The 70,667-nt window shown below is 46.8% G+C and overlaps 5 protein-coding genes across 5 annotated transcripts; 2 read left to right on the top strand and 3 right to left on the bottom strand.

The window, feature by feature from the left end:
* Positions 1–2,307: 2,307 nt before the first annotated feature.
* LOC120698376 (WRKY transcription factor WRKY24-like) lies at positions 2,308–5,126 on the bottom strand. Its single transcript, XM_039981942.1, has 4 exons — positions 4,815–5,126; positions 4,487–4,702; positions 3,361–3,980; positions 2,308–3,238 (listed from the first exon to the last, which is right to left on the bottom strand). The coding sequence occupies exons 1-4, from the start codon at positions 5,064–5,066 to the stop codon at positions 2,644–2,646; spliced, it is 1,683 nt and encodes a 560-aa protein (XP_039837876.1). The 5' UTR covers positions 5,067–5,126; the 3' UTR covers positions 2,308–2,643.
* Positions 5,127–12,428: 7,302 nt separating this feature from the next.
* LOC120698375 lies at positions 12,429–15,417 on the bottom strand. The gene is made up of 2 exons (XM_039981941.1): positions 15,229–15,417; positions 12,429–14,407 (listed from the first exon to the last, which is right to left on the bottom strand). The coding sequence occupies exon 2, from the start codon at positions 14,264–14,266 to the stop codon at positions 12,599–12,601; it is 1,668 nt and encodes a 555-aa protein (XP_039837875.1). The 5' UTR covers positions 14,267–14,407; positions 15,229–15,417; the 3' UTR covers positions 12,429–12,598.
* Positions 15,418–38,130: 22,713 nt separating this feature from the next.
* LOC120698373 (TOM1-like protein 6) lies at positions 38,131–42,984 on the top strand. The gene is made up of 8 exons (XM_039981938.1): positions 38,131–38,472; positions 39,498–39,576; positions 39,659–39,757; positions 40,563–40,676; positions 40,930–41,072; positions 41,173–41,340; positions 41,523–41,753; positions 41,853–42,984. The coding sequence occupies exons 1-8, from the start codon at positions 38,333–38,335 to the stop codon at positions 42,742–42,744; spliced, it is 1,866 nt and encodes a 621-aa protein (XP_039837872.1). The 5' UTR covers positions 38,131–38,332; the 3' UTR covers positions 42,745–42,984.
* Positions 42,985–43,053: 69 nt separating this feature from the next.
* On the bottom strand, positions 43,054–47,314 carry LOC120698374 (alanine--glyoxylate aminotransferase 2 homolog 3, mitochondrial-like). The gene is made up of 9 exons (XM_039981939.1): positions 46,987–47,314; positions 45,116–45,346; positions 44,845–45,015; positions 44,495–44,638; positions 44,210–44,389; positions 43,870–44,095; positions 43,677–43,790; positions 43,506–43,592; positions 43,054–43,415 (listed from the first exon to the last, which is right to left on the bottom strand). Exons 1-9 carry the CDS (start codon positions 47,206–47,208, stop codon positions 43,372–43,374), a joined length of 1,419 nt encoding a protein of 472 aa, XP_039837873.1. The 5' UTR covers positions 47,209–47,314; the 3' UTR covers positions 43,054–43,371.
* Positions 47,315–66,072: 18,758 nt separating this feature from the next.
* LOC120698372 (protein NUCLEAR FUSION DEFECTIVE 4-like) lies at positions 66,073–68,225 on the top strand. The gene is made up of 2 exons (XM_039981937.1): positions 66,073–67,341; positions 67,434–68,225. Exons 1-2 carry the CDS (start codon positions 66,176–66,178, stop codon positions 67,858–67,860), a joined length of 1,593 nt encoding a protein of 530 aa, XP_039837871.1. The 5' UTR covers positions 66,073–66,175; the 3' UTR covers positions 67,861–68,225.
* The last annotated feature ends 2,442 nt before the right edge of the window (positions 68,226–70,667 follow it).

Here is a 70,667-nt window from a genome sequence, read left to right as displayed (position 1 = left end):
GCATCTCCGCCGTCGTCGCTGTCGTCGTCATCGTCGTCGTCGCTGTTGAAGGCGCTGCTGCCGCCCTCCGACCGCCGCCGCCGCTGCTCTCTTCCTCGCTGTCCTCCTCGGAGGACCCGAGGAACCGGAAGGGCTCTCCGCCCATCGGCTCGTCGTCGCCGGAGGAGGAGTCGATCTCCTCTTCCGAAGAGGAGTCGACTCCGTCCCAGGAGAACTTGCCGTCGCTGCTGCTCTCCGACTCCTCCTGGAACAGGAGCCAGAGGTCTTCTCCCTCAGTTTCAGGCTCGTCCTCCTCGGAGACGACCCCGAAGTCGAACTCCTCTGCATCCCAATGCAGATGAGCCAGCGCTTCATACGCTGCTGTCGGGTCTCACTCCGGCGTCGGCTCCCGACTCTCTGGGATAGAGTCAATGGAAGAAGCGGAGAGAGAAGAAGAAGAAGGAGAAGAGGAGGAGGAAGAGTCTCCGAAGGAGTTGGAGCCGGAGGAGGAAGAGATTGCCATGGCTATTGGCTGATGATGGAGGTGGGGTTTCTGCTACTTGGTTTGGGAGGAAGAAGAGTTTGCTGTAAAGAGAGCCGATTCGGGGTGAGATTAAATAGTAAAAGATGGAAGACGGATCGGCAGTTTCACATTCTACGAGGAGCCAGTTGCAGAGACGTTGCGTCTTCCTTGGTGGTTGCAGTGTGTTTTAATGAGCATTAACGGGAAGATGGAGCGACGGAGTGGTTTTGGAATTAACATTGTCAAAACCAGGGGGCATGTTAATTTATGAGCCGAAAGCAAGTTGGGCTTAAAGCAGAAGGTTAAGAAGGCTTATAAAATCGGCTCCTGCGTAGGCATTTGGGCCACATGAGCCATGTATCCTTAGATTTAGTTTAAGATTAGAGATAGAGTCCGATCGGGACAAGATAAAATTAGATTGTTTCCCAAGTCTCCGGAATATAAATATGTACCCTATGTTATTCATGAAAAGAAGAACGTCATCACGTCTCGCAATCAACAACTCTCGGCGCATCGCCACCCCTAATCTTAGGGTTTCATCCAAGTAAGCGTCATGCTGCCCTGATCGCTCCTTGCGATTAGGGCAGCGTTGTTCTTGCTTTTACCTTGGTATTACTCGTGCTGAAGCGTTTTTTATGGCGAGTAATGCTAGTTATCCTGATGTTCGTAGCATGGCTTTAGTAGATCTATTGTGCTTTGTTGCTTATCATCTACGAATATCATGTTGCTTTTCGTGCAGTCACGTTTCAATCTTATGCTAGTTCTTGGTGTGTAGAATTAGTTGCACGGAAGCAACACCCTGCTTCTTTTCCGTCTAGCAGATCCAATCTGTTACGGTTTGCTCTTGCTCATAGGAGTTGGCGTGATATCTGCTAGGTTAGGCCTTGCAAACGGATTGGATGATCCGGTGATGTATTAGATGCTTTGCCTTAGTCGTAACAGTGAATTGATCCGGGAATTGGCTCTTGCTAGTTCTTAGGCCTTTGTTTTTTTGTTATGGTTTAGTTATTTATTACGTTCATTAGGCCCAATCACGTGTAGGATATTCCGATCTAAGGTGAAGCTTTAACCGTCGTGTATTAAATTAATTAGATTTAATTGAAGCAGCTTTACACTCATTTGCTCTATTTATCAATATCCGGATAGATGCAGATCCAATCTGACATTGGGACTCGATCGGCTCTTTAAAGCCGATGCAAGAGTCGTCCCAGGGAGCCGACCGCGGCTCGGACTTACGTTTCCATGTGTTTGTGTACGCAGGCAAATCGTTGCAAGCACGTTCGCACCTTCCTGATCGGGTATAGGTCAGGTGGCACGCCCGACTTTCCCCGGAATCTCCGGGCGCGTGACGGAATTGCGGGCCGTCGACGAGTGAGCAGTGCCTGCCAGCGCCCTGGCGACCTCCCGGCTCTTCGTGTTGCCTGTCGCTGCTCGCCGGTGGGTTTCGACCGACAACAAGAACTTACAACAATATTTTCATTTGGTAAAATGAATTTGCAGCCAAACTGCTGAAAATCAGGTGCCTTGCTTCCTACGCCGATGTCCTACGTTTCTTGTACTACATGTTACAGACTTCCAGGAGGCTACCCCTTCTGCTGTTCTGCAGATGCCTGCAAAGCTGGGGCCTCCAAACAAATCAACGAACTACTGCGATAGTGTATACTACGGCCGTGTTTAGATGTTCTGTAAAAAATTTTTGAGATAGAATCTTGGTAATTTGAAGTACTAAATAAAGTCTATTTATAAATTTTTTTTGCACAGATGGGTTGTAAATCGCGAGACGAATCTAATGATGCTAATTAATCCATAATTAATTAATAATTAGCAAATGGTTACTGTAGTATCACTGTTGCACATCATGAATTAAGTAGGCTCATTAGATTCGTCTCGTGATTTACAACCCATCTATGTAAAAAATTTTATAAATAGACTTCATTTAGTACTCCATGCATGTATCGAAATATTTGATGTGACGTTTTTTTTGCGTTTATGGGGTTTATGGGTGGGAACTATAAACTGGGCCTACATAATCTGCCGAGTCAAAAAGAACCACGGGTAGGTTCTTCAAAAATAACCACGAGTGTAGTACGAGCATGTCTTGCTAAATCGGTTTGGGCTTTTGGCCGTGGTTCATCCTGTCATCAGAACAGCAATGGCTGCTCGAAAAACGACATGTCGTCTCGTAGCTCGTCCTTGGCTGATGGGGCGGCGTAGTACATCGCCTGGCTCTGCTGCTGCTGCTGCTGCTGGCTCGGGTAAGAGAACGCCGTGCCCACCGTGTTGCCGAAGCCGGACATGGAGAAGCCGCCGGTCTCCGCGGCCTGCGTCGGCGCGCCGCCGCCGCAGAACGCGCCGTGGCTGCTGCCGGCGCCGAAGCCGTGCTGGTGGTAGCCCGCGGCCTGCTGCGCCGCCAGCGCGGCGCGGTAGAGCGAGGCGCTGCTGCCGCGCGCGGGGGGCACGTCGTGGTTGTGCTTGCCCTCGTAGGTGGTGACCACGGCGCGCGCGTCGTGGCACGCGCGCTCCACGTGCTTCCGCACGGGGCACCTCGCCGTCGTGCACTTGTAGTAGCTCCGCGGGTTCGGGTTGCCCTTCACCACCTTCTGCCCGTACTTGCGCCACCGGTAGCCGTCGTCCAGGACGTCGATGTCGCTCATCGTCTGCACGACGACCCTCGGCTCCCGCACCGTCCGGTTGCCGCCCACCGAGGCCGCCTCGCCGTCGCCGCCGTCTTTCCTCCTGCAACAAAACGCAACACGTCAACACCCATCATGCCACGCACACAAAGTCAACTCATCTGCTCTAATCAGACAGCACGAACACGGCTGCTGTTAGTCTGACGATTCGGTGATGCCACTCACCATTTCTTGGAGTCGGGTTCATCGTCGTCGAGCTCCTCGCCGCCGAAGTTACCGGCGAGCCGCGAGCTCACGCCGTTGATCTCGTCGTCCCCGTAGGACCCCGACGAGTTCTCGGGCGTCGCCGCGGGCGTGCCGGACAGCGCGCCGCCGAAGGAGTGCTCCGCCGCCGCGTCGCTGGCGCTCTGCAGCACGTACGACGACGCCGACGCCGGCGCCGCCGGGGCCGAGCTGGAGTTCCGGCGCGTGCTCTGCGGCTTGGGATGGTTGTGCGTGCCCTTGTACACGATCTCCGTGACTTGCCCGTCCGGCGACCGCTCCACCTTCTTCTTGGTCGGGCAGCCGGGGAAGCTGCACTTGTAGTAGCTGCGCGGGTTCTCGCTCCCTTTCATGTTCTTCTGCCCGTACTTGCGCCAGTTGTAGCCGTCGTCCGACGGCGGCCGGTTGCTCTGCTCGCGGAAGCCCGGCACCGCCGCGGGCACGGCGGTGTAGCCGCCGTTCCCGAGCATGTCAGGCTGCGCCCTCGCCGCCGACGACGGCGCCTCGAATTGTGCTGTGGGCTCCTGGTAGCTCCATGGCTGCTGTTGCTGCAGCGCGCCGTTGTACGAATCTCCAAGTCCACCCTGCAACAGTAGAAACACTAGTATTATTAGACATCAAACACATGCATACGTATGGCTGATGCAACAACGATTTCTGAAATAAAATTGACGGCGGCGTGGCTCTTAGAGTATGAACATTGACTACTGCGAATTTGTGAACAATAAGGGAATCGAATGCGACAGTTCAGTTTCTTTGCCAAGAAATCAACACCCGCCGTCATGATGGATCTCCAAATAGAGTAAGAAAACATGTCAGCGTCACTAGCAATGGGCACACGCTAATAAATAGAGGGAACCGCAAGAGGAATGCGTGGACGTTTTTGATTGGGACTGCCTACCTATCTGCGAACTTTTACCCGGTAAAATTGTGACGCACACCTATCTCAAAACACAAAAACGAAAAATTTGTGATGCAACGTCACTGGCAAATAGTACTAGGTCTATTGAGTCTACACTCGAGCACAAGTTGTGATGCAACTGCCATATTCTTTACTTTGTGAAGTAGCTAGCTTGTGTTCATCGCTTACCAATGGCGCCATCAGCATGGACGACGATTGCGGAAAGGACGCCGCCTGCTGCGCGGCTCCGGCCACCGTCTCCGGCACGGACGCCGCCGCCGTCTGGAACGTGAAGTCGGTGTACTGCCGCTGCTCATCCTTTACGCCGGCCTGCAGGTTCTCCCCCGTGCCCATCCAGTTGAAGGGCTCCGACGGGATGGCGCCCGTCGTCGGCGACGGGAACAACTGAAACACAACGGGAACACGATCACGTTAGCCGCTGGCGTCGTCACAACACATGCTGCGTTCAACGGGACCGGGAGCTTCATGCCCGCGATATGAGTCCGTGCATGCTTACGCTGGGCGTCAGGAGGATCGGCGAGTCGAGGAAGCCGGAGAACGCGTTGAGGAACGACGACGGCGACGCCGGCGGGTGCGACAGCGGGAGGGACGGCGGCGGCATGGCCTTGAACTTGGACAGCCCGCTGCTGTCTGCTTCTCCGCCAGAAGCCGGGCCGCCGAGAAAGCCGGCGAAGGAGCTGGCCGCGAACGAGAGCGCCACGGGTCCGGAGTTCGCCGGCGTTCCAAAGCTCCCCGGCGTCGAGGTCATCGGAGGTCAGGCGAGGAGGCTGCCGGGGAGGAGAGGGGAGCTCGATCAGGCAGCCGGTGCAGGATGGCGATCCCGAGACCGACCTGCCGCGGCATATATAGAGCCACGTTTGAAAGTTTGACCGTTGACCGGTCAGCGCCCGGGGGGAGGGCTTTCTCTGACTGGCGGTGGCGGCTGCGGCCTGCTCGCCGTTCCACGCCCACAAATGGGAGCGCGCCCCTCCGCCCACGTGGCGGCGCGGCGGGCCCCGCCGGGGGCCGGTGGCCGTGAACCGGGGTGCGGGCCCCGCCGCGCAGCGGCAGTGCCGTTCGGGGATGGTTTTTTTGACCTGTTCCGACGGACGGGATTACCCCCCGGCCCCGGCACGATGACGCCGCGCGGATTGGGATTACTGAAATCCGAACGAGATCAGGGCGGATCAGCACGGTGGTTAAGCGGGCGAATGGGAAGCCTGCCTTGCATACAGATTAGTGAGCTTGGTAGATTATTTTTGGATTATAGTGGCCCAAAATTCTACCGCTCGATCTGTTTAGCAGATCAGAGCGATCAAGGGTGTTGGAGAGTTACTCGATTAGACCTGGGCATGGGTCACCCGACCCGAACAACCCGACCCAACCCGCCCGAAAAAAACCCGACCCGACCTGACCCGAGCTACGTGGCGGGTGGGCGCAGGCCGTATTTTTTGATCCGCAACAATCAATGGGCCGGGCACGGGCCGTGATTTTTGACCCAAAACCTGACCCAACCCGAAAAAACCCGACCCAAAGGCCAAAAAACCCGACCCAACCCGAAAAAAAACCCGACCCGACACGCCCGCGCAGGGTGCACGGGCCAACCCGACCCGACCCGGTGATAGGTACGGGTCGGGCGCGGGCCGTCCTATGCGACCCGTGACCCGGCATTGACCCGACCCGAACCCGACCCGACCCGACGTTTGCCCAGGTCTAGACTCGATTGACTGGTTCTGCAGGGGTGTGTGTATTATATATATATATATATATATATATATATATATATATATATATATATATATATATATATATATATATATATATATATATATATATATATATATATATATATATATTGCTCCGTTTGTCTTCTCGGATCATCGCTTCAGCTCATCAGCTTGCAGCAGTTGGGAGTCAGCCCCCAGGAACGGCGATTATTCTGCATGGTCGCCGGTAAACTGGGGCGTCTACTCCTTCCGTCCAAAAAGAATGTAAATTTCGTTTTCTGAGGAGTCAAACTATTTTAATTTTGACCAAATATATTCAAAAAATTACTAACATTTGTGTCTCCGTATTGATGTAGTATATAAATATATTACATAATTAATCTAAAGATACTTATGCTGTGTTGGTACCCTGCAGCTGGGGTACCCACTCGGCCACTCCTACTGTGCCAAGACTCGCGTAGTTATCCGTAACTACGCCCTAAGAAGCTGAGCAGCCGGACCCTTGGTGAAGTGTCCCCTCATAAGAGAAGACTTAAATGTGATACAAACATCAGTCCCAGGAGGCTGATGACACATTTATTACATCAGATGGTTCATTACCGTACAACTCTACGCGGTAATGGGCAGAGAAACGCCACTATCGCGAGGATAACAACCCACACTCACACAACGATATTAATTATAAAAAGAGGGTCATCAGAGTCTTGCGCCATGCGGTATCTCCTGCGGGTGACCCTAATCCACAGGCAAGGCTGGGTGTAGGACGGTACCCTACTCGAAGTCCTCGGGAACGAAGTCTGGGTCTTCCTCTGTAAAAATTAAGAATGAGGTGAGTACAAACGTACTCAGCAAGTCCAACCACACCCACGGAGGGGGTATAAGCATAATATAATGCACATGGTAATTTAAGGATAAGATTAAGATTTACTTTGCGGAAAGATAGATTTTATGCAGGGGTTCATTTGAAAGTAAGGATTTTCAAAGCAAGTTTTCTTTGTACCGAATAACACATAATGTTGGCCCACACAGGACCCAAATTTTAAGCTGCTATCGGACTCCTCATCCGCCGTAGCACACGGCACAACTGCCGAACACATTTCCAAAACAACTCACGCCAACCCATCCCAAAATAAATACTAGTTATGTGACTACACCGTAACTCGCCCAGTACCGTGGGCACGACTATTCGAATAGGTTTTAACTCTGCAGAGGTGTGCAACTTTACCCACAAGCGGGGTACCGCAACTCGATCACCTTAGTGTCGGCGCAGATCTCAACAAAACCATTACCCACCTTAGCTAGACCTGACTGGCCATCACGGGATCCACCAAGGGGTCATTGACCTATCACAGAGGTTTTAACCGGGGCATAAGTCACACAGAGCTAATCCCTTCTCCTTGATCACCCGTTGCTCTCAGCTCTCCTGATGGCTATCAGACTAACTAGTGGGGTTTATGCTAAGTCGTTTCCCATACAACGGTCGAGTGGTTTGTACGATAGTGTAGTTAGGTGAGATGACACACCAACTCGGTCCTTAATTGTGACAAGATGGATATCTCCCTTCCTTGCTCAACCACACAGGCACAAGCACACCATTTGGCAATTCACACAGAAGTGCCATCCATCTTGTCTAAACTTATCTTTCAAAAATTCCACATTTTTCCTTCCCACACACACTCACACATTTTCTTTATAAAATAAGTTGTACCGTGTATAAGGTCCTAAGCGTTCTAGCAGCGATTAACGTCCAAACAAATCACATTCAGACATTAATCTAGGTGGTCAAGGATTGGTTATAACAAATCAAGGGGTGGCTATCCAACCATATTTTCAGCAGGCAAAATATATGCAATTTTATAAAGCAGGCCAATAGGTTGTGTTTATAAAAACTAGGACAAAATATGCATCAAAGGGCGGGATTGAACTTGCCGTCTTCAAATCCTTTCGGGGGTTCCTGATCGAAGTGCTGTCCTTCAGCTCGGGGTCGCAGAACTGGTCCTCGTTCGCTTGCTCGCAGTATCGCTCGTCAACGGGCAACCCTTCGTTCACACCGTGATCTACGTCGTATACAAACACACAATCAAGAAAAAGAAATAGAAACTTTATCGTTGAGCTCGATTCGGAAACAATCAAGATATGAAGATAGAAGTAATATTGTTGGGCGATTTCCTAATGGCAGGGCCAAAACTATACTAGAAATGATGTGGTGGAGTTTCGGATCGATTGGGGGTTGTTGGGCGCATAAAATGATAGGTTTTATAAAGGTTCAGGGGTTAAATAAGGAGTCGGGGACCTATTTGTGATTATTCTCGAGAAGGCAGGGGCTTGATTATGATTTTTGGAAATATCTGGACTACTCTAGAAAGGTTGGGGTTTATTTAGGATTATGTTTATATGAGGGAAGGGTTTATTTTGAAATAGAATAAAGGGAAGGGGTTCTTTTGCAAAAAAGTTAGAAAAGGGGGGGAGGGACTCTTTAGGAAATAGAGGGAAAGGGAGGGGGCCAAGGGCAAAAGTGCCCTTTTCTCCTTCCTCCCGACCGGGAAACAGGGGAGGGGCGGGGACGGCTCTGCGCCGGCCGATTCCGGCGGCTCGGAGCTCGGCGGCGGCCAGGGATGGGAAGAAGAGGGAGAGGAGGAGGAGATCTGATTCCCCTACCTAGCTCGAGCTAGGGTGGAGCGAGGCGGCGGGTTCACGAGGGCCGGTGGCGGCGGATGAAGATGACTGCGGCGGCGGCACGGCGGGCTAGGGAGGAGAGCTAGGGCCGGCGGGTGAGGTTGTGGGAAGGGTGAGCCGCACTGGGAGCATATTTAAAGGCGAAGTAAGGCGGTGGAGGGTGGAGTGCGGCGGTGGCGGCCGGCGAGCCTCGCGGGCGCCATTAATGGCGTTCGGGGCCGGCTCAGTGCTGCGCTGCTCGCGCGTCGAGGCGACCAGTGGGGTGTGGTGGTGCGTAGCGGGCATGGGACGTCTCGGGCAGGCGTAAGCGGCAGAAGTGGCGAGCACAGGGCACTGGCGGCGTGTGGCGCGCGCGTGCGCTGGCGTCCGGGCAGAGCTCGTGGCGGCGCTGTAGCTAGGCGACGGGTGGCGCGGCGAGTGCACATGGGCGGGCCCGGGAGCAGGGGTGAGCGGGACCGGGGCGGCCGGCGTCGAGCGACAAACTGCGAGTGGCCCGGCGGGCGGCGCGCGTCGCGTGGCGCAGGCGTCGCGGCGGGCGGCGCGGCGGGTGCGCGGGTCAGGGAGCGCGGCGCGCGGGGCGAGCGAGCAGGGGACGGGGCCTGCGCGCGTGGAGGCGGCCGGTAGCGGGCCGAGCGACGTCGCGGTGCGGCGTGCCGAGCACCGTATGCGCGTGTGCGTGCGCACGGGCAGGCCGGGGGTGGTGCACGCGCACAGGAGGCGAACGTGGTCGGGGCGGTGCGTGGGCTTTGCCGGCTGGGCGGGGTGCGTGGGCGCGCGCACGGCGCTCGGAGGCGTGCGGGAGCGGGGCAGAGGAGGGAGAAGGAGAAGGGAGGAGGGAGGAGAAAAGAAAAAAAGAAAAAGAAAAAGGAAGAGAAAAGAAAAAAGGGAAAAAGGGAAAAGGAGGGAAAAAGAAAAAGATGGGGGGGAGAGAAAGAGGGAGAGAGAGCGAGTGCACCGGCGCCGATCGCGGCGGACGGTCGCGCGTGGGCGACAAGCCGCCGAGCGGCGCGGGACGGGACGGCGACGAGGAAAAAGGGGAGGGGTACGGTCGGCGGAAAAAATTCAGATTAGGGTTTAGGGTTAACTGAGCTCAACGATGAAAATTATTTTTATTTAAATTGTTTTTAACGTGTGATTTATTTGGTAAGTTTTTCGGGATGTCACACTTTGTCCGACTCCATCTCACCGGATCAATAGTCCCGGACCCGCTTCCCGCTCGGGGACGGGTCCAGTGTCACCACGTGTCCCAGAGGTAGAAATGATCAGCACCTGTGGCCGCGGACCCGGACCCTCGCAGGTGGGTCCGGGACCTCCACGTGCCATCAGGACTCCCGCAGATGGGTCCGGGACCTCCACGTGCCTATCCGGACCCCCGTGAGCTCTCGGCTCAGCTAGCTGCTCGGGAGGGGTCCGGAGCCACCATGTGTCACGCAGACGCGGGCGCGGGCACAAGCCTTCCGCTGGAAGCTCCCTCACCCACCCGCATTAAGTGCGAGTGGTTGAGGCGTGCTCTGCTGCCGCTGGGCACGGGGCATCTTTTGTCAGTCCACACTGTGGATCGCCAGTTACCGAGGCGGCTCGTCAGTTACCAAGGCAAGCATTAAAGACTCAGCGCCGCGCGCATGGGCGACGAGTCATGATGACCAGCTACTAACTGGAGCAACAGTGCACGCTGCTACAGCGGACTGAGTCAGTAGTTCGGCGCTTCATCATGACCTCGACGCTCGGCTCCAGAGGCTAGACTCTACTCCGACAAGACAGCTCAAGACTATCCCTGGTCAGAAGCTACGCACGGAAGCCGACGACGAAGATCTCCGGATCTGTAGCATTTAAGGCTCCGCTGTGTACAATATCAAATATATCGCCGGGCCCACCTGTCGGGGCCCGCTCAGTGTACGTGCTCCCCTTGGACATATAAAAGGGAGAGCACGCCCGCTAGAACACAGGTTCACGGAGACACGAGGTTCACAGAGACACGAGGTTCACATAGACACGAGGTTCACACAAGTGAGGCCAGGCCAAGCCAAAGGCAGACACAACGCAAGCTCGGATTGATTCCGAACAATCCCGTTCTCAACCTTTTGAGAGCACAAGCAATACAACACACAGTGGACGTAGGGTATTATGCTCCGGCTTCCCGAACCACTCTAAATCCTTGTGTGCTTCCGAGTTCTTACGCCTCTAGATCGAGCATTCCTTGACTGCCCCTAAGCACATCCTACACTTAGGATTAGGCGGGTGCATTCCGCCACCCGGCTATGGATTTGCACACCACGACATGCTGTAACACAAATGTTAATATTATTTTGTATAAATCTAGTCAAACTTGAAATTGTTTGACCCCTCGAGAAACGATATTTACATTCTTTTTGGGACGGAGGGAGTATGATCGAATTGTCTGACATCTTCTTCGATGGCATTCAGCAGCAGCTGCAGACATATTTGCGGTGGCTCCTCTGACTGACCTAGTTTAACCAAGTACTGTAATCCTGCCTGACTTCATACGTTTAAATGGTCAGTTCTCAGTTGTGCAGAACCGTAAGCCTGCGATTCTAATCAGTGCACTCTTTTCTACACTGGACTCATCAAGCCCATGCATGCAGGCAGTGTTTTTTTTTCCTGAAACGCAATGCAATGCAATGCAGGCAGATTTCACTTCAGACGGTCTGCAAAGTTCACAAGGTGTTCAGGACTTGCAGGCTGGATCCGCCGACAAACCGGGAACATCCTGGCAGATCAATCATCACTGAGGGCCGCCCGGGCGTACAAAAGGACGCCGAGACTGAAGCAGGGACGACGCGAGACTCTGCGGTCGCCCCGGCCTCCAAGGAAAGGAGCGGCGTGCCCGCAGCGTTTCCGATCAACCGGCCGGGTCGGTCTCCGGCTCAACGCGTCCGTGTAAACCTTTCCCGTGGGCACGTGCGAGACCTGGCGTCGCGGCGAGTCGCGCACGGACACGGCTCCGTTTACACGAACGCATCGATCGGCTCGGGATCGAACCCTTACAAGTGAATCTCGTGAGGTCGGTCTCCTGCTGCGTTGATGTTAATTCTCCGAAGAAAGCCGGTCAAGGCCGTAGAGGGAGCGTGCGTTCCGTTCGTGGCGGCAGCGGCGCAAAATTTTCTGAGAAGTTGCCGGACAAGTGGAAGCCGAGAGGCACGTGTGAGCTGTTCTCCACGCACGGTTCCTTGCTGAGCAGGGGGAAATGGGGAGAGAGGGGACGCTGCGTTTTCTTGTCAGCGGAAGGGTTGAACAGAGAACCGGTCGTCGCGGATGCATTTGTGTTGTCTTATACTACTGCTAATAATGCACTCTGCAAACAAATGTTCTGCACAGACATACGCACCTTTCATTGACTTGGGAAGGGCGCTGCAACTCATCAAACGTTTGCCTCTGATTGAAAAAAAATGCAGCAGCAACATCAAACGACGAGACGGATGCTGAAGTCGTCGAGCATATCCTGGCATCTCGATCCCGTGCATCTCTAGATGTGGGGTTTCCTGTTGGACAAGGAATTGGAAGTACGGGGAATGAATGTGCATCTGATTGAAGGCCAGAGACAACGAGAGCGGATGCTGTTGCCAACTTGCCATTGCAAGAAATGGGCAGATTATCAGCAGCAGCTCATTATGTTAGCCATGACTAAAAGCAACCGATACTGCAGTATCTGAACTGGAAAGGAGAAATCTCCACGACCATTCACAAGTTGAACTCAAAAGCACGCATAATACACTGAGATATAACAGCACTTAAGATAGGAGAATAACTGGATACTCTACATTTTGTATGAAACAGTAACCGCACAGAAAATTTCAGCGTATGTACACACATGATATATTTCTTTACAAAAAAAATACATTTATCATCTCATTGGGCTGGTAGCTCCATCATGACACGGTCAAACTTCTCTGTGGAAAACGGAAGGGGTTGGTGCCTCCATCGCCCTATCGCTCCTCATCGGTGAACCACCCTGAGGCGTGGATCCAGATGACCTGCGTGGAGCTGATGGGCTCTCCAGAATGAAGATCGATGGACTAGCATTGCCACTCCTGTATGGCGAACTCGGATGGGACTTGAACAGGGGCGAACCATCTTCACGTCGCAACGGGGACATTATGCGCGGACTTTCCTCTGCCACTTGCCCTCTGTGTGACCTGTCCTCTGTAATATCGTAGTGATCAGCGGTTCTGACCTCCTGGGCAAGGGAACATGAGCAGCAGAACAACCACTGGAAACAATCTGTCGCGTCGGGGTTGCGGCAGCAGAAGGTATTTTCGGGCAGATTGAATCTCTTCCTCATTTGTATTCTCCAAAAGCCACCATACAGTAAACCGAAGAAGCATAGGAAAAGGCCAGTGAGCCCCAATGCTGATTGAAGGGAGGAGTTGTTAATGTTGCCAGCTGCCAGGGTGAAGATAAAAAATGGTGCTAGGCAAAAGAGCAGAAACGTTGCGATATGGACATACATGTTGCCAAAGCCAAGCCTCTGCATGTTCCAGCCAAAGACACAGCAGCTGCAGAAAAGTGACAAGTATGCAAGAGATATCTGGTCCCAGAAATCCAGTAGCCCGCCAACCCACTCAGGCCTACTCTCCACGAAACGACGTTCTTCAGTATGGATGAAAGAGTACCTCCTCTCAAACGACATAAATCGTGAAGTTGGCCTGCCGCTCTCAGTTGTGGTGACTTCAATTTGTGCTTCTCGATCAATGTCCGCCTGTTCTGTGTCATAATCCTTCCCAAGTGGGCTGATGATATTATAAAGACCAGCAAATGCTGCAGCCCCAATTGCAACAGATATAGTCAGGCCAACACCAATAGGAGGCCGTTCAGATCTGCGGTATCCCAGATTTAGACCGCAAAGGGCATACTGAGCAAAGCAATTCAAATTAAGAAGGATTACAACAACCATCATGTGCATCCACTCATTAGGCTTATATGCTCCATTTTTGCAATATATCTTCCTAAGCTTTAGAATGTCCTTTTGCTCCCATCGACACAGAAGCACAAAGTTGTAGATCCGTTGTGGGTGCTGATACAAGCACATGAGTGTGAACAACGCATTCAGAATTTGGTTGTTCACTTCAAACCAGGTGTCTCTTTGCGATTTTTTTGGCAAAGCATGATTCAGCATTCTAGTCATAACAAGGAAGAGAATTGCTCCTGACACAGCAACACAAACAATCCAAACGAAAAGGGCCATGTTCATAGGCTCCTTTATCCAATCCTTGGCCATCATCCAAAGATGGCCCCAATTAATCTTCCTGAGGAATTGGAAACGATCATGACTACCATGGTTGTCAGAATGGACGGAACGTGAGAACTCATCACGTTGAAGCGCGAGCTGTTGAAATCTGAACGAAGGGGAGGGGCCGAGCTTCTTTAACCTTGGGCCACTTGAAAGGCTATTCCAGAAGTTCCTAAATCCACTCCACCACTTTCCCCGTTGTGAAACACCCTGAGTGGCAAGGGCATTCAGGCTTGTTGCCCTAGGAACAGCATCCGAGGCTGTTGGTTCGACTTGTTGAGTGTCAGCTTTCAGATTTCCATTACCATCGGAGGCCATTTCGTTTAGGTGGAGTCTCAGATTATATAATAGAATCCAACCACTTTCCACTAGGCAAGGCACCCTATTTAACAGTCAAGACTCGAAGTGCCATTTACTGCAGGAATGACTGATCTCTTACATACGCTTGCCTAACCATTTCTGCAAAAACAAGAACCAGTCCAAAAGAAAGGAAAATGCTGTTACTAAATTTAGACACAGAAAGGCATTGAACTCATACGACGGTTTCAAAGTAACAGTTTATTTTGTTGAAATGACAGGACTAAGGAACAAGGAACCGTGAAGTTTCTGAGGCAACAAAAGAGGCATTCCATATCACGTATGAAATCTTGTGAAAAGAAATAAAGGAGCAATGTAAAACCTAAGACAAACTTAAATGAAATAAAGCACAGCTCTAAAGTAAAATCTAAAACAGTTCTCCTTCAGGAGCAGCACCATTTATTTTTGTTGGGTATTATTATCCTTTGTAAAGGTAGAAGCATGAATTAGTTTCACAGAATGCCCACCGTTATGCAGTTCCAACATTTCAGCTATCCCAGCAATTATGCTTTTGATAACTTCTGCCCAAACCTCTCTACTACAGGCCGGTTATATGAGTCAAGCACAGGTGAATAAGGCTGAAAACGCTTTCACAGTCATCTAGAGAAAGAATCCACGCTGGTTCCCGAACAGATTCACGTACTAGCCTCATGTAAAATACGTACTAAAATGATGGGCGGAGACAGCAAACGGCTAGACACATCCACTAAACTGACTTATCGCTAACAACAGAGTAGTAACCGTGAGAATTCCCGCTGGGACACGGGCAGACGGCGGAGGCAGCCGAAGTAAACAGCGCGCTAAACCATCCAGGGATCGGGGGAGCGTTCGAGAGATCCATCCATTGTCCGGGACTGGGAGGAGCTAGGCAGCGAGCAGCGAGCAGCGAGCGAAAGCGGAAAGGAGGGCGGGGGAGCGCTCACCTGCAGGCCCGCCGGGACGGGGAAGAAGGCCGGGATTCCTGCCTCGCCCCAGCCGCCGCCGCCGCTCCGGATTGCGAGGCCCGAGGGGCGGATTGGGGGAGGAGGGAAAGGAAAGGGGTTGCAGGCTTGCAGCCACCGCGGAGGCATTCGTTGGGGGGTGGGGAACCGGTCGCGAACAGGGTGGGAGTTCATTTTGCAAAATTGTGTAAAGATGTAAAAAGAGCATTTGAAGTACTAAATGAAGTCTATTTGCAAAACTTTTTGCATAGATGGGTTGTAAATCGCGAGACGAATCTAATGATACTAATTAATTCATATTTAATCAATAATTAGCGGATGGTTACTGTAGCATCACTGTTGCAAATCATGGATTAAGTAGGCTCATTAAAATCGTCTCGCGATTTACAGCCCATCCATGCAAAAAGTTTTATAAATAGACTTTATTTAGTACTTCAAATTAGCAAGATTCCGTTTCACTTTAATGCGTTTACAACTTTTTTGCAAAAACCTAAACAAGGCCTTAACGTGGCTGCGGGGAAAGTCAGATTACGCCACGCCCGGTCGCTCGCCCGCCCGCTCTGCCTGACTGACCGTCTGACCCAACCCAACCCATCGGAGTAACGTCGGGGCCAGCGGGTAACGACCCAACGCGCCGTGCTGTTGGAGTAGCATAACGGCGTAGGAACTGCTCCCTCCGTGCCGAAAAAAATGTAAATCTCACTATCTAAGGAGTCAAATAATTTCAAATTTGACTAAATTTATATAAAATAATATTAATATTTATGTTACAATATAAATATCTTTAAATTAATTATGTAATATATTTCTATACTACATCTATTCGGACACACAAATGTTAGTAACTTTTTAAATAAATTTGGTCAAAATTAAAATAGTTTGACTCTTTGGAAAACGAGATTCACAATCTTTTTGGGACGGAAGGAGTAGAAAGAAAGCGCGCGCCCCTAATAAAAAACAAAGATGAAAGCGCCCGTTGCTACAGGCAGTAACCGGGACGGGATGGAACGTCGCCAAATAGTAGAACCCGGTGTTTTTTTTTTCTTCAGCCCGAGCCCGGCTCGACTCGACCATCGGGCTGGATTTTTAGCTCGAGCCTGACACGACATGTGGCCAGATAGGGTAAAATCTGATTTGTATGTATAATTTTTGGATTGGATTGGGTTCGGTTGAATGATTTTTTTCGGCTTTTAGGTCAAAAGTTTTGGCCCGTGTCCGGCCCTACTTTTATAGCGGGTTAGAAATTTTGGCTCAAGCGTAGCCCATACATTGGTCATGTTCGGTCGGGTCCGATCGGGTTCGTCTGATCAGACGGCCATGATTACGTCTACCGGGCACCGGCGGGCATCCAGGAGCTACAACATTGTAATCAGCCTTGGTTCAACATGCCTTTTGCAGTATGCATGATTAAGGTTTAAAATAGAGTAAAATACATCGTCGAACCTTATACTTGGTTCCGGGTGTCGTCCAAATCCCCGAAATTTCAAAATGTTCATATCAGTTTCATTTTCCTTCAGAGTTACATAATTTGTTCAAATATAAAATTATGTACAAAACATATATACACAAAAATCATAACAAACAAAAATTCTGAAGGAAAATGAAACTCATATGCCAATTTGTAAAAAAAATAGAAAATAGAAATACAAAAAATTGTAATAAATATAAAAATAATAAAATTTGGATTTGGACATAAAGTTTTGAAACAAAAGCCGATTGAGCTGATAGGAATTTTTTTCAGTAAGGCCAATGGCCCGTTCAGCCCAGGATTGTTCAAAGGCATGGTGAAAGCTGGTGCTAGCGCAGTCAAAGTACGGTCAGAACTAGTTAAAGGTGGCCCAGCAACAGATTATGACTTGGACGAGAGTATGATGTCACTAGAAGATCTAGAAGTCCATTACTTTTGGAGATATTTTTGAAATATTGTAGTTTTAGCTTTTTCTTTCAAGTCAAGTTTGCCAAGTTGTGTCCAGATAGAAGTCATTGTAACAGGTTATAAATAGCAAATCTGAGGGTTTTATAAAAAATAATCACACATCAATAAAACTTCTTTTTCCCGCTTCAGGCCATACCCTAGGAGGAGTAGAGTAAAATTCGACATATTCTTTGATGAGCAGGGCTGCATCAGTTAGATCTGACCTCCAGTTTGCTTGTAAGTATCGTTTTTATCAGATTTGCTGAGCTTTAATTACAGGTGTATCGCTGTAATTTCGTTTAGTTCATTTACTAGTTATCGATTTCTTCTAGCTGCTCGTAAGACTGTCTCGGTTAGATCTGATCTTTTATAATTTGTTATTAGATTTCACAATTTATCCAATGTTCATCAACAATCTATCGGTTATTGTCTAATACGTCTCTGTAGGATCCTAAAAGCCAATAGACCTAGTGATCTTCGTTCTTTATAATTCATTGATCAAATCTTGTACATTGTCATAGTCAACCTTATCTGCCAATTCGTGTAGTTTAATCTTGCTATCTTAGACTGTCTCGGTTAGGTCTGATCTTTTATAAGTTGTTATTAGATTTCACAATTTATCCAACGTTGATCAACAATCTATCGGTTATTGTCTAATACATCTCTGCAAGATCCTAAAAGCCAATAGACCTAGTGATCTTCATTCTTTATAATTCATTGATCAAATCTTGTACCTTGTCATAGTCAACCTTATCTGCCAATTCGTGTAGTTTAATCTTGCTATCTCAGACTGTCTCGGTTAAGTCCGATCTTTGAGTGGTATGATTGAATTAGGCTTATTGGTTTGAGTTATTAGTCAGCTACTTTAGTCGATCACAATCAAGTGTTAGAAATAAGTCCCTTTATAATTAAATTCATTGGCAAGCTGGATTAAGTTATCGCCCCAGCGGTTAGCTCTGTCTTGATAGCCGACGATCTTGTTGGTATACCAGACTACATTGCCGATATCATTCTTACGAAACTATTCGGAATACAAGCCGGTAGATTTCCTGTTAATTACTGATTAATTCTATTTTTCTTATCAATTGAAAGTCAAATTGACTAGCACGTCCGGAACCTAAAAAGTAGAACTTGCACTGGATGTAGCAGATCTCCTAGGCCTTAGTATGTCATGCTCCGCAAGATTTATCGTGTCGGATTTTGCAACAATAATTTCAAAAATAGAAGAGTTTAGGAAAAAGTTGAAAAATAAAATTTGAGGGTACATGTAAACTCAACATCTGCATAAATACTTCCGATGACACAATTAATAAGTTTGTGGAGTTGAATGTGCAATTTGGAAATTTAGAGATGTAAATAACACTACGAGTCAAATTCGAGTACCGGCGGTACATTTTACTCTTTTAAAACACCATGCGCGTCACCAAAAGAAAAGGAGATATGATGGAGCTTCACATGTCCTGTAGGTGGTAGGGAATGCTACTTTTTTTTCCTTTAATAAAGCACAAGGATTCCAAAGCTGATGGATGATGGTGAGTTCAACCGGCGCGCGAGCGCGACGAGATGGTCCAGCGAGGCTTTGTCTTCGGAGGAGTCCTGGCAAGTACCCTGAACGGCCGGAGTGAGTGCTGTTGAAGAGTTGGGCACCAAGCCACCAACTGTCGATTCCTCTAGTTTTTCTTTTTCTTTTTTGGTGACACGCATGACGCATCAACTTTCGAAGTGCCGCACCGTCATCCGCCTGTTTGGGCCTCACAAACGCCTGGACCACCACCATTTTGTGCCGGCTAACGGGCCTTTTGGTGCATGCCGCACGGCCCATCAATTTGCCTTTCTGATTCCCTTCCTTCGCTTTCGCCGCCGTACGGCCCCCGAGTTTTGACATCGGAACAGTAGTGTAGCAATAAAGAGAACGTCCTGTTTTTTTTTGTTTGAAAAAGATAAATAGAACGTCCTCAGTGATGCTACATACTAGAGGACTTGTTCCTCGAGGCGCTGTCGACCTGTCGTCCTAGTGATGATCACCCGAGAATGGTGCCACTGACCATGGAAAAGTACTGACACCAACGAGCATCATGTCATCCAGCCAACTGTCCAACTCAACTCCTTGAGATTCACATGGAAACCACAAACCCCACGGATAGGGAAATCGACATGGCATGTTCAGAAGCGAAACTAATAATGCTAACGTTGAAATAAAATAAAAGAGACGCCAAAATTATTGTGTACTTCAGTTACGAGTAGTTGTTAAATGGCAAGTTTAAAGTAAATCTAGCCGCCGTTCATGCTCTAAACAGCGTAGTATGTTTTTTCAGTTAATTTGGAAACCGGATACTAGATGGGCGATTGCTTTCATATGTTTGTACTTTGCTTAAGATCCTAAATGGGCATAGCTGATCTTCTGATCTGTTCGTACGGCATTCATCACGTACTGTCTTTCTCACAAAAGGAGGATAAGGGGAGCACTACTCGCAATTGAATTCAGAGAAAAGGACCAGACCAAGAAGCAAACCGAATTGTTGATCCTACGGTTCTTGCAGGGCGGGACGACACGCCAGCTAGCCCAGCCTAGCCTGGGACGTTACTGCTGCCAGCATGTGTTTCGGACACATTGATGGTACGGTGTCATGTGTGGCTGTAGGTACACCATTCCTAGGTCTCGCTAGTGCCACTGTTCCTCTGTTCATGGAGGCCCGACACGTGTGCTCGCTCATTGGGCGACGCTTGCAATCATGGAGGGAGAACAATCATCAGCTCGCAGCAGGCACCACATACAAGATGGTAAACTGAGGAGAGGGGGCACAGCCTACCTACAAGATAAAACACCTAGCAACGCAACTAGTAGTAGCTACGATGCCGTCGTCTCGCGCTTTATCTTGCTGTATCTTCTTCAAGGTTGCCTGCATCCGAAGAAACCAGACAGCATCAAGCAAGTCTCTTGGTGTAGAGACCTCGCTGGAAAAAATTACCCCCACGATCCCAGTTGATATTTGACGAGACGTCACCCAGCAGACTTTCTTCCAGGAAAAATGAGAAGGCGTCAAAATCTCAGTGTCAAGAAAACACGACATGTGTAGCTATCCATAAGATGTTTTAATTCCGAGTGTTATTATTCTTCATCTCGATAATTTTGTTATTATCAAGTGGGCGACATGTTATTCAATTCCACAAGAGTCCTCGATCAATATTTCCTTTTTTTTTGTAAGGTCGACCAATATTTTCTAACAAGAAGACTGTTGGCCAATTGATAAATAACTCTTTGAGGCTAAAAAACATCCTCTGCTGATTCTTTATATTAAAAAAATATTTGAAATGTAAAGAAGATCCTATATATATATATATATATATATATATATATATATATATATATATATATATATATATATATATATATATATATATATATATATAACCGCCACAGCTAGTCGTAAAAAAAATTATTCTTGGGAGATCATGGAAGGAAATGTCGTAATGATTGGGACATCGGAACATGATGTTAGCTTGACATTGTGTAAATCTACATGCTAGGCAGATAGGTAGCTAGGGTTGTCCACGTGCAACGTACCAAGTGTCACCACCTTTCTATGGGAGACTAATCGAGCGACGTGCAACAGTTGTGTACCAGTATATCACAATCAGATCATCCCATATTGAGCAATCTTTATCCAACATGTACTTGAACTGCCCATGGTTTGTCTAGTTGTCTTGATGGACGTTGATGGCCGAGGAATACACCGGGAAGAACAATAAACTGACATCATTCTGCATCAATAATCTAAAAGGATTCGAACCAAAACCACCATGTCAAAACAAGCTCCGGCTGCTAGAGTAGTGGAGGAATAACTCTGGTTGTGCTCGCCACAAGGAAGGTCACCACTACAATCATGACAAACTTGTGTCCCGGCTAGGGACGATGCAAGGTAGGTGTATTTTGGATCACTGGATCATCTTGATGATAAAATGAACTAGAACAACATTCGGTGTAACTAATTTAGTAGAAAAAATTAACTAGAGTGGCACGCTATCTTAATTAGTTAGCTGTTCATGCAACTAAATAAACACACACATATTTCTTCATCTTATTGTAAATTAAAGGGGGATGCACACGTAGACACCGTACCACTTTGTCGTGGAGACGGGTCCATCAATCAACGTAATAACTTATGTATTCTTCCCAGGTGCGCAGACCATCACAAAACTATTACAAAATAGTGATCACGGGCAAAAATATTTTTTTCAAAATTACACAATACAATTCAGACAATTCAAACAACGCACGCAAACTTACTCCTATGAATGTCTGTGTGCAAACCCTACCTCAATGAGCATTTTCGAAGACTAAATTGACAAATTCTCGAGATTGATGAAATCCAGAGGCGCCTCGCTGTCGATGAAAACGTTGTTTGCCACCGAAAGTACAATACCGTTAAATTCTAAAATATTAGCTCTTACAGTAAGTTGAGCCTATGACCTGATGTACTATCGAGGCTCCTGTAACCATTAAATTATTACAGGCAAAAACAGTTGCCATGCTTCTTTTACCAAACATCCAGACATACAAGGGAGATGTATTAATCAAAAGGTATAAAGACTTCACATGGACGGCCGATGGTCGAGGAATGGCATCGCCCACTTGAAAACTAACTGGGAACGATTTGAAGGCGCCAGTCATGGAGGGGCCATCCACTCGCAGCTCCCATCCATCCATCAATCCATCATCCATCCCGGTTCGTTCCCACGCTACCCCGGTTCGTACACGATTGGGAAGCCAAGGGGGGCGCGGCCAAGCGGCGCGGAAACCTCACAAGTCAGAAGCCTCGGACGGATCGGAGCTCCGATCCGTGCGGTCCGGGTGGTCCGCCCGCCGCCCCGTCGCGTCACGGTCGCTATAAAAATGGGGCGGGAGGAGAGGCGCACATAAATGGTTAGGGGCGCGTCTGTTGCGACGTCCCGGCCGGCGATCCATCGGCGGCAGCCGATCCGAGTTGGCCCCCCTGTCCTGTACCCTTCTCCTGTAGCCCACCGGCCGCGTGCATTCACCTACAGTGCTCGATCGATCTTGGAGGCCCAGCCGATTGGCCTTGTCCAATTATATGTGCCCGTTTCTCACCTCCTGCCAGTACTGCACGTATTATTTTGCTGTGATTTTTCAGAATTTTCGTTCTTTGCTTCAAGATCATCGCATTAGTAGTTGCAGTACACGCGCTGGTTAAAACTGTGGCTCCATGAGCCACTTTTTATCCTGTCACGCCATACATGTAGGGCGCATCTCCGTCCCTCGCCGGTAGTGGTACTCACACTGAGGGAAAAAGGAAGGCGAGCGTATGGGCGCCGGAAGTAGTGTGGCCAGCGGACGCCGGGTGAACATGGGCTTGTCCGAAGGTACGTGAAAGTTGTGTGCGGCACATCCGGAAGGTTAGCCGTCCTGCCCGCCGGCCGGCCATCTGTCGGTGCGCGACGACGGCCCAGAGCGGCGCGCCGTACCGGCAGAGGAATCAATGGGCGTACGTCTTGTGGCACGTACGTTGCAGCTCGACCAATCCTCGCAGTGACGACAGGGCTGGTGAGCTCTGTGGCCTTCCTCCGGGCATGTACTATCTGGTCGCCGGCTGGCCGCGTCAGCCGCGGGCCGGGGCTTGCTGTAGACGCCCCCCGTACAGCTAGCTCCTGTGCGGGGCCGCATGCAGTAGACGACGGCGCCCCGTACAGTACAGCTCCTGTGCGGCCGGCCCCGTGCCACCGACGGATCGAGCGCGCCGGTGTCGCCGCCTGGGCCGCCGGGGGCCCGCGCGCGCGTAACGGCCCGATCGATGTGGCCGTGGCACTGGTGCGGCCCCTGCGCGGCCGGACTCGTGAGCGACGACGCAGATCCGCCGCGCGTGGTCGCCTGCCTGCCAGAGCCAGATGTAGGTAAACGGATAGGCTACGCTAGCATCACTATCGCATAAACCCAAGATACTTGCGAGTAGAAGATCATAGATCGTTACCACTAGACGCGCAGCGCAGCGGAAGAAGTCGCGCGTCGATGTAGAGGAAGTAGTCGATCACGTCCCACGAACCGAGCTCCTCGTACTTGATCCCAGCAGCCGATCAGCGCAGCAGTCGCAGCAGCGCCTCCACGGAGTCCACACATACGGGGATGAAACGCCGGGCGTCGGTGTGCTAGCACCGCACGCACGGCAAGGGCGGCGGCCGAGAGAGAGGGAGGGGCGGCGGCTAGGGAGGTGGCGCGGCTCAGGTCTTCGCCCCCCTAGCCCCTCCCTCATATATATAGGGCGTACTAATGGGCTTCTATCTCATAGGCCCATTAGTAACCCTAATCCCTCTTGGATCAATATCCACTTGGGCCTTTAAAACCGTATTGTGATGATGGGCTCTTGGGCATATCACCAACAATCTCCCACTTGCACTAGAGACAATCATATATGCAAGTTTCCAACATTTCAAACCCCTTAAGTGTGTGACCCGTTAGGTTCATGTGTAGGTGGTCGTGATCGGAAATCATTTCCGAATCACAAGTCAATAGCGGCACCTAGCAGGGCATAGTGACTCACAAATACACATAAAGATCATATCGGCCGAACCATAGATATACTCATACACCGATCCCTTTGCCACACGATACCAGTCAAGCTCAAAGCGAGATGCGTGCCACCTTTGTGATAGCTCGACCATTCTCTCGATCTAATAGTGGATTCTATTCATAACTAACCTTTAGTCATCATGATTAACTCTTTAATCACTTTGGCATGGCCATGCACTTTCAAATCCAACTATCTCGAGGGGCCCAGAGATATCTCTCCCGTTATCTAGGAGGGGCAAATTCCATCTTGATCCGCTCACATCCCATTTCATGTTTCATGACATACCTGTAAGCTGCTTTTGTAACTATCCAGTCACGGAGTAGCGTTTAGCAGCCCCAAGATGCACCACTACACACAGTGAGAAACAATGGCGATCTCAGGTCTAAGGATCCAGTAGGTATAACACTCAAGAACAACTGATGACACATACAAAATAACAATCCCAACATTGTCTTGGAGTGGGTCAATCCAACACCATGTTCACCAACATGTGTCCACATCATTAATCCGATATCTCCATATCCATGATCCGTGAAACATGATCATCAATTAATGCATGTGCTAGTCTCAACGTCGTTGTTGTCCCACACAACGACATAAACTAGGGATAATTTAGAATCATATCATTTTCAACAAAGAGTTTCACGAACAAGTCACATACTTGATAATCAATGTAAAATAATCATCCATGGAACAAATAACAATTATTTATCATTACATAAACATACTCATGACACAAAATCTCCCACGCACACTAGAATCACTGATGTAAGTATCTAATACCCATAGATCTCATGTACGCCTCATGCTTTGGTTGTGGGAGAGGCTTCGTCAACGGATCAGCAACGTTTGAATCCGTGTGCACCTTGCAAACCTTCACATCACCTCTCTCAACAAAGTTACGGATGAGGTGATACTTTCGCAGTATATGTCTGGACTTCTTAGTTGTTCTAGGCTCCTTTGCTAGTGCAACGGCACCACTATTATCACAATAGAGGTCCACTGGACTGGACGCACTAGGAACAACACCCAAGTCAGAAACAAACTTTCTGATCCAAACAGCTTCTTTTGCAGCTTCCGAAGCTGCAATATACTCGGCCTCTGTCGTCGAATCAGCCACCATATCTTGCTTGGAACTCTTCCAGCTCATTGCCCCACCATTGAGGCAGAAAACAAAACCGGATTGCGATTTGGAGTCATCTTTGTCTGTTTGAAAACTAGCATCGGTGTAACCCTTTACAAGGAGCTCATCTTCGCCTCCAAATATTAGGAACATATCCTTAGTTCTTCTCAAGTACTTAAGGATACTCTTTACAATTGTCCAGTGAGGTTCACCGAAATCTGACTGATACCTGCTCGTAACACTTAGAGTAAAGGAAACATCTGGGCGCGTGCAAAGCATATCATACATGATCGACCCTATGGCTGAAGCATAAGGAATCGTACTCATCCTCTTTTGCTCATCAGGTGTCGTAGCACACTGACTCTTGCTTAGAGTAATGCCATGTGACATTGGCAAGAAACCTTTCTTGGAATCTTGCATATTGAACCGATTCAATATCTTGTCAATGTACGTGTCTTGGCTCAATCCAATTAGCCTTTTTGATCTATCTCTATAGATCCTAATACCCCGAATATAAGCCGCCTCTCCTAAATCCTTCATCGAAAAACTCTTTTTCAATGAGGTTCTAACGGCTTCAAGCATTGGAATATCATTTCCGATCAGTAATATGTCATCCACATATAGGACCAGAAACACAAGTGCGCTCCCACTAGCCTTTTTTAAACACAAGGCTCATCTTCATTCTTGATGAAGCCAAACCCTTTGACTACTTCATCAAAATGAATATTCCAACTCCGAGATGCTTGCTTCAATCCATAGATGGACCTCTGAAGCTTACATATTTTCCCAGCATTTTTAGGATCAACAAAACCTTCAGGCTGTGTCATATACACATCCTCACTTAGATGTCCATTAAGAAAAGCGGTTTTGACATCCATTTGCCATATCTCATAGTCATAATATGCGGCAATTGCTAGGAGAATCCGAACAGACTTTAGCATTGCGACGGGCGAAAAGGTTTCCTCATGGTCAACACCTTGAATTTGTCGGAAACCTTTCGCCACCAATCGTGCCTTATAGATGTGAACATTTCCATCCATGTCTAATTTTTTCTTAAAAATCCACTTACAGTCGACAGGTCTTACACTGTCAATCTGATCGACCAAGTTCCAAACTTGATTATCATGCATGGATTTTAACTCGGATTCCATGGCTTCAAGCCATTTGTCGGAGTCGGGTCCCATCATTGCTTCTTTGTAGGTCAAGGGCTCATCATTTTCCATCAATAATACATGGCGCTCCTCCGTAATAAGGAGGTTGAGCTTGTCAGTAGCGCGACGTGCCCTTATAGACCTTCGTGGGGCTGGTGCCTCAACTACGGGTTGTGCAACATCTTGCACATCCCGTGGATCTTCAGTGGGTGCTGAAACAGTTTCGGGTGTTTCCTGAATTTCTTCAAGTTGCACCTTGCTCCCACTAAATCCTTTTGAGAGAAACTCCTTTTCTAAGAAAACACCTTTGCGAGCGACAAACACTTTGCCTTCCGCCTTATTGTAAAAATAATATCCTTTGGTTTCCCTAGGATACCCCACAAGGAAACATTTGTCTGACTTTGGAGTGAGCTTATCTGACATCAAATGTTTGACATAAGCCTCACATCCCCAAACTTTGAGAAAAGATAATCCGGGACGCTTCCCAGTCCATATCTCATATGGTGTCTTCTCAACAGACTTACTTGGAACCCTATTCAGTGTGAACGCAGCAGTTTCAAGAGCATAACCCCAAAATGACAATGGAAGATCAGCTTGGCTCATCATGGACCTAACCATGTCCAACAAGGTTCGGTTCCTCCGTTCGGATACCCCATTCCATTGAGGCGTTCCGGGCGGAGTTAGCTGCGGAATAATTCCACATTGCTTCAAATGATCACCAAATTCAAGGCTCAAATATTCTCCTCCACGATCAGATCGCAGAAATTTAATTGTCTTGCCTAATTGATTTTGTACTTCATTCTGAAATTCTTTGAACTTTTCAAACGATTCAGACTTGTGCCTCATTAAGTAGATATAGCCATATCTACTAAAGTCATCAGTGAAAGTAATGAAGTACTGAAAAACCACCTCTGGCTATTGAGCTCATTGGTCCACATACATCGGTATGTACAAGTCCCAACAAGTCACTCGCCCTCTCACTCTGACCAGTGAAAGGCGCTTTGGTAATCTTTCCAAGCAAACAAGACTCACATGTGTCAAATGATTCAAAATCAAATGAGCTTAACAATCCATCTTTATGGAGTTGTTCAATGCGCTTCTCATTTATATGACCTAAGCGACAATGCCAAATAAAAGTGGGATTCAAATCATTTGGTCTAAACCTCTTAGTATTAATGTTACAGACAGATTTATCCTCAAGATCAAGAACATATAATCCATTCACCAATGGACAATGAGCATAAAAAATACCATTGCAAAAGATAGAACAACGTTTGTTCTCAATTACAATCTTAAAATCACCAACTTCTTCCAAACATGAAGAAGAAATAATGTTCTTGCTCAAAGCAGGAATGCAATAATAATTATTTAATTCCAAAACTAATTCGGAGGGTAGAGACAAGTGGTAGGTGCCGACCGCCAACACCGCAACCTTTGCGCCATTGCCGACCCGAACGTCCAACTCGCCTCTTGCAAATCTTCTAGTCTCACTTAGACCCTGCAACGATTTGCAAGTGTGAATCATCGATCCAGTATCAAATACCCATGATTCACTAGAAGATAATGCAATATTTATTTCTATAACATTTATACCTGAAGTGGAAGTCTCACTTCCCTTCTTCTTCTTCTTTTCTTCCAAGTACTTCTTGCAGTTCCTAGACCAATGTCCCTTTTCATGACAGTGGAAGCATTCATCTTCAGAAGTAGGGCCAGATTTGGCCTTAGGTGCTGGCTTTAGCTTAGAGCCTGAGGACTCACCACCGGAACTCTTTTCCTTGCCTTTACCTTTGGGATTAGGAGGCGTCCAACGCTTCCTCTTTTTGTTCCCCTTCTGAATCATCATCACATGATTGGGATTCTTCTTAATGCTCTCCTCTGCTGTTTTTAGCATCCCATGCAACTCACTCAATGTTTTATCCAAGCCATTCATCTGAAAGTTCATGATAAAAGGCTCATAGCTCGCCGGGAGCGACTGGAGAATAACATCAGTAGCCAAGTCTTGGTGAAGTTTAGAACCAAGTCTATCCAAAGACTCAATGTAACCAATCATTTTGATCACATGAGGACTGACTGGGCTACCTTCTGCCAGCTTGCACGCAAACAAGGATTTTGAGATATTGAACCTCTCAGTCCTGGCTTGGTTCTGAAACATCCCACGCAGCCCCTCGATCATGGTATGAGCATCCGCATGCTCATACTGCTTCTGCAGATCAGGGGACATGGTGGCGAGCAGCTGACATCAAGTGAGTCATTGCAGTGCTTCTCATAAGTTCTGCGATCAGCAGCAATTGCATTGTCAGGGAGATCATCAGGATATGGCTGCTCAAGAACATACTCCTTTTTCTCTTGCCTGAGAACAATTCTCAGGTTGCGGTACCAATCAATAAAGTTTGTTTCATTCAACTTTTATTTCTCAAGAACAGAACGCAAATTGAAAGCGGAATTGTTACTGGCAGACATGATCTACAACATTAAAGTAAAGCAAGATTTCAGCACTAAGTTTATGTAAAGACTTTCATTAACTGATTTAACAAAAGACAACCTACTATATCAAAGTCATCTTCCCTCTAATGACATATAGTGGTTCAAGATCCATAATCACTAAAATTCTAGTGAGCTTTAGCATAACGGCTAGAAAAGTAGTGATACAGGTAAGTAACAAATTACTAATCACATCTCTATGCGACTCTTGTTTGTTGGGTGGCATCCAATGCCCCGGCCCCAACCCTATGCCTTAAAGCCCAAAACTGTTTTGATAGCTTTGCTGAGTAAACCAATACTATGCTTGTGAATGTCCGACATCCACCCTATACAAAAGTGATAGCTGAGGGTACTCTACTTTGGTAAACCTACCACACAACGATCAAAATTTATAGGTGCAGCTATTGGTAAAAGGCATAAAAAACTCAACCTTTTCTGAGGGAAGCTATTATATCATGATTAAAGCATCCACCATATGTAAAAGCATGAAAGAATAGTATGACAGGAAAATAAACATCACAAGCATATAATCATATTATATTGTGAATAGTATGGCCTCTTGCATCACAATGGGCACCATCGCCATGGCTCCAAGGTGACCTCCATTGCCATCCGTCCTGTCTTGTGGTGATCATCATCGCCATCATGATTGAAGCCTCCATGAAAAGATACTAAGCTACTACATCTAATAGCTAGTGAAATAATTACATGAGGATTCAAACATCACAAGTCGACACGCAGGTCGTTATACAATAATGGTGCAACCTCAACCCGGTTGTGTTAACTTGCGACACGCAGGCCGCACAAATCATCACATACATCATCACATGACATTGAGGCCATACCATTCACATCACACCCTGCAAAAACAAGTTAGGCGTACGACGTGTTCTACCAAAGTAGCGCTTGAGAAGCCGCTACAGCGAGAAAGCAACGGCGGTCCCTGAAAATCTCACGGAATTACACAGATCGTATCTATGGAATCCCTATGAAAATCTCATCAGAGTAATCGCATCACCTCAAATCCGAGCCATTCATAATGCCTCAATTTTCACTAGGTCAATCACCTTGACCGTGCAAACTTTGCACTTGAGAAGACTGCATCTACACATGACCTTGATCTGTTGGTTCAATCTGCTGACTATGCACACAGTTAGTCCCGATGGTGATTCCAGCCGGTAGGGACATGTCGTATGCATAACAGAGAAAGAACACAAACTAATCTTTTGTCATATGCCGCGCAATCAACTCGCTCCAGTTTTAACCCCTTATGACCACTTGATCTAATCAAACCGTGCAAAAGTAATAGATCCAATCTACTACAACAACATATCACCTATATGCAAAAGATCCAGACCAAAAACTACGCAAGATGGCTCTGATACCACTGTAGGTAAACGGGTAGGCTACGCTAGCATCACTACCGCATAAACCCAAGATACTTGCGAGTAGAAGATCATAGATCGTTACCACTAGACGCGCAGCGCAGCGGAAGAAGTCGCGCGTCGATGTAGAGGAAGTAGTCGATCACGTCCCACGAACCGAGCTCCTCGTACTTGATCCCAGCAGCCGATCAGCGCAGCAGTCGCAGCAGCGCCTCCACGGAGTCCACACGTACGGGGATGAAACGCCGGGCGTCGGTGTGCTAGCACCGCACGCACGGCAAGGGCGGCGGCCGAGAGAGAGGGAGGGGCGGCGGCTAGGGAGGTGGCGCGGCTCAGGTCTTCGCCCCCCTAGCCCCTCCCTCATATATATAGGGCGTACTAATGGGCTTCTATCTCATAGGCCCATTAGTAACCCTAATCCCTCTTGGATCAATATCCACTTGGGCCTTTAAACCGTATTGTGATGATGGGCTCTTGGGCATATCACCAACACCAGACACCTCGCACGGCGGTCACCGGCCGGCGGCGGCGCTGCGCCCGGCCGGGTCGTACGCACGCGGGCCGGGCAACACGTCAGCTCCGGCCTCCGGGATTCCGTTACCAACGACATCGAGGTTGCTCGATCTGGAGGCCGGCCGTAGCAAATGCTACCGCCGCTAGCCGCCGGCCCGGTTCGTTTCGCTTGCCCCTTGCACGTACGAGAGAGCCCCGCTGCCTCGGCGGCAATGAATCGCGCCGTACTACGAGCCTGTCTCTGCCCGCCTGCTCGTCGTCGTCGTCAGCGTACGGCTGCGGTGTTCAATGGCCATCAACGCGGCTGTACGCTTGCTTGCACCGTTGCGAGTAGCTTGCCTTATACTAGCCGCGCGACGGGAGACGGAGAACGATGCATCACAAGCATACGGCCGGTGCGGATAGGGCGCCGAAAGCAAGCTAAGATCGAACATATTCTCAATCAGTTTTGACCAAACGCGAACCGCTCGTCGAGTTTGATTATTGATTATTCAAATTAACTCGCCCAAATACTTAAATGTTTTGACCGGCTCCAGTGACGGTCGCTGTCGAATCCGAGCTCGGGTATACAAAAAATTGTTGGACCTTTTCGCTCACCATCGAGCCACCATGACGATTCGCATCCACCGCCGCCGCCGTCGTCCCGGTGCCAAACCAACATAAGAGTTTGTTCGGTTGCGCACGGTTTTATTCCGAGCCCGAAATGATAGAAATAATAAGAGATATAACAAGATATCCGAATTTATTCCGGGTCGGAAACTACTTGCAACAAAATAAACTCACAATAGATACAACAAGAGACCCGAAATCAATACATAAGTCTAGAGATGGGGAATGAATCTGGGTCTTTTGTTCTATCTATTATGAGCTTATTTTGTTGCAAGTAATTTCCGATCCGAAATAAATCCGAGCCTCTTATTATATTTCTTATTGTTTCTATCGTTCCCGGTCCGGAATGAAATCGTGTGCAACCGAACAAGCCTAAAGCCCTAAAGCTGCTCAATTCCTCCTCGCGCCAACGGGAGGCGAAGAGAATGTCGCCGCCTCGCCTCGCTCCGCTTTCGATCGGGCGGTGGCGAAGCCATATTCCCTGGACTCGTCGCCTGCTTCCTCCCGCGAGGCACGGCCGCCTATGCTCCCACGACACATGGGCGCGCACCCATGGCTGACGCCTCTCGTGAGGTCAGGCCACGCCGGGCGGGCGGTGCGGTACCAGGTATCGTGCCATCAGCTGCGGCTCGCACATCGCCATTCCCCCGGTCACTTCGCCACTTGCACGCCATACCTTTGTGTGTTGGGGGCAAAAGCGAGGGACAGGGATCGAAAGGCCGGGGCACTCCGATTCGATGGCAGTGTCACACGTACCAGTCGCCTGTCACCTCGCGGTCCCCCAGCGGGCCGGGCTCCCCGGCTCACCGCTGCCCTGGACCCTACTACCGCCGGCCGGGCAAGGTTGTTGGCCGGGTGCTAACCTGTCCTCCACACACGCATGGCCCTACCGCTGCTGCGACCTCTGGCTCCGATCGATATCGAGCGAGGTCGCCAGCAGGTCGCTGGCTGCACCGCGCGCGCTGTTGGGACGCGGGTATGTCCTGCCGAGTGCCCGAGTGGCGGCACCGGTAAACTTCATTCCTCGCCCTACACCGTAGGCGTGGTGGTGGTGGTGGTCTTTATTTAAGTATAGTCCTTTCTTTCCAAGGCTTATATAACAACAGCAGGGAGGAGGGAGGAAGAGGAGGGAGGAGGGAGAGAGAGAGAGAGGTAGTACATGTATGGTCACCCGTCGTCGTCGTCTCCGGCGGCATGGCAGCGGCTCCGATGGCGAGGTGCGCGAGGTGGAGAAGCAGGGCACGTGCATGCATTCTTAGCTTGCTCCCCTCTCGCCGGCTTGGCATTCCGGGCGCCTCGCGCGCGCGCCGATGAGCGCGTGAGAGCGAGGGGGTGCATGGTTGCCGCCGGCTGATGATGCATGCATGTGCCCTTCTCCTCCACCGTGCACGCCTCGCCTGCGCATCTTGTGTTCGAGTGCATGGGAGCACAAGAAAAAGCAGCTTGCTTTTCACTTCGACCGGGTGAAAGCTGCCGGATCCACAGGTTTCTAGCTTGAAGCGGGTGCAAAGTATATATGTGCATCAGTGCATGTGAGTGCTGTATTTAGCTTGATCATATCATTGCTGGTCTCTTCTCTTTTGCTAATTTTGATTTGATGATTCACTGCTACCTACCTCAGCTCCAACCGTACGTGTGCTGGTTTTTCTGATTTCTTTAGCCCTCCCTCTTTATCTTTCTAAATATTAACTAGTTTGATGCTCTCTTTTTTCTAGTACACTAGTTAATATAAGTATGATGGAATTCGATCCTTTGCAAGATTTGTTTTGCCTTGGGAGAGGTTTGGCAAATACACACATACTGTTCTCGCTCTAGGAAAACAAGCTGAGAACCTCTTCTGCTGTCCTCCATTTCTGTGCATATATGCCCCCTTCTGCATTCTGCTGCCTACTTGTGTGTCGATAATAAACCAATAATGAGGTATGGGACCTATGATTAATTAGGATAAGTACAATAGCGGCCGGGCTACTTTACTTATTCCAATTGAAGAAGCTAGCATGGAGTAGTGTGGTATATATGCCTGGAGAAATATTTTATACATTTGATCTCTGAACATGTTGTTAAAAGATTAATATGGATTGCTTCGAGTGTACTTTGAGACACATCTGTAATTTTTCAATACTATTATATTTTCTTTTCATCCTCTCTCAATTTTTTGGTAAAAGAATCACCCAAAAAAATTACACACGCATGCTAAAAATGGCTTTGCATGTATAGCTAGCAAAGCAAAGGGTAAAAAGTGTTTAATTGTCGTCGGGGTCGTTCTTTTACCTTCATCGATCGGATTCTAGCTATCTGCACATGCATTTCGCTAAATCAGTTTTATGGCACGCTAGACCTTCCCTGACATTCATGGAAAGTTGAGAAAAGGATTTTTACTGGCTCGCTAGCATACGGCCGTACCATGCAATAATGCTCGAGATATATGCAGCAGTAAGTCTTTCTTTCAAATGCTTCACCTCTATGGTACTCTGAATGATGGAAGTGTTGAAGTTGCAGACACCGAAGTGGTTTTGCAGAAGCAAGAGAGACCACCGAGCATAGGAAAGCTACCTAAACAGCAGAGGGGGTAATCTGTAAGCATGTGTGTCTATTATTTGGTGTGGGTCTGGGCATCTGCATATGCAGCAGGCTCCTAGCCAAATGCGGTATGCATGTGTGCGATAAGCACCAGGCCGGAATTACCCCAGCAGCACCGTACCGTTTGATTTTCTGTCACCCGGCCGCCATGATCTATCTCAGCAGTAGTGTAAAAAATATCGGCCATTTACCAATGATAACAATTATTCAAATTTTGCCCTCAAGTTTGTTGGTTTGGGATCACACTATCTTGTTTTGTTTTGAAATTACAGTGCACTAAATTTCAGTAACATTTTGATTCCTATTTGAGAGCATTTTTTAAATCTAGTTCATCTATCTATCGGAAACTAATAAATTTCCTTTGAATGTTTTTTTAATCATTAGCAATTCGAGATATTTGATACTAACTAGGCAAACTCAGTTTTTTTTTCGTTTTGTCTCGCTCCCTGTCTATCTGGTCTTAATCAGTTGGTACTATACTACAGTGATGAAGTTATTTAATTTGTCAAATGTCACATTTACTACAGTAGTGTTCGCCTTTATTCTAGATGTCTTTATAGTATAATGTTTATATGGTATATATATGCTTTGTATTACAGCACGTAGATCAATATGGTATAGTAGTCCCGAATACAGGGTCTGTTCAATTTCGAATTTTGAAAGGCACGCACATCCCGAAGAAAGAGGGTTTCATTTAAATCAACGTAAGCATAGTAGATGTCGTCGCCAGCCAGTCCAGCTATAAGGTATTCCAATATTTGAACCTTTGTGCCTCTATCTGTCAAACTAGCTGTTCAGAAACTGATCCTAGCGGATAATCCTCATGCGAAGTTGGTTAGGTTTCTTCGAATTTGTATACCTTCGTTCGAATATCTTACTTAGCATCTCTGCTCATTTTTTAATTATTATTTTATAATTATAGTAGATGACGTGACCATCGACAGCATTTTATTGTGCCTAGCCACCTAGATCATTACAAAAACCAGTCTATATGTAAATTACCACATCTGACGTGATTAAAATGGCATAAATTAACCTGCTAATAATACGTATAAAAATATTTGTGTTTTCCATTTACAAAAATAATCCAAAGTACTCCAATGTGTACTTCTAAATTACCTGTTTCTATCATTGCCAATATAGAAAAAAAAATCAAGTTATACGTGCTGATGTGTGTCACCATTCAAATCACATTATATACATATGCTGGAAGCAATTAGCATATTATTGATTCCTATGCATGCAAAAACGCATAGATCAAGCTAAGGGTTTAACTAAACACATGTGAAACACAAAAGGAGGTACACGGGAAAGGTGGAGAACTATGAATGAAGATGGTTAGATGGAAAAAGCATACAATAGTTTATCAGAACCAGATATTAAGGGTACGTAAGCAATTTTAGTTAGCTGTGGGCCTAATAAATTTATCCAATAAGCTGCGATATTTTGCAAGCGCGATGGTCGTCCCGGCCCCTCCCTTCCCTCTCCTATTTCGAAGCCACGTTTGTATTATGATAGAGCATAAGAGATTATTGGATTATTAGAAGAGTATAAACTAGGATACTACGGTGGGTGGAAACATATAATTAGTGTTGGTGTTGTGACACAAGTTAGAGGCAATAATGCGCCAATCTTTTTTTGGAAAAGAATAAGAGGTGCAAGCCTCCATTGAATATTCAAGTTATAGAAAGGAAAATATTCAAGTTTTTCTGGATTCTCGATCGACTACCATTGAGAAACAACCGAGAGCACAGAGAAGTGTTATTCGTATGTATGCCTAAGTGTACGAGTATATATGTATGTATATTGTATAGTACAGTACGTACCGTGTTTGCGGGGAAAACAACTAGCATATGCATTGCTCCTGTAATTTTCGTAGAGGAAGTAAGTAGGCCACCATGTACGATCTCTCTCCCTCTCGTGAGTGTCATGCCAAGATTTCAGTATGACATTTTTTTTAACCGACGAGGCGACGGGCCGCCGATGACGAGCGAAGGCGCAACCGCGCAAGGAATCCCTGCCCGGTCCTTCGTGGAACGAGCCTCTTTCTTTCGTCGCATTGGGCTATTGGCACTGGCAAGAAATGCTGATGGGCCTGGGTCAGAACAGGCTGGGCCGTTTCAAACCACCTGGGCTTTTACAGCAGCTGAGTCAGTCAGCGAGTAATGAATTGAGCCTTCATTAAAAAAAATACTACTCGTCTGCTTTTTTGACTTTTTTGAAATTGTAGTTCCTTTGATTTTTTTACTCTAAGTTTGACTACTCGTTTTATCCAAAAAATTTATACAAATATAGCCAAATTTAAGTTATTTTTGAAAATCTTGTATTGATAAAACAATCCATAACAAAAGAAGTAATATTTTGCACAAATTTTTGAATAAAACGAGTGGTCAAATTTGGAATCAAAAAAATTAAACGATCTACAATTTAAAACGGATGGAGTAATGAATTGGTCGTGTCCATATTTCCGCCCGTGTCCCTCTCTGTCCATGACTGACCCAGAAGCTGGCTGGAGCCTTCCAAAAAAATAAATTCTTTTTCGAGACCAGCCGCACAAAGTCGCGAGCGAAAAGATTGTCTCGTTCGGCTTTGGCGGCGATTGCGACCGCAGGTTTGTGCGTGTGTGGATTCTTCTTCCTTCCCATGGCGCCGTCGTGCTCGTGCGGCCGAAAGCAACCTCCGCCCGCGGCCAGCGAGGCGCGAGACCGGACTCCATCGCGAGCAGACAAAGTCAACGCTGCCCTCATCCTCGTGGTTCCTGGCTGCTCCTGGCCCGGTGGCCCCCTCCCCGTCCGTTTGATTAGTCAATGAGATGAGGATATAGTGACGCGACGGGTGGTGGATTAATTAATTAACTATTAAATTAAGCAGAGCTTTCGCCGCGGGTTAGCGACAGGAGTCGGGGAATCTCCTTGTCTGGCTGGCTTTGCCGAGCTGCGCTGGATGGAAAGCTTGGAAGGGAATCAGGGATGGTTGCGTTGCGTGCCGCGTTGCTTCGATGACGGACAGCCTGGGGTAGGGCTGTGGCGAAGAACCCGAACGGCCAAACGCGTGATGCCTCGGACCCTCGGTAGCCGGCACCAACACTCCAACAGGCTACAAAGGCGGGTGAAGTGACACCCCACCTCTCGGAACACAGGAATCTGATAGCGCCCAGAGTGGGAGTTAGGTTGCATTATTAGTAGTAGCTCCTATAAAGTTCTCATGGCATTTTAGCAAAAAATTGTATCTAAAACGGCGTCGCGGAGAAAGAAATGTGTGATTTTTTCATCTAAAAATGCGGGTAGTAATTTGAACGCGTCAACTCGACTTTGTAAAGGTATCACAATTTTAAACGTTGCCACCCAATGATAACTAATCCAGGTGTTTTATCATGAAGCTAAGAATATAGAGATGATAGCTTAATTTTACCCCTCATCGTTTCCTAAAAAAAAAAACCCCTCATCGTTTCTGTTGGTCCAATTTTCATCTTGAACGCCAAGCCGAACAAATATTAATCAGATCCACGATCGTATTTACTGTGTTTTTTATGTTATGGCTATCTACCGGGAAAAAAAGTTTCGTGGATCAGGACTAAATTGTTAGTTGTGGTACTGGATTTAGATGATATTAGAGTTGACAGGTAAAACAAGACAAACTGAAGGGCTAGGATGCTTTTTTAGATTACACAGTACAACTCAGACATATACAACGCACGCACACTTATCTCTATAAACACACGTACGCAAATTCTACCCCTATGAGCATCTTCGAAGATTGAGCCGGCAAATCCTTGAGATTATGAGCATCTTCGAAGATTGAGCCGACAAATCCTCGAAATTGATGAAGTCAGCACAGGCGCTCTCTTTCGACGGAAAAGTCGCATACCACTGAATGCACAACACTGATAAATTTTAGAATATTTGTTTCAACCGGAAGTCGAACTCAGGACCTGATGGTGCTTCTGAGGCTACTGTAACCACTAGGCTACATGAATTCTATTTTTTTATGCTTACTTATTTTGACTTTGTGTTTTTTCAATAAGCAATCTAATGCATTTAATTTTGGTTTACCTCTAACTCTGGAAAAGTACAAGTCTGATGTTCAAAACACTTTATAAACTTGTAGAATTACATAACAACAATTTATGTATACCTATTTTCTCAGATAATTTGTACTAGTTCCACCTATTAAAACAGACTAATAATCTTTTCCTCCCGGATTTGTTTTCTTAACGAATTTTCCTCCCGGATTTGTAGGGGTGTAGTTCAACGGTGACCAGGGGTAGATAGGCGACAAAATCCCTGAACCAAATCGCGGCGCACTACTCGTACTAGTAACGGCCCAGCCGTCAACGGATAAACCCCCTGGACCCAAACCGCTTAAACCCAAATCATCTCCCGGGCTCCACCTTTTCTAACCACTTTCCATTCCGCAACCCACCACGGCCTCCTCGCTGCCACGCGGGCCCGGGGCCCACGCGTCATCCAAGCGCGTCGACGAGTCCGACGTCGATAAGCACCCGCCCCCCGGGCGCCCTCTCTTTCTTTTGCTTCCGTCCTCCGGGTTCCCAAGTCCACCAGCCTTTCTCCTCTCGCTCCGTTCCTCTTCGCGTGCGGGTTGACGAGGAATTTCTAGAGCGCCGTACCGGCGCACGACTCCCGAGCACCGCCCCGCCGCTCGCCGGAATCGGGCGGCAGCCTTGCCTTTGCCTTGCGCCGCGGCGAGAGGCGCGGCTAAGGAGGAGGAGGAGGAGGGAGGGGGTGATGTACCCGGTGGCCACGGGCCCGCCGCCGGCGCGGCTGCCGGCGGCGTCGCGGGTGGACAAGGCCACGAGCCACCTGCTGCAGGGTCCCGACTGGGCCGTCAACCTCGAAATCTGCGACACGCTCAACGCTGACCGCTGGTGAGCGATCGCCGTCCTCCCTCCCCTCCCGCTTGCTTGCTGCCTTTCACGCCTGCGGCGTGGTTGCTTCGATGCTTGTGTGGGCAGTTAGAATTACGAAGGGGGGTTGGGGGTGTTGCTTGTGCGGGGGGAAAAACGGCTGCTTGTCTTGCAAATTGGGTTCCTTCGCTCTGCTCTGTGGTCTGGGGCCGTTGACCCGATGGCTTGAGCGGGTTTTTGGTTGAAAATTTGGAGCGATTTGGGGGTTGATACTGCATAGTTCAATTTCAGGTTTCAGCAAGATGATTTCTAGGAAATTGCCGGTCTATAGCTTTTCGTTTCTTTTTTCTCTCTCTTTCTTTCTTTCATGTCAAGTTGTCAACTTTATCATACGTAGCATATTGGAAAAAAAAAGCTTTATGCTGATGGTGAGCTGAGAACTATAACTTGTGCTCAGGTGGAGTCCTGTCTGCATCCACCGTTATGTATTTATCAATAGTCACGGAATCTCTGTAAACGGTGATCGTGTAGCTATGTTGCAAATTGCAGAGGGTCCTTGGCTACAAGGGGTCTCTGATGATGCACAGTAGTTTTTAGTGGGAAGTGCAAGTGCTTGCTTTCCTTTTCAGCAAACGATGGTAGTTTTGATTAGTGTCAAGACATATGATGGCCTTTACTCCATGGTGTCGCCCTTCGAAACCTTTGCTCTGATTCTGGTACCTTGGCAGCACAGCAGTGCTCGTTGCAACTTTTGATCGCAATTTCTTTGTAGTTGGTGTTCATGATAACAAATGCATTTGGAATTCTATTCAGTTAGGTATCAGTTGTGTAGTCAGACATTTACGCGCAATGCTATGTTGCAAGAGCTTGCATAGTTGTACAGAGAATGGTTTATCTTTTATCTTAACAGATTGCTACAAAATCTGCACTTTAAGCTATACTATTTTGTTTAAATGTTACAATTTCGTGACATACACAGATTAACATACCTAACTTTATTCATCATATCCCTTGCTGAGCACTAATATATTATCACTCTGGATCAGGCAAACCAAGGATGTGGTTAATGCAGTGAAGAAGCGATTGCAGCATAAGGACCCAAAAGTTCAATTCCTAACTTTGACGGTGCGCACTATCATCAATGTCATGAATATTTGTTGTGCTTTAACTATTTTTAGTTATTTACACTGCTTGCTGATTTTTGCAGTTGTTGGAGACAATGATGAAGAATTGTGGTGAAAATGTTCATTTTGAAGTTGTTGATCAACATATTTTACAGGAGATGGTTAAAATTGTCCAGAAGAGGGTACTTTCCTCATCCCCTCTCCAACTATCAATATTTGAGTCTCTTTAAGTTTGCGAAGAGAAGTAATAATAGTTGGATGTTGAAGGATATTTGTCAATTTTCGAAGTTTCAGATGTTATGTAATATAGATAAACTTTCAGGATATATTTAGCACTTTGTGAAGGTATGATCATTAAAAAGATCATTTGTTAGCAAATTTTAACTTCATTGGGTATAGGGTAGCAGTTTTTTTGCTTGGTTTCTACCATCGTATTTGTTTGATAATTTTTCAAATTTCATTTGTGCATGGAAGCACACATCTGCATTTTGTTTTGTGCTCTAAACAATCGTCAATCTTCAAATTGGCCTCAAATGTTACATATTGCCTGCTTCTGTGGTTGCTAATAATATAATAATGAACAGGAGAGCTACTTAAGTTCTGTATCCTACTGTTTTTGGTTGACCAGTCTTTACAGTAAAAAAATCAGTTTGGCCATTTCAAGTCACCTTTTCCTCAATTTCTAATCGGTTCAGTAAGGGTATCTATATCCTTTTTTACTAGTGATCTTCCTTGTATCACTTATTCAATTTGTGTTTTGGTCGAACAATAATTTTTCTTTCAAATAACCTTTTGACTGATGCTACGCGAACTGACAGAAATTGCCGTTTGTGTCTCTCAAGATCATAGTATATTGACACTAAGCCTCTCGTACTTTGTGAATCTGTTGTAGTCTTTGATTAATTCATTTGTATTTTCTTCTTTTAACAATGGAGAAACATGATGCTAAATTTCTGAGAATATATGTTTTTTCTACAATCATTTCAGCATGATATGCAAGTGAGGGATAAGGCATTATTACTTATAGATTCATGGCAAGAGGCATTTGGTGGACCTGGAGGCAAATATCCGCAGTATTACTGGTCTTACATTGAACTCAAGGTATGCGTGTAAACATTGAAGTAACCTATTCAGCCTCGTGCCCCCCCCCCCCCAACCACACACACACACACACAAAAAAAAAACTGAACTACGTGGTGATTGAGTGTTTCTTCTCCTAAATTAATTTGTTATTAAAACACGCCTTGGAAGAAATTCAACAATGCACAAGTTTGCACCAGTGATATTATTTATTTTTCACATTTTAGGGAACTATAGTACCAGCACTTATCGTATTTTCTTGTGGTGAATACAGAGGTCAGGAGTAATGTTTCCACGACGTCCTGTGGATGCTCCTCCAATATTTACTCCACCCGCAGTACATCAAGCATATGGTTCACCTAGATATCCTTCTGGAAGTCTAAATGAGAGAATGACATCCGATGTTGAAACATTGAGGTACAATCTTCTGTAGCATTGGTTTATTTGAAGTGCAGCCTTTTCTTTTATTACTACTTTTCATGACTATAACCCTTTTCCTTTCTATTTTGCTGTTCAGTTTCGAGGGCTTGAATAATATTAGAAATGCAGCAGAATTGCTGCGTGATATGGTGAATGCTTTGAACCCCGCTGATCGCATGGCAGTTAAAGATGAGATTATTACAGATCTTGTAAATCAATGTCGTTCAAATCAACAAAAGCTCATGCGATTTGTCAGTTCCACAGGGTATGTCTATCACTCTCAGAATATACAGAGCTACATTTCCTTGTTCTTAATGTATTGGATAAGCTAAAGTGTGATCAGCTCATTTTTTTTTGCAATTGATGGCGTCTACTGTGCATGGTAGTGTAGACATGTAGTGTAACTTTAAAATAATATGTGAAAATTTTATTGTGGTTCCAATACAGGGATGAGGAACTGCTAAAGCAAGGCCTAGAAATAAATGATGGCTTACAGAGTGTACTTGCAAAACATGATGCTATTGCTTCTGGTTTGCCATTACCGGTTGAAACACCAAGTAGAGAAGAGTTACAGAGAGGGGATCAAAACCAACAGGCATCCGCACCAGCAATTCCACATGATAATAAGGTTCAAGTTGAAGAGGATGAAGATGATGAGTTTGCTCAAATTGCAAGAAGGTACTTAGTGGCCTGTAGAGGGCTACACACAACTGTACTTTCCTGATTTTTTTTTTGCAACAGAACTAGCTTTTAATTGTCGTTTTTATGTATGTGCAGAAAAAACAAATCTGTGATAAGCAGTGATGAGGCATCGTCCAGTGCTGGTGATCAGGCCCTTATAGCTGTTGATCCAGCACTTTCTGAAGTCTCTTCAGTCGCAAGCAATGCACTGGTTCCTGTTGATTCAACTTCCGTCAGTGGCACAAGGACTAAAGAGCAGGATATGATTGACCTTCTCAGCCTCACCTTGTACAGTCCTCCTGAACCATCTACAGATTCTTCAACACAGAGCCAAAATGGGGCTCAGCCGAGTGTCACATCTAATGGACCAGAAGTACCGCCAAACTATCAGCCTGCTGCGGCAAATGGGGCAAATTATCCTGTCAATAGCCAGGCTTATCCAACAAACCAGGGATATCTTCCATACAACAACTATGTTGCACCTTGGGCCCAAACTGGACCAGTCTCTCAGCCTGGAGCATATCAGACTCAACCCCAGCAATATGTGTCCAGCTATCCAGCACCATCATGGGTTATGCCTGCAAATGCCAACTCAACCAATCCTTTCCAGCCTGCGACATACCAAATGCCAAACCCTCCCGTTGCTTCTGTTTCCCCTGCAGCTACCTATCCAGCTCCGTCGAAGCCGTATGCTGCTCCGCCAATGCAACATGTTCCGTCTCCAAACCCCAAGCCGATGCATAGTTACAACTCTTTTGTTTCTCAAACATACAATGGTCCAAGCATGGCATCAGATGCTCGGATGAATGGGAATCAGCGGCCAAAAGAAACTCCAGCGACAGCAGCTAGACCGTATTACATGCCAGACAATTTGTTTGGCGATTTGATCGACGTGAAGAGTTTTGGCGCTGGAAGCAAGATCAATAGGTCGACCAGCATGCCAAGTCCTAAGGGTGGTGGCCAGCCTATGATAGGTAGAAATAAATAGGCCTCCGCAGTTCAAATTTGAGATGATCATATTGATTAGTCGCTACTGTCGTTTGGCTTGATGTAAATTTGATGTATATCACTGTATCGGCCAGTCAGTATTGGTTACTTTGGTAAATTTCATGGTTGCGGCGTGCCTATTTTTACTAGAGGGTAGAACGTCATTGCTACTGATGATCAATGACATTCTTGTGAATCGTGATGGCTTGTTCATATCCATAACCATAGCCTGTTTCACGTCTCTGGAGTCTGTTCTCCTTTCCCATGTGCTCAGCATATGTATGCATTCATTTGATACGCGATCTTTTTCTTTTGAATTGCACGTTATGTTTAGCCAAAGCATTGGCACTGCATATGTAAAGCCGTATCTCTGCATCTCCTAATAGTGACAGGGCCACAGGGGTTTGTTTCTGGATAACAGAAATACAGGGCTCATATAACATAGAAAAAGAACTTATTATTGATCTCAAACAAGGAGTTGTTAAACGACTGGATAAGGAGGAACAGCAGACTGGACGAAGCTGAAGCTGGCGAGCACGGATCACGAGACAACGAGGTGCTGTCTCGCGAATCTCCTCTTATTTACGGATCAACAGATGTACATGGCATCATCTTCGCGCAGCCTGCCTCACAGTTTCGAGAGCGCGATATCCATCACATCGATGAAGAAGTCTGCAACAGGAGTTTCTACGTCATTTCCACGGTAGAGTTGCGGATCAAAGATCAACAAAGGAATCGCTTCAGCTGAGAAGCAGGCCTTACCAGAGTCCTCTTTAGTGAAGCACAACGGCGGTGTAATCCTGAACACGTTCCCGTAGAAGCCACCCTTCCCAACCAACACCCCCATATCTGTAGAAGAGAGCGCTCAGATCAGAGACAGTTCTGCATCTATCTGCAAGCCTGGAAGAGGTTGTCAAAGCAGAACACATTTACCTTTCATGTGGTTCATGACATGTGAGATCTCAGCTTTGGCTGGCGTTTTCTTTTCACGGTCTGTCACCAACTCAACTCCAAGAAGGAAACCTTTCCCCCTAACGTCACCGATGACTGCACAACGGACAGGTGCAATGTAAGTAGCGAGTGACAACGGCCTGATTTATTGCTTCATTTTCATTTGCCTACTTACTGTCATGCTTCTCTTTCAGCTTGTTAAGTTGTTCCTTCAGATAGGAGCCTACAACAAACGCATTCTCCTGGAGCTTCTCCTTCTCCAGCACTTTGAGAACTGCATGCCCGCCCGCAGTGCTGACAGGGTTACCACCAAAGGTGTTGAAGTAGCTTCTACGGGTCAACACCTGAGCAATCTCCGGTGTTGTCACGACGGCTCCTATCGGTATGCCATTCCCGATACCCTGAAGGTCAACAAATGGAAAATGTCAGCCAATGGCTTGATAAACTGGAGGACGATCAAATCATGGAATGCAGTTATGCATGAAGCCTCATCATGGAGGGTTTTCAAGCTTTACCTTTGCCATGGTAACTATGTCTGGGATAACACCGTGGCCTTCAAATCCCCAGAAGTGGCTTCCAGTTCGTGCAACACCCGCCTGAACTTCGTCAGCAATGCAGAGACCACCGGCTTTCCTTACTATATCATATGCTGCTGGCAAGTATCCTGGTGCTAATTCCACTATTCCACCAACCCCCTTGGGGGAAAAAAATTGTATTGTGTTCAGGAAAGGAAAACACTTTTTCATTGGAACACCTTAAAATAGTGAAGATGCTCGGATGATGTTTTGATATTAGCGTACCTGTATTGCTTCTGAAATGAAACCAGCAACTATCCCTGTAGTCCCAAATTGAATGATTTCCTGAACATCTCTGGCATATTTCTCCCCATCAGAGCCAAAAGCACCTCTGTAGGGGTCTGGGTTAAGCGCATGGTGTACTCCCGTCTGGACACATTATGAAGTAGCAATCATAATGGTGTTTTGCCACAAAACAAAACACTAAATGGAGATTTTAAAGTACAGTGGTGCAAATAACAAGGGACCAATGCAAGTATAGCTACGGGACGCCATTAGTTTGCATATGGTGTTCTAGGTGAAAATACTGTGTAGTTCACCTTATTACAGTAGTGAAAACAGAAGGGGGTGCCCACCTGAATAACATTGAATTTCCAATTGGATTGAGCAGTAGCACCCATTGTTCCAGCAGCATTCCCATGGTATCCATTCCTGAGGGAGATAATGTCATTGCAACCAGTGTAAAGACGTGCAATCATCAGTGCGAGCTCATTCGCCTCCGTGCCTGAATTTGTGAAGAAAACTACCTGAAAAGAACAATAGCAATTTCCGTGAGTGTCAATCATCCAAAAGAGCATATTCATTCTGTAGTAACTTTAGATACAGGAATATTTGGAGTTTCTTTACCTTCAAATCACCAGGCATTTTGGATGCCAATGACTCTGCAAAATCCACAATGGCATGATTGAGATACAGAACTGTGGAGTGTTGGATCCTCTTTGCCTGGTTTACTATGGCTTCAACCACATCAGGATGGCAGTGCCCACAGCAAACTGTTGCAATGCCACCAAAAGCATCCAGGTAACGACGACCATCCTCATCAAATAAATACTGCATCTTTCCATCAACTATGTTCAACTGCAATAATGATGTGGCACTGACATACTTTAGCTTGTATTGGTTTATTGGAAAACGGATATACTTCATCAGGTTTTTATATCATATCCTACAAGAAGCACCTAGATGGTCTCACATATTAAGTAATGACAGAATGACAACATGCAGGGGTTAACTTTGCTGTTTCCTTTTTGGAGATGCAGGTGGATGTGGATCTCAAAGTGCAAGCTGATTGTTAATATTTTTCTTTGTGCCAACTTTATCAAATAGATAAGTACACCTTTTAAAATTTGATGGGTGGCACACGTCTTCTCTGAGTTCTGCACATGAGCTCCAAAGGAACCGGAGTCAGCAGGTTAGGTACACCGTTTGGTACTATCTACAGGAATTCAATCTTGACCTTGTTTATGTACTTCGCAATGGCTATCTTAAATGCTGTGTTGCCAGTAACCATGTATTTTCAGAAACAGAGAAAAAAGTTGCACAGCTACATATGTTTGAGATCTAAGAAACCCAAAGCATAGTTGTGCAAACTATTCGGTAGGGGCATATTTTTTTTTTAGAGTAGAAAGGCGGGACGACGCACAGCCCCATTGCATTAACAAGGCAGAAAATGGTCCACAAGTTGCACAATAAGCGTAATTACAGACAGGGAACAAATCGGGATTGGAACCCACAGCCACCAACCCACTCGGCCTACTGAGAGCAGTTAACAGCAACACAAAACTAAAACAAGAGCTGAAACATAAGCGAGACTGAAGGACAAAAAAGACAGCAGAATGCGCATAGTTCTTCAGAAAAATCCTCAATTTTCACAAACTTGGCAGCCCTCTATTTTTACAAACCTTGAACACCTACCTATGTCATTGCAATAACCCAAGAAAATCATATACAAAGGTCACCTATCACTTGTCAACCCATCTGGCATCTGCAATTGGAAACAAGATCTACTAGTACAACGGGGAGACAACATACTGTCCTCTAGCTACTTTGCTATCGACCAGTTTCTTTTCTTGATTCACTTAAGATCCCGATTCGAGTTGTACTGCCAGCGATGCAGAATTTGTTTTTTAAACAAACAATTCAGAATTTGTGGCTGCTAGCATCCTGGGGGATTCTGAAGGATACCTTGGGACAGAGCTCATTATCAGATCCCACGTAACTTGAGATAAGGATAGAGCACATGGGAACATGGCATTCCTACCAAACCTATCGGAAACCGACAAAGAACACTTCTGTGCGAAAGGACTACCAAGAAGACGACATTTCCTACTAAAACAATAAACAAACAAACAAACAAACAAATAATAAAAGCGATCAGCAAGAGATAATCAATCAGAAAAGCAGAAAACTTAGGAAATTACAGTTTCATATGGCTGGCGTAGAATTTTAATGGCTGTTGAAGAATTTTAAGTAAACTGCAGTAATTCCCAAAAATGTTGCAGTTCGGCAGTTCACTTTTAACTGATACTACACTTTGCCCGATCGATGCCGGTTTCCAGGAAAATGACGGGAATCGAGAAGTCCATCACAAAATCGTTTCTCTTGTTTTACCCCTATCAATCAATCTGGTTCCTTCCCACAAAACTGGAGTGGCGATGGTGAGGGGGAGTGGCGATGGTGGGGGGGGGGGGGGGGGGGGGGGGGGCTGGCGAACGTACGGGGCGGTCGTAGAAGTGGAAGAGGGACGGGCTGAGGAACTCGGCCCGCTTCCGGAAGATCTCCTCGGCCCGCGGCCCGTCGTAGGGCGGCGGCGTGTAGTCGAAGCCCGGCATCTTCGGGGACGCGGCGGCGACGGCCGCGGAGAGGCTGGAGTTGGCCCGGGCGGGGGCGAGCGCGGCCCCGAGGAGCCTCCGGGAGGAGGAGGAGGCGAGGCGCTGCATGCCCGGCTCCTCTGCGGTTCTCTCTCTCGCGCGGCGCGGGCGGGCGGGGGGACGGCCTCACGGAGTTGGCCGCGGCGCGTGTGCGAGCTGCTGGTTAATGCTGGCGGAGGCCACGGCGGCCGACGCCTATAAATAGGCGGCCCGGATGGGTTCTGCTTCTGCAGGTGGGACGTAGGAGTGGGAGGAGGAGGCGGACGACGACAGCGGGTGAATTGACGAGCTTGCCCCTCCCTGCTCTCGCCAAGCGACTGCGATTGGCTCTCTCGGCGCGAGAGAGACGTGCCGGGGCGCGGTGCTTCGGCGAGACGGTGATCGCAACGCCAACGTTTTTGCTGTCTACTCAAGATTGATCATGGATCCTGTAAAGCACCAATATTTTGCCCGGGGTCACCAAAGCCAAATTGGCCACGGCACTGTCAGAGCGCTGCACGCGCCGCGCGTCTCACGCTGCTGCTTGCCGCTGCCCCTCTCTCTCTCCCTCCATCTCCTCTCTCGTGTGCGGATGCGCCAAGGCCGCACCGGCTGAGCCTGCCTGCGAGCGCTCGCCATGGCCGCCAGCCGCTGCCGCACGCCGCGAGCAGTGCCCGCGCGGCACCGGGCCGCGCCTTCGCGCGCGCCGGCACTGCCCGGCCGCGCTGGTGCTAGCCCAGCCCCACAACACCGCCATCTGGCCCTGTGCCAGCCGGAACGGCCACGCCGCCATGCCTGCCATGGCCGCCGCCCGCACCTCCACGCCGAGCCATCGATCGAGCTCGCCCCACCCTCCACCAACCCCTAAATCTGCTTGACCTCGGCTCCCTGAAGCTCCTTGGCCTCTCCTCCGCCCGCCCCGGCCACCGGAGTTCACCAGAGTGATCTCACCACCGCCGCCCCCTCACCCTGCATGCCGGCAAGCCGTCTCCGGCCATTTCCCTACGCCTCACGGCCACAATAAAGGTGCGGCCCGACCCCCTTTACCTCCTCCGCCCTTTACCCTCGCCGCCGGCGAGGAGGCCCACCGGAATCCGGCCGTGACCGGCCTCCCCTGCTTCCAATCCGGCCAAGGGCCAAATTGCAAGCCCCCAATTCTTTTCAGGGTCTTTCTGCAAAACCTAGGGACCTAGATGCAATATTTAGTTTTGTTATTAGAATTTTATAGTAAACTTGTAAATTCGTTTAAAAATTGTAGAAAAATCATAAAATAGAAAATAAAGATGTTTTGGAATCCTTGTGATTAGATCTATGCAGTGAACCTATAATATGACATGTGTTGGTAGAAAAATATTGTCCTAGAATTTTTTCCATGCTTGTTAGGGATAAAATCATATATGTTGTTTTGTTGCTCCTTTTTGCTGTGAAATTTTTATGGTAGGTTAGTCAGGTGATGTATGTTCTGTGGTAAAAATTTCAGAATTATTGATGCATGTATGACTGAGTTATTGATTTAAGTTGGATAGTGCTTAATAAATTGTTATGAATAATAGAAAGGTGTAAAAATAGAAAATGTGCTAAACTTGTTTAATGCCTAGTAAATTATAGTTTGAACCATAAGTGACGAAACTTATTTTGTTATGTTTCTCACGACTAGATATATGCTTTGGGTAGATAATATGACATGTTTTAGTTTAATGTTTTGTTGGAAATCAATAATTGCTTGTTAATGATTTATGTGGATAATTTGTAATAATCCCTTAAATGAAGTTGTAACAATTCAAATGCTTTAGCAATTTCATGGTAAACTAGTGATAATGTTTGTAGTTTAAGGTAAGAATTTCATATCTTGAGTTACCAATTTACCTCATAATAGGCTTGTTTAATATTAAAGAACATGGATATTAGATTTAGAAGTAAATAACCATTTGTTTTGTATATATGATGTCATGACTGGTGGTTAGTCATCGGAGCTAGCTTTCATGAGCTGTCTAACAAAATTTTGAAACACTTTAATTACCTCTGACCTGTTGGTTGTATGAAGTGCTTGTGTGTTAAGCTAGTGTAGGGTTGATGCAACTATTGATAAGCATCTTGCTGTATGTTGCCTGTGTCTGCTCTCTAGTTGTACAAACTTCTTTATAAATACTGTACTGAATGGTAAATACTGTTATTAAATTTTTGTTCATGTATAAATCATGTTAAATCTGATATATCAAAATGTGGTTTGTCTTTATTTACCTTGCTTATGCTTGCTCGCTTGTTACATTAAGTTCTAGTTTAATCCTTCTTGCTTTATCGTATTGCTTGGCTTTTCTAAATAAATTTAGTAATGCTTTCTAGAAGGAAATACTTCATGCTAAAATAAATTAAATGAACTCTAGTATTTCAGCACCAACCCAATTGTCTTTTGAGTTTGTTTGTTGTGTTTACTCGATAAATGATTGCCAGTCATGTCTTTTAATCGTATCGCATTATATGGCATTATGCTCATGCCCATGCAATCGTGACATTGTGCCAGCCTCGCTTGTCCTTTTTGTTGTATCATCTACTACACTGCCATGCATTCAGACATCCGCATTGGTGCATCTCATCTAGGTACGCTAGATGTACAACGCATAGAGGTGAAGCACATGATTTTGGAGCCGAGTCAGAAGACGGTGAATGGTGGACACATCTAGAAGATGGATGAATGGATCCCGATGTGCATGACCCAAAGGAAGGTACTTGCCAAGCGAGTATCATCTAACTAACACTGACTCAGTGTTAATCCCAGACAAGCCCCGGTGCATAACCTACTATTTTAAATTATGAATTATTATATGTGTATTACTTGTGCATTACGTTTTTAGGAGTTGTCTGGAACCTTAGTTGCATGATGTAGGATCAAGAACACCGACTAGAGGAGGGTGAATAGGCGGTTTAAAAACTAAAACCAACAACACTTGAGAAATTTAATTAGTAACAAAGGAAAGCCTTATGTCATGCTACTACTATCTCTAGATGGGTTGGCAATCTAGGGTGACAAGGTACAAATCAAGCTCTAGTAAAGTAAATTGCTCAAATTAAAACAAGAATTAAAGTGAGTAAGAGAAGTAACCAAGCTTGACACAAAAATTTATCCCGTGGTGTCGATGACTTGCCGGTCACCCCTAATCCATGTTGAGGTGGATTCCAAGAATCAACCGCTCCTCTATCAAGAACCTCTTGATCTTGAGCCGGCTTGAATCAAGGAACCGCTCCACACCTCGATTCCACTAGAGTTGCTCTTCACCACTCCGGTGAGTTGAGCACAAGACCTCTCACAACCGAAATCGGGGCTCCTCAACAATCTCCTTGGAGGAGCTCCACGAAATCATCTTCTCCAAGCCGTCTAGGGAGCGGCAACTCCCAAGAGTAACAAGTCGATGACGCTTGCTTGAAGTTTTCCTAGTGCCACAAAGCTCAAACTCTTGATGCAATGCACTAGAAAACCCTCACACCCTCAAGAATGCAATCTCTAAGCAAGTGTGTGAGAGAGGGATGTCTTAGTTCTATAGTGTCAAGTATGCAGTCCAAATGGCCAAGAGAGACACCCAATGGCCGGGCATTGGGTATATATAGACATCCCTACAAAAACTAGCCGTTACACTCTTTTCTGCGAAGTCGCGGACCGTCCGCGTTTCAAAAACCGGACCGTCCGCCGTTATAAACCAGTGAGTCAGAGTGCATTTAATGCGTGTCAGAACTAGCCGTTACAGCCCTGGCGGGCCGTCTGCGCCACAGGGGCGGACCGTCCGCAGTTATGTGTTCCACACCACCAGAGACGAACATCGTCTCTGGAACAATTTGAAAAAGCCCGACGGACCATCCGCGCCCAAGGGGCAGACCGTCTGCCGTTCATCCTTGAAATCCACCAGAGACAACAATGTCTCTAGTACAAACTGTCAAATAGCCGGCAGACTGTCCGCTCCCCAGGGGCGGACCGTCCGCCGCACAGATCATAAGCCCAACCAGAGAAAACACCCTCTCTGGTATAATTTGAGTTAGAGCTGCGGACTGTCCACCCACTTGGGCCGGACTGTCCGCCAGTCACTTCTAAAAACCACCAGAGCCAAACATGCTCTCTGGTACGATTGCGGACCGTCCGCCCCCCCATGGAGCGGACTGTCCACACTTGTGCAGTCAGCTCTCAAACTTGATCTTTTTCAAATCTTTTCAAAACGTCGTTAGCCCTCATGCATGCACCTAGATATTTTGATCAGAATGGCACTAAAGACCCGTCAAGTATGAGTACACAACCCCTCTTGATAGTACGGCTACCTACCCAACAAATCCGGTCACTTTTCATCCACTAAACGCCTTGTGACCGGTAAAATACAAAACCCCTATTTTATACCTTTGCCTTGAGCCCGAGCTTTGCTCAACATCTCCAAAACTACACACGTTCACAACCAAATCTCTTTCATCCGTGGATCAACCTATACTCATTATCTCAAATGAAATCGTTAATCCACAAACCGTTGTCATTAATTACCAAAACCCGAATTAGGGGCCTAGATGCTTTCACATGATCCCTAGGTTTCCTTGGTCTTATACTCGTATGTATAGGTCGATAGCACTGCTATGCTTAATAGATCTCGGTAGAAGTCGAGTGATTTCCTGTCACTCGCGAGCTATAGGGCAAAAGTCGAGTAATTTCTGGTTACTCGCGAGATTTTTAGTTATCTTTATATTCCAGTATATGAGATATGGAATGCAATATGGAATGAATGGAAATTTGAGACCGGACGGGGGAATGATGATGAAATATAGGTATGGCAACAGGACAAGTTTCCTGGTGTCTTAGCCTCGTCTGTGTCGATTGAGGACCGTACCGTTGTTGGCCCTGCTGATCATATTTGAACTGTACTAACCGCATGCCGGGAGTAGGAGGTAGTCGAAACCGGTAAGCTGAGTACTGCCTCACTTCGAAAGTACAGGACTCCTTCCCACCCCTTAGGGCGAGTCGAGTAGTCGCGGAGAATTGGGATGCATGTATTTACTTTTGGTGGTCTCTCGTTGAGCTCGGCTGACTATAAGTACAGGTCTCCTTCCCACCCCTTAGGGCGAGTCGAGTAGTCGCGGAGAATTGGGATGCATGTATTTATTTTTGGTGGTCTCTCGTTGAGCTCGGCTGACTATACGCTGGTGGGGCGGTCCTGTAGTTCGAGGCGGGGAGGGGAATGGTTGGCTCGTATAGTCCGACGGGGCAAATGCGTGCCGTGTTAGTTAGGTCCACCTTGCAAGGTTAAATCGGATCGATTCGCCGTCAGTCGCTCTCGGACATGAGCACCTTGATCTCCGACTCACATCGTAGTAAGGAAATGAAACGAAATGATATGATACATGTTGATGTTATTTAATCAATTATGTTTCACATTGATTGTTATAGATCTGCAAATCATAGATGTGTAGCAACTTTATAACTATAATTTGGAGCTAAAATTTTGAAATTAAGGATCTATCCTTAGATGTTTTTCTGCAAATAAATCCACCGGCCAGAAAGGTTTGCATGTCTAGATATTCGGGCTAAGTATACCCAAAAGTCGGGTAAGTCTTGCTGAGTATTAGTATACTCAGGGTTTGTTATTTACCTTGTTTCAGGTATAGAAGCTAACCAGGATTCGCATCAGTGGGCTCGATGTGACGTCCTTACGTGTTCATAGTTATCGTTTTGTTTTATTGGTTCTCAATCAAATTTCCTTCTCTCAGGTCATATTCTCTTCCGCTGCTGTCATTTATTTTATGTAAATTCTAAATTTAAAGCTGTTTTGTAAATATTTATGTTATTATCTATTTTTGTGAAATTATATTATACTGGTACCGTCTGTGCTCGCCGTCGCGCGAGACTTTTGTTGTGTTTCGATCGGCCTGTGGGTTGAAAACAGGCTGTCAGATTACACTTAATTAAGCTAATGCGCCTGATGCGTTCAAATAATGGACATTACGCTTAATTAAGCCGTTTAACTTGGCGGTTCTGTCACAGATCCTGCGCTCAACAATTTTGTGTTTGATTTGGACTGAATTCCTACAGAATGGCAGTGGAACCACACACATACCCCGGCTGTTTCGATCTCCCATACACGAATTCATCAGCAACCAGCAGCACCAAAAGAAGCAAGAGGATCGGAACAGGCACAGAGACGACGGCATCCGGCGCAACAACTCTTGCCCGGCAGCATACCAAACTGATCGGAACGGGCAACGCGACCCCTATCGTCTAACGAAAGCTGTTTGGGTACATCCAAAAAAAAAGGTTGGTGCCGATTCAAGAGGCTGTTGACTGTTGAGCTCGACCGGAGACGCTTCGTCAGTTCATACCGGCGAATTCTAGGTTTTCCTCGCTGTCGCTGGTAGAGTGGTGGTAGGTAAAGGTGCGTTTCACCATCGGCTAACCGCCAACCAGCGTCGCTGTCCCCATCTGATCATAGAACAGGCCACATGCATAGGCGCGTGGCGTGGACAGGCGGCACAAGCTGTTCGCGCACGGGTGTCTCTGTCTGCGGATGCGTGGACGATCAGCGCTGCCTGAGCCGGCGAGCTAGCGGCGAGCGGCGAGCGGCGAGCCCCTGTCGCAACTCGCAAGGGAGGCTCGTTGCTCGGGGACTCCGGGGGCAGTCCTGGCCCACGACCATCGTGGGTGGAACACGTTACTTCTCATCATCGTCTCGTCTGCCATGTTTGCTCGGGTTTTAGTGGCAAACCAAAAATTTACAAAGCCAACGCAAAGCATGCACATTCATCAGTTCGCAGTGAGGGAGCGGTGACTCTCAGTATGCACTTCCTTTTTTTTCAAAAAAATAAAGGAAGAAAGAATATGTATAACTAGAAAGGCCCCTGGCTTTGCCGCGCGGAGCTTGTATTTCGCGTCATATGTTTGTGGTTGATGCGGTCTTTAGTTCGCGCATATAATAATTATTGTATCTAGATAAATGTATTTTTTTAAAACGATGTAGGTAAGATAAATTTGTCACTTCATTATTTTCACATAGATGTCATGGTTTGCAGACTGTTGTTACACTTGGTAAATATTTTGGACTTTCTATTATCGTAAAGTTATCATTTAAATAGTATATTATTTTGGGTATTGAAATTGATCTATGACTTTATTTCGCTACATTTATTGTGGTGGAAGGAGGGGTAAAATTATTTATTAGGGAGGCGGAGCACAATTTGCCGGAAGCTTAATGTATTTGCAAAGTGAGGAGATTTGGACTTTTAATTATGTGGCAATTATTAGATGTGATGGTATTTTTTTAACAAGATAGTGGCTGTAGAAGAACGGTGGTACAATATTATATTTTAGCAAAATAGGATCTTATGTTGAATGAATTACAAAAATAATTTGAATTTACAATTTTTTGGGTAGCAAAGTTTTAGTTTTTGAATTTTTTAGCAACTTTTGTATTGAATTTTTTTAATTTGAAGACATTTGGTGTCCAAATTGTGGGTAGAACGGATCTCACGTAAGTATCTATGCAAACTAATTGCGAAAGTATTTTGAATTTTAAAATTTATTTTACAATAAAATTTTAGTTTCCAAATTTTTTTATTTTTTTTTATTTTAACACATTTAGTTTTCAAATTGTACGTATAGTTTTGCTTGTAAAGAAGTAATGAATGGAACGAGTTGTGATTTAATTTAATAAGAATTTGAGGGTTTTTATAAAAAAACATGAGAGGGGATTAGGACGACGGGTTGATTTTATGAAAACTGAAGGTTTTACATGCAAATTTTTCTGAACCGGGAAGGTTGGACTGCAGGTCCATTTTAATATAAGTTATTGCCTTTTTAGAAAAATATCTGAGAGAGGAGGTCAGACTGTGGGTTGATTTCGCTAAAGGAAGAGGGCTTTTCCGAAAGAAAGTCTGAGAGAGGAGACTGGATGGCGGTTGGATTTCTCTACAGTCTAAAGATTTTTTAAAAAGTATTGGGAAAGGCACGATCCTAGCCATCCATCCATCCAATCCGATGGACGGGAATGTTAGGTGACGTGGCCACGCTCCCTGTCCTCCTTTTGTGCAGAAATCTTATTGTAATAAGATAAAATAAGTTTGAGACGATGATGCATGGTTCTTTCTAGAATCATCTATTGGCCAATTATCTTATTGGCCTAACGTGCATGCGGGACAAACCCGGCCTGACGTCGATGGCCGGGATGGGCGCCACCTGGTTGCGGTTGTTGCCGTGAGCTTCTCATGGAAGTGATAATATCAGCCTTAATAGAAATTTCATCAGAAATTTAAGTACTAAATGATACGCCATATTAATAATTTTGATGATTTGAAAGTATCATTAAGAGGAGACATGGTCAAGTGTTTTTTGAGATGGAAGGATAAAATTCAGTCATAATAGTTATTAATTTTTCAGTCTCAACGTGGTAATAATGAAGCAGCGGAATAATCAAATTAGCAAACTATCTTCTCACTAGCATTTCACCGAATGTCTTGTGTGCATGAATAAAAACAACACCTATGTTTGAAACCACAAAACCACAAGTTGTCTAATGATTCAATGACAAGAAAAATACTTGTAGCAGCCAGCTCACTAAAACATCAACCCTATCACCTTATATCAATATATCAAAGAACATACATATACTTTTAATGCCAACTTATCTCCATACAAGCAACTACTTGGGATATGGATCAATAGCAAGTAAGATGGTATCTTAACCAACATATATGGTAAAGGAAATTGCAAATTGAGAGTAGACACCAAGATTTACGTGAAAAACCCTCGCGGGAGAAAACTCACATGCTACAGCAAGGAGTTCCATCCACTATATGAACAAGCAGTACAAGAGGTGGGAGCCAACAATGGTGGGGAGGCTGCAAATCCCCTACCGCTATTGGATGAATTTGGTGATCTGAGCATTTTCCTTTCTCTCCCTAACCCTAGCTCTCTCTCAAGGATAAGAACAGAACACTCTGTCTATCCCGGAGTTGGGATGCGGCTTTTTAGAATAGCTCTCGGAACTTCAGAATATTACAAACAGATTCAGTTTAGCATACAACATGTGTAGAATTTAATTTGCATAACAAATAAGTTAATGGACTTTCAAATTGATAAAATTAGGAGCTGTACATTACACTTGATGACTACACAATAAAGATACTGAAACTGAACCTTTCTACCCCATTTCTTCTCTGCATCTCTCTCTTCGCTTGCTTCACCTGCTGGGGCTCAGCTCAGGCTAGCCTGACGGATGGGATGGAAATGGCTGGGCTGGCTGGGCTTATCAGCCCGTGGTCCAGCCGTTCGGCTGCCCAGCACCAGCCACGAATGTGCAGCTAGCTGCCTCCAACAGTCCTCCAGCTGTCCGGACGATGGCACCAGCCAGCCAGCCATTTTTTTCCAGCCGGCACAGTGGCTCCCAGCAGAAATTGTGCGCCTAGCCAGCAGCCCAGCCCAGCCAGCGCTTTTAAGTGCAACCGAACAGGGCACGAGACTTATCTGCATCTCTCTCTCTTGAACGATTTTTTCCTGTAGCACCAGCCTTATGTGTACTAATAAGCTGAGCGCAAGCCTGCGGGCAACCTCGATGAGGTTTTCTGCGTTCGTGTTCTCAGCTGCTGGGTACTACTCATCCTCTCTCATCCATGCCTTGAATCACTTGTCATCTCTTTGGCTGAGCTCGCTTGGAGATCGGCCAAGTGGTGCCGAGTCACTCTCCTGATCCAACGCAGCTGACGACGCGATTGCCTTGCTTGTCCCGGCCGGCAGCCAATCTCAGTGACAGCGAGCAGCCATATTGGGCGCGTCGTAAGAGTGCAAGACGCAATCACGCAAGTGATGATGAGGTTCATTATACTATGCAGCGCGTGCAGAGTGTGGGCTCCGCGCACAAATCAGCGGCGGCACAGTGAACACTACTCGTGTAGGATGCCAGCTTAGCTCGCTCGCGCTGATGGAGTACGAGGAGTGGCGCAAGGGGTTAGATTACCTGATGTCATGCATGACTCATGCAAGGAATCTGCGGGATGGGTACTCTGGGTCCTGCATGACTCACTTTTTTGTATTTTGGTCGACGTGTATGATGTTACTGCTGCCTCTTCTGCATGTATAGGCTTTTTCAGATCAAACATTTGTCAATTCCCGTGAACTTCTCCCGGCTGTTTGTGCTGCACACTGCATACTCCAACTGTTATTGTACTACTGTTACTTTTACCCCTTTCGATACTTTTTTAGAATTTCGTTCCAAGTTTATCCAAATCGCTACTGGTTTGAGTTTTTTTTTTTGAGGGATTGGTTTGAGATTTTTTTTTGGTAGATGATGTAATCTGGATCGACGAGTACTAATATAACGGGCTGTTGGCAGGCCTATACTACTACTGGGCTGCCGCCGCAATCGCACCACACCACAGGCGACATTCGGACGGACTCCAACGGAATTTGTAGCCCTTTGGGCTGCTACTGCATTCACCGCTTCTGCCTTCCTTCCAGGATTTTTTTCATTTTTGTATTTAAAAAAAAATAAAATTTCAAAAATATATGGCGGTTTCGAAAAATTTCAAAACTATACCCCTATCGCCCCTGGCTGTCGCCCTCTGGCTGGGCGACAGGACCTAAATGTAAAAAAAATTACATTTAGGTCCTGACGCCCGGGACGCATTAAACAGCGAACTTGTAAAATAGATATAAAATCGTAAAAAAATCAGAAAAATACAAACTCAACTGTTATGGATTCTATGAAACAATATCTACAACTTTTGTTATATAAAGTTTTTCATTTGCTCAATGTATCTTGCTCTATTTTAAATACCAGTTTAATGCACTTTTATTTAAATCTCAAGATCCATTCTTTGGATGTATGTCATCTTTGGCCAGAGTGTTGCATATGGTAAGCATAGGCTTGTACAAAATTGGTAGGCCCAGAAAACATTTCTATAATAAGTTTTTAAATTAAATCTTGCAATATGTCTAGTTTAAATGAGTTATTTATCCATGCTGCTATACTGAGTTTTAGAAGCCATAACTTTTACAGTACCATTATTTTATTTCCTAAGAGCAACAAAAAAAGTTTGGTAAATTTTAGATAAGCACAACTAGACCAAATGAATTATTTCAAATTTTTCTAGGTACAAGAACTATTTTTCTTGATTTAGTGCATTTACCTAAGTCATAATTCATTTGGTCTAGTTGTGCTTATCTAAAATTTACCAAACTTTTTTTATAGCTCTTAGGAAATAAAATAATGGTACTGTAAAAGTTATGGCTTCTAAAACTCAGTATAGTAGTATGGATAAATAACCCATTTAAACTAGACATATTGCAAGATCTAATTTAAAAACTTATTCTAGAAATGTTTTCTGGATCTACCAATTTTGTACAAGGCTATGCTCACCATATGCAACACTCTAGCCAAAGGTGACCTGCATCCAAAGGATGGATCTTGAGATTTAAATAAAAGTGTATTAAACTAGTATTTAAAATAGAGCAAGATACATTGATCAAATGAAAAACTTTATATAACAAAAGTTGTAGATCTTGTTTCATAGAATCCAAAACAGTTGAGTTTGTATTTTTTCGATTTTTCTACGATTTTATATCGATTTTACAAGTTCGCTATTTAATGCGTCCCGGGTGCCAGGACATAAATGTAATTTTTTTTTACATTTAGGTCCTGTCGCCCAGGCAGGGGGCGACAGGGGTATAGTTTTGAAATTTTTCAAAACCGCCATATAATTTTGAAATTTTAATTTTTTTTAAATATAAAAATGAAAAAAATCCTTCCTTCCAGGCCGTGCGTGCGTAGTGCTGTACTTTTTGGCCCGTATCATCTCCTCCCTCAGTCAACGGCTGGGCCGCATCTTGATCGACGCGCGCTTCCGCTAGCCTGGGCCGCATGCCTCCCACACCGTACCTGTATATCTTCTGGAATACTTTTTTTCTTCTTCTACACCTTTCAGTGTTTGAGATTCGTGTAACCAGATTCACTCGCTGGATCCGCGTCATCCCTTTGCTCAACCCTACTGCTACTTCCACTGTCACCTCCTTTTCCTCCCCATGCGTCGCGCCTGCCCTTCCACCGCCGCCGCCTCCGCCTCCAGTGTCGACCGCCCTGCGCCGCCGCGCGCCACCTCTCCGGCGGCCGGCCTCGCGCTGCCACAGCCACCCCTGTTGCCATCCGCACACCTCCCTGCAGTAGTGCTCCTCTGGGGCTTGCTGCCGCGCCTCCGCTGGATCACCGCCGTGGCTGGCCGGAGCGCCGCTGCCGTCAACCACCAAAGATGAAGATGGTGGGGAAGAAGAAGATAAAATTGAAATGGGTATTAATGAGCCGGAAGGTTTAGCTCTTATTTATCTTCCACAGGATAGATAGCAAGGTGTCCCGCGCAAATAGCGTGGCTAGTTAGTTTTTTTTATTCTATCATTTTTAATCTGTAAATTTAATGCATACATACGCCTATATTGTCGTACAACCGCTAAATCTTTCCCTCATCATATACTATCATTCACTATTGCTAAGACACAATCATCTTCTTTATACTCACCATTCTTTTATGGCCGTCATATATTACCATTTACTATATTATTAAATTGCGCACTATCGACATGTTTGGTTGGACCTTATGTCCTTTCACAATTGCTTTAGTTTTGACTTCAATGATGAAATCATATTTTGATGGAGTTGAAACTAAAAGAAGATTTTTGGTGCTAATGTGGTAATTTTGAGAACACTTTCGAACTTAAGGAGGAAGAAGCCGATGAAGCTATTTTTTCTCCCCTCAATTGTAAGCTGTTTAGGGATTTCATTTTTCTCCCTTCTATTGTACGTTGTTCCGGGATTTCATTTGGCTTCGTGGGTGAGGCTGTTTTATTTTTGCGTATTAGGTGTGACTTTACAAAAACTATTGGATAAGCTTCCAATAAATATAGGTATTTGGGGAACTTTACAAAAAGCTATTTTCCTTCCTTATTTGTTTATTAATTGCTATACAAAATAACTATTATTTTTCCTAATTATAATTTTAAATATTTATTTGTTAATCATATTCGATATGGACTCTTTGGTCTTGTAAACTTCAATTTACATATTGACTAATTATATTTGATATGAACTCTTTGGTCAACTGCTAATTTCCTTCTTTTTCTAATTCCACATTTAGTTACTTACTAATCATATACGGTATGGATTCTTTGGTCATGTTCTATTTTTATTTTTTTTTAATTCTGAATTTATATATTTATTAGTGGTACTCAATAGGGACTCTTTATATTAGTATAAGCACCGATCCATAAAATCAATGACATAGAATTCAACTACTATAATCTTCTTTAGTTTTAAACTATAAATATAGCTATTTATTAATCATGTCCGACACGGCGTATGGCTAGTCTACGCCGTCATATATTTATAAAATCTAAATGTGTATATTCTTTATCTTTTTTATTAATATTGGAATTTCTAGATCTTATGTGCGAATGTGGTGGCAAATATATTCTCATGTTGCATTGTGGAGGAAGGCAAACTTCACTGATAGACGGAGACTCATGCTTTACAATTATTTTAGAGCATTTGACGAATTATTTGGTGAGAGTTGATGATGGCGGCGAGTAGCATTTAGTAGGATTGTTAAGTTCTTGTATCGCACTGCGTGTAGAATTTTTACATAGGCTCATGGTTGTATCCTATTCGGTATTGGATTTGTTTTTGAAAGCCATATGTGTATGGCTTTATTTATTTGACTTTGCACATATTAAATTTATCTATACTATAAAGATCGAAAATAATTGAAAAACTTTTCTCATTCAAATTGGGCCCACCGTACCCCTCACACCGGACCCACCTGTCAGGACCGAGGGAAGTGGGAGGGGGTGGAGATCTATAAAAACTGCGAATTGAAAGATGTTTTTGCTCAAAACCAATTATTTTTTTCACCCATGGTCCTCATACCCGCCGGTTGTGCCCACTAATAACTCTGATGTTCGCGACCTCATGTACTGGATCCAGCCCCGTCCAACGCGTGCTCTCTCGTGTAGCCCGCCTCCTCTTCCAATCCTCCAGTAGTACGCCTCGTCTCCGTTTGTCCCCCGACGTCTCTTGTCTAGCGCCCCCTCCGAACCGCGAACGAACCACTCTGACCATGGTGGCGTCACTGCTGGCCTGCTGCTAAGAGGCAAGTGACGATAAGACAAACTAGGTACGTAGCTAGCTAACTGATGTGCAAACGTGTCTCTTCATTTTTTTTTCTTAATAATCACTTCTTGATTTTTCTTTGTGATCCAATTGTTGCATGAAAATCATATATGAATTATTGTAAATTCTAGGAGCAGTGATGAACAGATCATCTTATTTTCATGAAATTTCCACAAGAAATCAACATGCGCTCGAATGGTTTCATGCAAATCACGTGCTAGCCATTGATCTTCGCACACAAAAAAGATACAAGGTATAGATAATCCTATGTTTAGGGCTTGTAGTTTCTCACCAATAAACATGACGAACAATGGCAAATGTTACAAGATAGCAGTCACATTTATCATGATATACATATTTTTGGAACTTATTTTCAAGATTAATTTAATTAATACATAACTCTATACACTTTTGAATTAGAATCTAATTGGTGATTTTCACGTGCGTGTCGCACGTGCGTCTGTGCTAATAGCAGCTAAAAGGAACTACTCCATGCGTTGGTACATGGTACCTCTAATATTCCCCCCCCTCTCTCTCTTAGCGGTTCATTATCTTTTGGGATACATAATTACGGAAAGATCGAGTCCTAGTTCCTGTATACCTGTTTATGTCACAAAATAATAGAGTCCAAGTCTATTAGGAAATACCAAATTTTTAATTCAATATACATTTATATGTCATATATGAATTCTTTAAAATAATTATAGACTGTTAGATCTTCATAAAATCGAACGGTACAAATACTTCTCTTTTTTAGATTAATATTAGAATTTCTAGATCCTCTCGGCGAACGTGGTGGCTTCTTTTAACACTATTGTATTAAGATAATAGAAAATTCATAAAATTGAACGATACAAATACTTCTCTTTTTTAGATTAACGTGGGAATTTCTAGACCCTCTCGGCAAACGTGGTGGCTTCTTTAAACACTATCTATTATCTTATTATTTGGCAAACAAACGGAGCCTCCACGTTCACTTTCAAGGCCTAGAAATTCCCACGTTAATCGAAGAAAAATAAAAAAAAATAAAATTATCCACCACTGTCATTATGATAAAAATTAGCCTAAAATACCCTTGTGGCTAATTAAAAATCACCCACCAATGCCATTATGAAAATTAAATATAAATATCATTTAGCTATGTATTAGTTACAAATGTATACTATTAATAAAAACTAAAGCTAACAGCAATCAATCAAAATAAAACGAAAATAAGAATAATTATATGCATAATATTATTAAAGCTCAACTAATCAAATTTTTATTATAGGTATATCATATTAGAATTGTTTTAACCAATAATAAGTACGATAATGAATAGGGTGATGTATGGTAAAAAAAATAGTGTAATTCTTAAGTAAGGATATAACGACATGCAATTTTTTGAATTTTCAATACTAGCCACGCAAATGCGCAGACTGTACGCCTAGTTGTATTAAGATAATAGATTTCTAGACCTTTTCGGCGAATATAGTGGCTTTTTTTAACACTATTGTATTAAGATAATAGATAGATTCCCCGCACCGGAAATCCTCCCTCTCACCACCATCGGCCTCCTCTCAAAAAAAAACCATCAGCCCGGCCGCCGCAGCAATTTCACTGGACTACGACGCGAGGAATCCAACACACTCGCGCCGTGTCCAAACGACGACGACGCCAACCGCCGCGCCGGCGCCCGGCGCCCGGCGGGCGGGCGGCACCGCCGCACCCGAACGAACGCGATCGCATCAGCCAGAAAGCGCCTGCCTTCCCGGGCGGTGCACATATCTTTCGTGCCACGGGGGAGAGGGGATGACGGGCGCAATGATTCCTCCCCGTGGTCCCGGGGCGGAATGAGTGTGCGCCCCGCCCGCGAGCTCGTACGTGCGCCCCCGGCAACGGTAAGGGCAAGCCAGCCGGGTCCGCGTTCACTCCTGGGCACGGACGGCGGCCGAGAAAAGGAAGGGCGCTCGCCCGATTGCGCACCGGCAGCCGGGCACTAGCGAGACGCGCACGCGGATCGGAGACGCGAGACCTGGCCGTGGCCGGGCCGACATGGATGTTTGCAGACGAAGGGGGAAAAGCGAGCTCGGAGCCTACATGCTGCTCCCGCAGCGGAGCTCTAGTGCTCTGCCTTCAGGCTCCGGCCCCTCTGTCCGGCTGCATCCGTCGTCGCAGCGGACTGCAGCAACCGGTGAACGTGCGACGTCGAGTGCTTCTAGAACGCAATTTGCCTGCGGGCTGCTAGCACGGTGTACCGGCTCCTCGCACTGTCGCTGTCCACGCCGGCATTAGATGTAGATGATGATGCGAGCGTGACGTACCCTGGGAGCGATGGATCGAGCTGGTGCTGCTGCTGATGAGCAGAGCAGCAGTGCGTCCTGGACCTTTTGCCCCCACAAAGATACGGGCGGCGGCGCGGCGCACTCTCACTGAGGCCTGAAAATTTCTACTATAAATATTTTTTATAAAAAACAAAGAGTGGATCTTCTAAAAAACGTAGGACTAATGGCGAGTGGCCAGTGCAGAGCTGTCAACTGCGTGCGTTTACGGTTTATCCGATCCACCTGATGACCTGGTCAGTCGGAGGAGCGTAGAGTGACCGGGAAGTGGCCGGAGTTGGTGATTGGTGGTGCGTGGCGCATTCGCCCGTGCGTTCCTACTGCTCCGCTGCAGAGAGAGGTCCTGCTGCAAGTCGCCTGCTGATGTCACCGCCAATGCTTGTGATGCTATGGCCTATGGGGTCAGTTCAGTTTTTTTTTTCTCTCTCTCTCTTTCAGAGCGAGTCTGATTGCATCGAGCTAGTGAGCTAGCCGCTGATCCGCTGGCAGTAGCGTAGAAGATGAACGGAGCTTTTTTGTTTTCCTCTTTTCAAGAGACTGTTATCCATACTCGGTCTAGCTATACTATACGAGTAGGAGTATTAGCTCCGGGGCCGAGGGCACGCACGTCGTCATGTGACGAACAAGAGGGTTCGAGAAGCCAGACGCATCATCATGATTCATGCAGAGGTCAGTGAAAAGCCGATACCCCGGCCCCTTCCCTAGTGCGTTCGTAAGGTGACCGTGCTTTAATGATTTACTCTTCCGTTGCGTTGCTTGTTTTTTCTGGCTTTCAGATGCGTGCCATGCGAGGTCGTCGCAAATATTCTTTGCGAGGCCTGAATTCGTACGTTTCGGCCCTTGTCATCGCCATTTTCACATGCACGCTGATTGATTTTGTCATGTCAGCATTACGAACTCGGCTCCAAGGCAAAGGGACTGTTTAGTTGGTGAGAAGTTATTGATTTTGATACTGTAGCATATTTCGTTGTTACTTGATAAATAATGTCTAATTATAAACTAATTGGCTTAAAATTGGTTTAAAAGATTCATCTCGTGCTAATTAGTTAGACTGTGTAATTAGTTATTTTTTCAACTGCATTTAATGATCCACATGCATGTGTCCGAATATTCGATGTGACGGGTACTATAGAAAATTTTTTGAGAACTAAACAGGGCCAAATAATTTCAAACTACTCGGGCTGAAATGAAAGGCAGGGTTAGCAGATTGAGTACATGTACTGGTAGTGGTAGAGTACTAATACAACAATGAATCTAGCTGCCTCATTAGCTTGACAGCCAGCCCTGTATGATTGCACAGACACCTGCCTAACCCTCTCAAGTGTCTGCATATGATCGTACGGCCATGTGCTGAACTGGTAACATGACAGGCATCCCGAAACGCTGCGCCATTCGTAGGGACGCCGCCTGCAGCTGGAGTGCCAGAATCCGTCTCTCTTGAACCAATAGCTGAATGTGACCACCGGACCGCTAGAATGCTAGATTGTATACCATGAACCAAGCACACGGATCGTGGCCTAGATCATCGATCGACAAGTAATCCAAGAAGCTAATACCTGCACACGGAACCGAACCCGTATACCCAACCACATCATCAAGATATTCAGATGGACATCTGATTTGGCTCTGCACAACGTGGAGATCGAGGGCCAGACGTGTACGTACACCACGTGTATGCACATCGCCGGTCGATACGAAACCTTACCCAACACGTACGTACACCGGCCGGCCTCTGGGTGCGTGTGAAAGGACTCATCAGGAGCATCAAACCGTACCGTACCCCCATGTTTGTGGCATTGGCATGATGTGTCCTGCAGTTACGAGCCTCGCCGTCTCTCGCTGCCGGCCCCCTTTTAAACCCCCGGATTGACACCGTGACATGATGCCCCGCGGCGTCGCAGCCAGACACGTTCCCCCGCACGGCTGGCGGCTGCACACGTCGTGGAACGCCGCCCGGTCGCCTCCGCTGACGACGATCGGCCAGGCCGTCCCGCGCCCGCCGCGCCGTCGTGGCCGGCGGCTGACCGCGCGGCCATCGATCGGGCTAGCTTCCACTCCGAGGCGTTCCGGGCCGCGAACCGGCTCCCCCCAAAGTTGACGAGCGAACGATGGCATGCAGCTTCCAACCGACGACGAAACGGACGGGGCGACGGTTTGAACGGTGCACTAGCAGTCTAGCTAGCACCACGCGCTACACTGTGTGTGGTCTCGCACCTGCGGACCTTCTGTTCTGTGGAGTCAGACATGTGTCTAGCGCCAGTGTTACTGCCATTTCTCGTGTTCTACACTTCTACTACGCTGCCAACCTCGGCCGGCCATCTCCGTCACGTCAGTTGCATGCCGACGCAACCACTACCGGCCCGTCGTTCCTCCTCCTCCTCCTCGTGGCCCACGCCCGGAGCGCTCGCTCTATATAAGGAGTGGCATGTCGCGGCGCACTACGGACAAGAGGAGGGCCACGGAGCCACATCGGAGCCACAGCCGTCGCCGTCGCCGCCGCGGTTCGTTGATCGCCGTCCGTCGCCGGCGCACCACTCGCCGGGATCCGATCGCATAAGTACCACACCCACTATGTCGTCCCCTTCCTCGGCCCATTGGCTGAGCTTGGTCGGGAGCGTCTGGCTCCAGACCATCAACGGCCCCAACGCCGACTTCCCCGTCTACTCGTCGCAGCTCAAGGAGGTCAAGGGCATCTCCCAGGTGCGGCTCAACTTCCTGGCCTTCGCCTCCGACGCCGGGAAGCTCTTCGGCTGGCTCGCCGGGGTGGCCGCGCTGCGCCTCCCGCTCTGGGCGGTCGCGCTCACCGGCGCCACCTTCGGCCTCGTCGGCTACGGCGTCCAGTTCCTCTTCCTCGAGAGGCCCGGGCTCGCGTACTGGCACCTCTTCCTGCTCACTTCCCTCGCCGGCAACGGCATCTGCTGGATCAACACCGTGTGCTACCTCCTCTGCATCAGAAACTTCCCCGCCGACAGCCGCGTCGCCGTCAGCCTCGCCACGAGCTACCTCGGGCTCAGCGCCAAGCTCTACACCACCGTGGCCGAGACCCTCCCCAGGGCGGCCAGGGCCAGGTACTCCACCACCAAGGTGTACCTCCTCCTCAATGCCGTCGTCCCGATGGCCGTCACGCTCGTGGCGGCGCCGTCGCTCCGGGTGGTCGGCCTCAAGGACCGCAAGAGGAGCAAGGCGCCGTTCCTCGCCATGTTCACCATCACCCTGGCCACCGGAGCCTGCGCCATCGTCGGCAGCGTAGGCGCCAAGTCCATCGGCCTCTCGACCAGGGAGCACATGATCAGCTTCTTCGTGCTGCTGGCCCTGCCTCTGCTGATCCCGGTGGTGCTCAGGATCCGGGAGAGCATGGCCAAGATACGGGAGGCCAAGTGGGAGAACCGGGTCCACGACCACGACTCCGACGGGCCCGAGACGGCGGTGTCGGTGGTCGAGCTTGCTCAGGTGGAGGACAAGCAAGAGGAGGAGCCGCAGGGGCAGGAGCCCGAGCAACAGAGGGCTACTGGTCAAGAGGAGGTCGGCGGCCTCCGCCTGCTGAGGAAACTTGACTTCTGGCTCTACTTTTTCAGCTACATGTTCAGCGGCACCCTGGGGCTGGTCTTCCTCAACAACCTAGGCCAGATCGCCGAGTCCCGAGGACTCGCCGACGCCTCCACCCTGGTCTCCCTGTCCTCCTCGTTCGGCTTCTTCGGTCGCCTCCTCCCCGCCTTCTTGGACTACTACACTGCCAAGTAAGCGCCGCGCTACCCCTCTGTTCAGGCCATCGACGTCTCGATTTGTACTAGTCCTGAGTCCTGACAAGGAAAGAAATGTGCGTGAGCAGGAGAGGCTGCTCCCTGTCGAGAACGGCGTCCATGGCGTCGCTGATGGCGCCCATGTCCGGCGCCTTCTTCCTGCTGCTGCACCCGCGGGACATGTTCCTGTACGCCAGCACGGCGGTGGTCGGCACCTGCACGGGCGCCATCACCTCGGTGGCGGCCTCGGCGACCAACGAGCTGTTCGGCACCAAGAACTTCGGCGTCAACCACAACGTGGTGGTCGCCAACATCCCCCTGGGCTCGCTCTGCTTCGGCTACCTCGCCGCGTACCTGTACCAGAGGGGCGCCCACGGCGGCGGCCGCTGCATGGGCGCCGCCTGCTACCGGGACACCTTCCTCCTCTGGGGCGTGACCTGCGCCCTGGGCACGGCGCTGTGCGCGGGGCTGTACGCGCGGTCGTCGCGCCGCGCCGCCGGGAGGCTACCCCGCTAGGGCCTAGGACTAGGAGGCGCCATGCGTGTGCGGCGCTGGTTGGCTAACGTAGGATGGTGATGATGGTAACTTGATAAGAACTAAGAAGGGACCAGAAGTTTCTGATGCCTGGATTTAGCTGCTTAATTAGGTGCCACATAATTAGGAGGAGAATAAAAAATATCTAGAGAGTACTGCTATGCTAGGTGATGTAGCATATTTTTTTCTTTTTTAAGAAATTTTTTTTGTTAGTTTGTTGATGACTCAACTTACATGCAGTTCCATGGAGGCTTTGAAAAGCCCCACGCATGTGTATGCTTACGGATTGAAAAGGAACAGAGAACATGTAAACATTGCTTGGAATGGCATTCTTTTTTTCCTGGAAATCAGCATGTTAGAGATAATCCAGCGACTTTCTTGTTGGTTTTACTGCATAGAAAAGGCAGCGATTTTTATACAACATTTCGGACGAAAGTTGCCAGGGGAAAGCAACTCCACTCATGTTCATCAACCAAATACTTTCCACTCTCATCATTTGGAGTATATTTTACGCTTACACCGCCCCATTTCATGTATAGGTTCAAGACCAAACCTATATGCCCAGTGGTGCCTCCGTACATATAAAGATGTGCTGCATGGTGCTTATCCTTTTGCTGCAATACATAGTGCACAAGAAAAAAAAAACTCCATACACGGTAATCCTCTCTGCTCTTGATCATGTAATTTAATCAAAAGGGATCATGCCATGGAAACTCCAGTAAAGTAACTTGTGCAGCTCTGATTTAGTAAAAGAGTATTCCCAAAGAAATCAATACGAGCACTTCAGTTTAATCCTTTATGAAAAAACTTTTTTTCTAAATTACTCATACATGCCATTGTGGAAAACAATGCCAAAGAAAACCCAACTACCTTTCTAAGTAACAGATCATATCGTGAATGTGATGAAAGAAAGGAAAGTAAAGCTTTCAGTAAATGCTTCCATTAAACAGAGAAACATATACGCTCAATGTATGGACTCCAAGCACCTCTAAAATTATAAATCATGGGCATTATTACCCAAAAAATTTCTGAAATCATTGTGCCCCATGCCGACGCTAGGTTGATGAAATATTAATACTGATAATAGGAACTTATCTGTTCCAAAATATAATTTGTTTGACTTTTTTAATCCTCTGTTTGACCACTTGTCTTATTCAAAAAATATACAAATATAATCAAATTTAAACTATTCTTAAAAAAACTTTTATTAATAAAGCAAGCCACAATAAAAGAAGCGATATTCTGCATAAATTTTTGAATAAAATGAGTGGTTAAATTTGAGTCAAAAAGTCAAACGAATTATAATCTGAAACGGAGAGAGTATAAAGTAAGAACATATATGTGAAACCGTTTTCGCCGGGTAACAACAATCGCCCGAGCGAACCAATATATATTAGGGAGGCCGGTACTCCAAGGCACATTCAATAGCACAATGGAAATGATGATGTTAGATTTCAAATGAAGCGCGTCTACACGCCACGGCACATTTACAATGGGTTGATTGCGCGCGGTCGTAAAATGTTCGTTAAGGTTGCAACAAATCTATGGGCCATTTGACGTACGCCATATGGTCCGGAGGACCATTCTAAGACCAAGGGCCAAGGGGGGAACGTCGGTCCCTTGAGCACGACGACATTGAAGATGAGGTTGCACGAGTCTCTTCTAGCGCCCGCTCCGTCAACATTTTTTTCCATGTGCATCACGGTCACGGAAAACGTTTTCGCAGCGATTACTCCGGTCTCTACGGCGTCTATCATCATCGGCTGCCGTGGCGTGGCCTCACTTGCAGTATACACAGCCAAGCTTCTGCACGCTGTGGCCCCTGTGAGAGCCACGGAAGAAACTGGCGATGGCGGTGAACAGAGATCGCCCCCATCTCTGCAGGTGACGTGGGCACCAGACAATCTGCCATAGTTATGCCGACTCATGCTGTCTTGCTAGGTCGTAAAAGGATCGGGGTATTTTTTTTCCATGGTCATTGACCAATGCGTGTCAGCGTGTGACAGCGTCCGTACTAGGAAGAAAACTCATTAAAGCCCGGCCCGCGAGTCAATTGAACAGGAAATTCGTCGCGTTTTGTAACAGAACGGCCCATGGGCGCCGGGTGGCTACTGTACCGACATGTTACTGTAGCGCCGCGGCACAGGTACTTTAGTCCCAAACTGAGAGGGAAGTGAACCAACATAAATAGCCGGTCGTGAGAAGCTGTTAACTCCGGATCGATTTTTTTACGTGAAGCGAGGACGAAAGCGCAAGAGTTAATTAGTAGGTGTGGTCTACTCAACGTGTGGAGTAGATCTTACCCGTTATCCCGAGCCGGGTCGTTACATTAGTATCAAGCCGACTCTCGCGGTTTCACGGGTAGGTGTGGGTCACGGGCCCAGCATGTACATGGGCGCGAACTAAAAACAGAGAGGGAAGTGAACCAACTTAAATAGCCGGTCGCGAGAAGCTGTTAACTCCGGATCGATCCTTTTGCGCGAAGCGAGGACGAAAGCGCAAGAGAGTTAATTAGCAGGTGTGGTCTACTCAACGTGTAGAGTAGATCTTAGCCGTTATCCCGAGCCGGGTTGTTACATTGGTATCAGAGCCGACTCTCGCAGTTTCACGAGTAGGTGTGGGTCATGGGCCTAGCATGTACATGGGCGCGTGGCGGGTCAGTGCGCGGGCATCTGGGATGCGCCGTTGGCACTGAACGCACGGACGTGTACATGTGTTGATTGGCACTAGGACATACAGTCGTGGCCAAAAAAGGAGATCCTAGTTCTTTGTCCCGTATGGGTAAGCTG

The sequence above is a fragment of the Panicum virgatum genome, chromosome 3K (assembly GCF_016808335.1).
Source record: "Panicum virgatum strain AP13 chromosome 3K, P.virgatum_v5, whole genome shotgun sequence".
Lineage (NCBI taxonomy): Eukaryota > Viridiplantae > Streptophyta > Magnoliopsida > Poales > Poaceae > Panicum > Panicum virgatum.
The sequence above is the reverse complement of the archived record's forward strand: the minus strand, read 5'-3'. Positions and strand labels throughout refer to the sequence as shown.

Excerpts from the sequence above, each read along its gene's own strand:
- LOC120698376 (XM_039981942.1), bottom strand. The coding sequence starts at position 5,066 with ATGACCTCGACGCCGGGGAGCTTTGGAACGCCGGCGAACTCCGGACCC. Across the intron at positions 4,703-4,814 it reads CGATCCTCCTGACGCCCAGC|TTGTTCCCGTCGCCGACGAC; the intron begins GTAAGCATGCAC and ends GTTGTGTTTCAG. Across the intron at positions 3,981-4,486 it reads CCATGCTGATGGCGCCATTG|GGTGGACTTGGAGATTCGTA; the intron begins GTAAGCGATGAA and ends CTACTGTTGCAG.
- LOC120698375 (XM_039981941.1), bottom strand. The coding sequence starts at position 14,266 with ATGGCCTCCGATGGTAATGGAAATCTGAAAGCTGACACTCAACAAGTC.
- LOC120698373 (XM_039981938.1), top strand. The coding sequence starts at position 38,333 with ATGTACCCGGTGGCCACGGGCCCGCCGCCGGCGCGGCTGCCGGCGGCG. Across the intron at positions 39,577-39,658 it reads TTCAATTCCTAACTTTGACG|TTGTTGGAGACAATGATGAA; the intron begins GTGCGCACTATC and ends TGATTTTTGCAG. Across the intron at positions 41,341-41,522 it reads CGATTTGTCAGTTCCACAGG|GGATGAGGAACTGCTAAAGC; the intron begins GTATGTCTATCA and ends GTTCCAATACAG.
- LOC120698374 (XM_039981939.1), bottom strand. The coding sequence starts at position 47,208 with ATGCAGCGCCTCGCCTCCTCCTCCTCCCGGAGGCTCCTCGGGGCCGCG. Across the intron at positions 45,347-46,986 it reads TCCACTTCTACGACCGCCCC|TTGAACATAGTTGATGGAAA; the intron begins GTACGTTCGCCA and ends TCATTATTGCAG. Across the intron at positions 45,016-45,115 it reads AAATGCCTGGTGATTTGAAG|GTAGTTTTCTTCACAAATTC; the intron begins GTAAAGAAACTC and ends TGTTCTTTTCAG.
- LOC120698372 (XM_039981937.1), top strand. The coding sequence starts at position 66,176 with ATGTCGTCCCCTTCCTCGGCCCATTGGCTGAGCTTGGTCGGGAGCGTC. Across the intron at positions 67,342-67,433 it reads TTGGACTACTACACTGCCAA|GAGAGGCTGCTCCCTGTCGA; the intron begins GTAAGCGCCGCG and ends GTGCGTGAGCAG.